Below are 72,089 nucleotides of genomic sequence, written 5' to 3'. Positions count from 1 at the left end.
CTGAATTTGCTGTATAATGTCTTCCTTGAGACTCCAGATCATCTGAAGCATGTATATCTTGAACTCTTTATCTAACATTCCATCAGCTGCAGATATTACCTCATCTAATGTTGAATTGACCTGCATTGTTTGTGGTCCAGAGAAGTTTCTAAAGAATCTCACCCAGGCCTACCACTTAACTTCAAACTGACAGCTTGATGACATCAGACTGTCAAGTCCCCACTGCTGTGATAATTTTAGGTCACCTTGGCCAAGCAACTGATTCTCACTGGATTCTTAACCATAATTCTTGCAGATTTTAGAGCTAGAAATAAATATCTTTATCTCCCTGGGTTTCAGAATCTGGTATGTGGAAAGAGTCACAAAACTTCCCTTCTTAAGGGTAACATGGGTTTCCCTTATGGACATTATTTCATACCTGATTTTCTCCTGCAGAAAACAGATAGTTTACTGAGGAATGTGACATACCCTGTCTACTTAAGTCAGGCAGGGTTGCAGGTTAATCTCTTCATGAAAAAGAAAGCATGTGTGGGTCAGCACAGTTACCTCACTTTATAGAATTATTCCTTGAACCTCATGGTACCACCAACCACATCTCTCCCCTATCATTTAGCAAGAAGTAGTTTGGCCTATGTCATACTATGGTTGATCATGGGTCCCAAAGACTGGATCCCAAACAAACATCAGTTTTACCAGAAAACTGCATAGAAATGTGGATTCTCAGGTTGCAGCCCAGCCTTACTATGTGAGAATCAGATTGGCTCACAAAACTTAATTTTTATGATCTATTCAGTTGCATGGTTGAGTCTTACAATCTGTGCCCTGATTTGGTCTCTTCTCCAAGAACAAGATTTTTTTTCACCACTTTACAAAAAAAAAAAAAAGGTTATTATGACCTCAATAACTAACACCTTAATAACCTGTATCTAAAATTTTCCAGTTCCAGCCCTGGTAGACAGACCCTGGAATTCAGGGGGCTTAACACATGGATCCCTACTGCTCAGATATTTAGGGAATCCTGTTGCAATGTCCCCATTAAGACCTTCAACCACAACACCCACAGCTAATAGTAAAATCTCTGTAAACATTTTAACCTTTACTTCTCTTCCAGAGATGAAAGAAATACCCAATCTCTTATTGAAAAAGCTCTAAAGGGTGCTGGTGTTGTGACTTAGTGGTTGAGTGTTCTCATAGCATGCATGTGGCACTGGGTTTGATCCTCAGTACCACATAGAAATAAAATAAAAAATTTTGCATCCACCTAAAACTAAAAATAAAATATTAAAAAAATTTAAAAGAATCTCTAAATTCCATGTTACTGCACTGTAACCATGATTGAGTGGACCATGATTTTCTTAAATAAACATTCTGGATCATGATGTGCAGATCCCCACAGTTGCCCAGCAAGGCCACTAGATGGTGAGCATGTTTGTTTGTTTGTTTGTTTTTTCCCCAGTGTAGGGCGCTCTGCAGGTCGTTGCGGGCTTCTCTTCGTTGCTCTCATCAGAGTCCTTGAAATTTCCCTATGGCGAGACAGATTTTACTGCAGATTCCAGCAAGTGATATGAAGCCAGGATCTTTGACTACAGGGAGCAATGGCCATAGTACTGAAGCAGAAAATATATTTAGAATGTTACAGGTCCTCCTCCGCATTCAGGACAGGCTGACAATTTTCCCACAGCCTGAAGTCCTGGTGGTATCAGAGATATGGTAATAGGCCCTAATAATAACAATCTGGAGGAGAAAAGTGGAGACAGAATATTTTCTTCTACTAAAATATATACTCTGGTTTTATGAACACCCAGATTATATGGCCTGACTTTTTTGATGCTTTAAAGTGTTGATTCGGAAGGTAACTGAGAAAGTGGGAAGATAGTTCAAATTTGAATTTTGGATCCAAGCCTATCTCTACTCCAGACCATTGTGGGCTTTATCTGCTAAAGTACCTCTTCTGCAACCAATGATGACAACAATGGCAGGAGAGACTGTATGCAACAGGAACAGTGACTGCACAATACCCACATTTCAAGTGCAGTGCTCCTCCTTTCCTCCCACTTCTGGCAGCCCTTTGTGTTCTCCAGCACTAAGATGGGGAAGGTCTAACAGGAAGTAAGGTGCCTCTCCATGACCAAGACCAAGTGGTACAGGTTACAGATGTAGTTACCCTGGCACTTTTGAGGAGATTTATAGATTTGCCATTGTTGTAAGAGTGTCTTGGGTTTGTTTTAGTCATGTGTAGGAGATGCAAATAAACACATGCACTGTCACAGAGAGCTACAGTTTTCTATAAGCCATAGTGCAGAGCCATCTTGGAAGCTCCATGGTTGGTCAGGAGATGAGAGTGTGGGAGGTGATAGAGAACATGGAAAATAGACTTTCTTCTATTTGTGCAGGAAAAAAAGATGAGACAGCATAAGTGGATTTAGGGTTAGTATGTTATTATAAATTCAGTGAGCTTTAGGGTGCATGAGACATCCCTGGTATTCTGGTACCTGGATATGCTGTGATTAGACCCAATATAGACTGAACGTGGATGGTGGGAGCACAATAGGAAGGATAATGGTGGTATGGAAATTATGTTGGTTGATTTGCACATGAATAACTTGGGGAGATGGCTGATTATCTCTAAGAATTAGCTCACTTTAGAAGGTCATGACTGGGTGCAGTGGTCCATGCCTATAAACCAAGTGATTCAGGGGACTGAAACAGGTAGATTGCAAATTTAAGGCCAGTCTGAGCAATTTAGTGATACCCTGGCTCACAGTAAAATTCAAAAACACATCTAGGGTTCTTGCTCGGGTATAGTAGAAAAGCTGTAGAATGTTCCTGAGTTAAATACCCAGTGCTTTCCTCTGTCCCCAACATACACACACCCACCCACCCACACACACAAGCAGTCTAAGAAGCCATCCCTTTAATGGTCAGCAAAACTCCATTGTCAAAGAAAGAGAGTCTCAAGAGTAAAAGGCATTGGTACTTTCCATTTCCTGAAAAAAAGAAAATGACTCTGAAGTTGCTTCTAGAAGCTTTCTCTCTGTTCCCACAGGCAAGGGCCTGTGTTTCTGATCATTTTTTATGCTTAATGGACCCTATGCAGCCTTTTGGGTGACTACAGAGCAGCAGGACTTTTTGTTTTAATAGAGTATCTTCCAGTGAGGCATAAAGCTTGGCTAGCAGAGAATTCTGATGCCTGTCAACAGTCTGTCCTCTGTCCTTTGATCCTCAATTTGTCACCAGATGATACCTGCCTGGGGTGAGCTCAGGATATTTCAAACAAGGACAGACTACTCAGGTAGAGAGAAGACTATACAGGCCTGGCTTTGCATCTCACAGGAGCTTTTATTCTCTCAGATGGCACCTTGGATAGGTTAAGCAAAGCACTGAACAGAACACTCTGGAATGTGCAGGATCAGAAGTTAAAGGATTTTCTTGTAGAAGGCATGATAATGTCCCAGACCACCAGCTTCATCATGCTGCTGAAGATTCTGATGGCTTGCATATTAGTTTTTTTTTTTTTTTTTTTTTTTTTTTTTGCTTGTGTGTGTGTGTGTGTGTATACATATGAATGCAGGTGAAGTGCTCCATGACTCACTATGCATTCTTGGGATAAAAAAGGTGGAAAGACTATTTCCTCAATGGGGTTCCTGCTAAGGAAGAATCTTGCCTGTTGTTCAAGCAGGGGTACCTGTTTTCACATTAACAACTCACCTGGGACTGGTAAACTTTGGAAAGGATGGTAGAACACTTGGACAGAGAGTTCATAGTACCACAATCAGGCCCAAGTTAATAATTCTCCTGCCTTCGGGCTTTAGTTTTCTTCTGATAATATGCTGTGTGTCTCCTTCTACTCCTTCTTTTGTTTCTTTCCAACCTTCCTCACTTACTGGGAGACAATAACTGTGCTTAAAGCACTAGGGATAAAATAATAATTTAGAAAAATACCAGTGATTTTTTTTTTTTGTGGCATGCATTATCTACCCCTAAGCCTCAGTATAGTTAAACTTAGAGACCAAAGTCTTGTTTTTGCTAAGGGGTGTTCCCATCATGATGATGTTTAATAATCCTATTCCCTACCTTGAAAATCAGAAATGCCTCTAGAAGGCCCATGGCTACTGGGTATGATGAATGACATGGCTGATAACTACTGAGCAGTGAGGCACTAAGCTAAGTCCACACCGACAGTGTAGTTTGAATGGATGTCTCTGTGCCTTCTTGGGGTGGGTTCAGGTTCCACTACTGCTCAGAGAGTGAGTTAGAGGGACTTTCAGGTGGTTTAGTGCACACCTGTTGCGAGAGTAATTGACCAGAAGCTAACAAATGAAATCCTCATCAACAGAGGCACCATCTTAATATTGTGGGATTATCATGGAGATATTTCTGTTACAGCAATAGTCAGTGGAGCTATCTGCTGTTTATAGAATATGGTAGTCACTCAGTAACTTTAGTTATTATCATTTTTTAAAAAGCTTTTTAAATGATGCAATTGTTCAGACTTACAGCAAAAACTGAGTCTGACTACCACAAAACCTGAGTTTCTTTGTCTTTTTTTTTTTTTTTTTTTTTTGTTCTTTGGATTAAACCAATGTAGTCTCTAACACTGAGCCACAAGCTTAAATCTTTTTATTTAGAGTAAGGATCTTCCTAAGTTTCTTAGATTCCTGTGAAATTTTTGTGATCCTCCTTCCTCAGCCTCCCCTGCTGCTTGGATAACCAGTGTGTACCACTGTGCCCAGCTGAAGACTGAGACTTCCAGAATCCTGAGAGATCCTGAAATACGACAGTGGAAGAGATTTTCTCATATTTTATTAAGTGTTAAAACCATCATTTCCTGGTTAGAAGCACCTTGAAGGGTGAGCTGAGGATTGGTCCAGGGAAAGATGTAACTTTTTGAGGTTTCACAGTGTGGCTTGGGACAGACCTGCCTTTTCCTGGGTGATTCAACTGTATCTTTGTAAGAGTTACTGGCAGGATGGACTCATCAGTTCAGTGCTTTTCATTGACATCATTTTTCAACCATTTTTTTTTTCAAATGTAACAAAATTATTGATTTTAAAAGTGTGCACGGCTATGATTTTCTTTTAAGAGAAAAAAGGGCAGTACCTGTTTCATCAGGTATTGGCTGAGTGTTCTCTAAATCTGATGTTATATATGTGCAAACTGAGCCACATATTGGTACAAAGTCACACGTGCTTCACCTGGTCTGTTTAATAAATGCTATAGTATGTTTAGGGGTGGGTGAAGGGTAGTGTGTTTCATTCTCAATTATGAAGGCCCTCTGGAGGCTCAGGGCTCAAAGTCATGAATGGAGGCTCTGGGGCCTCAGGAATCATGGACAGGCCTCCTGCTGTCTATTCAGTGTGAGCATTCACACATGTGCCGATTTATCAACAGGAAGTGTTGCATTTCACTGTTCAATATCTTTGTTTCTCAGCCACCTGGTTTCAAACTTGTGGACTCTGCATTTGATGTAGAAAGATAAGTTGTATCATGCAGGACATTTTAAAAGCCAGATTCTGATACCTAAAGTGTGCAAAAATATCTTTAACCATAGGGTGGTAATGAGAGCCAATATCACTTATTTATGTTTTTTTAGTTTTTTCCTCTGCTGTCAGTAGCCCTTATAGATGGTGCCATGTATGTCGGCCATGGCAAAAGCATACCGGCTATCAGTGAACACAATAAGCTTTTTGTCTTTTCCCAGCTTTAGTGCTTGGGTCAAGACTATCAGTTCAGCTCTTTGGGCTGATGTTTCTATCAGGAGGGGCTCAGCCCATACCCCTTCAGTCTCTATTACCACTGCCACACTGGCATACCTCTGACCTTGCTGAATGAAGCTGCTCCCATCCGTGAACCAGATGAGCTCCACATCTGGCAATGGCTGGTCCTTCAGGTCTTCTCTGATGCGGTGGACCTGCACTACGATCTGTGCACAGTCATGCGAGTGAGCCTCCAAGTCGGGGTTTGGTAGCAGGGTTGTGGGAGTGAGAGCTGAGGATGCCTGAACAGTGATTATGAGAGAGTTAAGTAACAGCCCTTGATAATGGGTGAGCTGGGCATTGCTTAACCACTGGTCCAGGGTTTGCTTCAGGATTCCCTCGGTGGCATGGGGGCTGGATATATACAGCTCTTTTCTTAAGGTTAGTTTGTGGGTGTCCTTTACCATTGGGGCAGTAGCAGCTATCATCCTCAAGCAAGGTGGTCAGCTGGACACCACAGTGTCCAGCCTTTTTGACAAGTAGGCCACTGGCTTCTTCCAGGGACACAGATACTGGGTAAGAACCCCTTTAGCAACCCCCTTGCACTCAACAATGTACAAATAGAATGGTTTTGTGACATTGGGTAGACCTAGAGCAGCTGCGGAAAGCAATGCAGTCTTAATTTGATCGAAGGCTCTGCCCATCTCCTCGGTCCATTGGAAGGGCAGAGTTTTTTTTTCATGCCTTCATACAGAGGCCTGGTTAATTCAGCAAACCCAGGTATCCACACCCTGTAAAAGTGGCTGATCACAGAAACTTCCTCATTTGCCTTGAGGTCCGGGGTACAGGGATTTCTAAAACTGTCTCTTTCCTGGCCTATGTTAGCCAGTGTTGCCCATCTTTAAACAGATACCCTAGGTATGTCACCTATGGCTTCCAGATTTGAGCTTTCTTTGCTGAGGCTCAGTAACCTAGGTCCCCCCAGGATCTTCAAGTGGTCTCTGGTCCCTTTTAGGCACTCTTCTATGGTCATCTAAATACTGTAAGAGAGTGAGCTCAGGGTGCTTCTTCAAGAACTCACCTAGGACCACATGGAGTGCTTCATTGAAGATAGTAGGAGAAATCTTGAAGCCTTGTGTGAGTCTGGTCCATGATAGCTGTCCATTGATTCCTTTTTCATTGTCCAACCACTTGAAGGTGAATAGTTGTTTACTCTTCAAGGCTGGGGCAGACTAAAGAAGGCATCTTTTAGATCTAGTACTGTATACCATTGCCTTTCAGGTGGCAGGGAGCTTAGGAGGGTATACGGGTTAGGGACAGTGGGCTGAATGTCCATCACCCTTTTGTTCACCTCCCTCAGGACTTGGCTGGCTGGTAGTCATTGGGCTGATTCTTTCAAACAGGCAGAAGTGGGGTATTCCAGGCCAAATGGCAAGACTGCAGGACCCCTGAATCTAGCAGTAGCTGAATATAGGGGGTTATTCCTGCTCGAGCTTCCACTGACATAGGGTATTGACAAACCCTAACTGGGTCCACTCCAGGCTTGAGTTCCACAAACACTGCCACCGGTGTTTGGCCAGATCCATACCTCCTGTCTCGGCCATGCTTCTGGGTACTCCTTTAGCCAATAGTCTATATCCTGATTGTCGGGGATGGGTTATTGATACATTCTATATTTATCCTCTAAGGTCACAGTCAGTACCTGAATAGGCTGCCCCTGACCATTAGAGACTATAGTGCCCACAGGTTGAATGCAAATTTGAGCTCCAATTTTTGTGAGTAAGTCTCTTCCCAACAATGGATAGGGGCAATCAGGGATAACTAAGAACGAATGGGACACCCAGCCCATGCCTAGGTCTGCTATCCTTCGGGTAGTCCATGAATATCCATTAATCTCTGTAGCCCCCTGTACTCAAGAAGGCCTTTTAGATAATTTTCCTTGTGGTTCCATCAATTCAATATGGAGTGTTGAGCTCCAGTGTCCACTAGGAACTCGATTGGAGTCCCTTCCACCTTAAGAGTTACCCTGGGCTCTGTGAGGGGAGCCAAACCCTGATGCCCCTAAACTTCCTCTGAGTTAGTCACAAGTGCTGGGGTGCATCTAGCGGGATGGAGCCCCAGCACGATTTCCTTTTTCTTAGGGCAATCCCTTGCCCAGTGACCTGTCTCCTTGCAGCAAGCACGTTGGTTTCTATGCAGTCACTGGCCGGTAGGTCGGCGCTGCTCCTGCTCTTGGTCTTTGCACCAGTTTCCTGAATATTGTTTCCTTTCCCTTCCTTGTACTGCTGCTACCAACAGCCTTGTCATTTCCCTGGTGGCTTTTATTTGCCTGTCCTCAGGAGCATCCCTATTTCTATAGACTCTCTATGCTGTGGCCAAGAGATTCTGAACACTCTTACCCTCTAAATTCTCTAGATTTTGTTGTTTCCTTTTAATATCTGGAGTTGAATGATGAACAAGAGCCATTACTACTGTTGCCTGATTCTCTGGAGTTTTTAGATTCATTGGGTTACATTGTCTAAAGCTTTCCATTAACCTTTCTAGGGAGCTAGCAGGTGACTCCTGTTTCCTTTGTATTTGTATAAACTTTAGCCAAATTAGTTAGTTTTTGGTCCACAGCCTGGAGACCTGCCATTAGAGTCTGGTGATAGACCCAGAGCCTCCCCCACCTTCTGTCATGTTGCAGTCTCATTCAGCTGTGGGCAGCCCACTCAAGGGAAAAGCAGCATGAATCAAGTCAGGGTTGGTAGTAGGTTGCCCATCATCTCCAGTGACCAGTTTCCTAGCTTCCATCTGGATTCTTTCCCTTCCTTCCATGGTGAAGAGGCTATGGAGCAGTTGGTGGCAGTCATCCCAGGTAGGCTGGTAAGTAAAGAGAACACTATCCAGGAGAGAGATTACACTCTTTGGGTTGTCAAAGTAAAGGGGTTTTGATTCTTCCAGTTGTAGAAATCACTAGTGGAGAAGGGCCAATACTGAAGTCTAGGTTCCCAGTGTCATCAGGGAGCCCTATCTCCCTGTCACGCAAGACCACGGTGGTGTCAGGAGATTGATCAGGGGACAGGGAACATTGGGCTCCCACAGGTTTCCCATGCTGAACCTTCCAGTGCCCTGTCTGCTCTTCTTGCTCCTCCCCTTACTCCCCCATCATCCACATGGTTAGTGGGGTGCACATAGGGAGGGTGGGTGGAATCCAAGGACTCCAAGAGAAGCAGTTCATCACCCCCTTGGAGGACTGGATATAGGGGGGCTGATGGTCAGGTAGATTCTGGGTTTCATGGCCCAGAATAATACTTTTTTGCCACAAAAATGTTGCCTTCATGTGCCACATGTAAAAAGGGAGTTAGCAAATTGGAGGGGGGGGGTCCTTTAGTAAGTCCATCCAAACTAAGATATAAAGGATCTGATATGGATGTCCCTCTCTTTTTGGGCAAAAAATCACATTCTTTACTTGGAGGACTGCACTTTTGTCAAAGGTCCCCTTTGGGGGCCATCCTACACCAAATTACATTCTCTTTCCCTAAGGTCTGTAAAATGGTCAGTCAGTACAGTCAAAGAAGTAGTCTGAGTTTGTTGCATGTCTAGGTGAAAAGAAAAAAACAGCTACAATTATTCCCAAAATCAAGATTGTAAAATAAACAGACAGAGAGCAAATGCCTCGTGTTAACTCTGAGCACCCTGAGGTTGTTTCAAAGAGGATTTCAGAAAGCAGAGTAGAATTCCACTGCCAGACTCCCCTGGTGGCTTATGACCTGCAAGAATTCTGGGGGGTTAGTTCCCTTGCCAGGGTGTTGGAGTGGAGACCGACAGGACAATACAAACACACATAAAACAAAATTTGCAGTGCCGCCACAGAATTTGCAGTGCACAGTGGATTGCTACCCAGAAACCAAAAGCTGATGGTAGATCCATCAGCTAAAAAATACTTTACTAAATACTTTACAAATACTTTACTAAATGTAATCCACTCAGAATCCAGAAGGGGCTGGGGATGTCTCCCACAAACCCCATTGGCTGCCCTTCAATGAGTCCATCTGGACCTTTTGCTGACCAAAAATACAGAACCAGGACCTGAAGGCAACCATAGTACAGAAAACTACAGATCCACAGTGCCTTTACTTACTGCCTGGGTTTTCATCACCTCTCTATTGGGGTGTCTGAGTAGGCTTATAAGGGGGATCCTAGAGGAGCCCCCATATGTTATGCTTGAATTCAGGACCCCCAAAAGACAACCAGAGACCCAGATTGATGTAAGCAGCAAAGATGTGTTTATGGTGAACTTGGTCAGTCCTCCGCACACACAGCAACTGGTGACGCTGAGAGGCCCCGAGCCCAGGGCTTGCAACCATTTTATACACTCTTTGGAGAAGTCATGTATCCCACATACATCATAGCATCTCTTAGCAAATCATCACACACCGTGGGAAAATCAAACATCAACTCTAAAACATGATTAGTGTATCAAGCGATGGGAAAGAACCTGGAAAGTATTATTGGGTAGTTCAAGGGGTTGACACACTTAAAAATGATTGGTTTCCACCATGAGGGTGCTGCAAAGGGGGTACATGCCAAGCTGCAGAACTTCTAGTTTATATATTGGTCACTACACCTAGGTGAGGCCATCTGGAATTTCAGATATTTTGATATCTTGGCCTATCTTAGGCGATCACCATCTGCGGCTTTTCTGACAACTGTTTCCACAGAGCTTTTCTGTGGTATTTTCCTGACATTATGACTGCAATAGGTCAGGTTTAAGGTTCAGAGCAAAATGAGGTTCCAAGTAGAATGAGGTTGCTTAGGTCTTTCAGTGGATCTCCAAATTAATACAAATCTGGAAATCTGTATGAAGAGTTAAAAAAAAAAAAAAAAAAAAAAAAAACTAGAAATGAGGCCAGGGCTTGTCCTGTGCCTAAGAGCTTAGGAGATCCAGGTTTCAGCCCTGCTTTCTCCTTCTCTATTTATCAGGGATCACTGTACAAAAGTACCCTTTCTTGAGGCTGTGATTCTCATCATGTAAACACAGTGACCCAAGGTGTTTTCTGTGAACCTGACAGAAAAAAAAGCAGGAATGCTGAGGGAGGGTCCTGAGCCTGAGAGGATGGAGCCGAAGTGCATTCAATTACTAGTTCTCCTTGGTGATTCAATGGTTTTATTTTTTTTCTTTGTTTTTGCAGTGTTAATTTGTAGAAAAATATACTGAAAATTGAAAAGTAAATGTGTTAATAAAGCCAGAATTAGACAGGGAGTCAGTAAAGATAGATATCTTGAGTCAGGTAAGATCAAGAGGACCAATTTTGAGTGATTCCAACAAGTTGGAGACTGTCCCATAAGGGAAAAAAACTTTAACTCTCACATTGTGCTTCTTGGATCCTTATCAAAAACCTCACCCCCCAACCTGTTATCAAGGAAACCTGTCCCAATAATTGTTCCTCTTTACAGGAAGCTTTAAGATTGTTAATTTGTCTTTGGCTCTCTGTACTGCCCTTCCCCCTTCAGATACCTGTTTCCCACCTTTGGGTGACGCTACAAAGAATTTCTTAACCTAGTTCTGGGCCTAGTCAAGTATTCAGGAAGGAGAAAAATAAGAGGAAAATGCTGGAGAACAAAGGAAGCCTAGGACATATAAAAAGGGCAAAAAGCCTCTTTTCTTGTGAAACCATGATACCAGTGTTACTGCTGTTGAGCGGTGATGAGTCCTTGCTTCCCCAATGTTGAAGTATAACACCAGAGAAGCATGCCGAGGCAAGGTCAGAGTGGAAATTAGAAGTTTATTAAAAGACAGCAGAAAAGACTTCTCCTGGAGGAAGAAGGGGACCCAAGAGATGGAATCCATTGAAGGGAGAATGTGTTCCTTCTTTTATAGTTCAGTGATGGAATGTGGGTGGGAAGGCCCAAAGGGTGAGGCACAAGTGGGAAAAAAGTAATCTTTTAGGACTTTTGGGTCAGCATCTTCAAGTTTGCTGGGAGCTCTTTCATTAACATTTCTTTGGGATGGGCTCTGGGCCTTGGGGACATCAAAATTCCATGAGTTGTCCTGCTTTTCCCAGACTTCATTAATATTCCAAGGGTTGTTCTGCTTTTCCTGGAATTCATTCTCATCATGGCCTCCATTTTGGATCTTACTCGATATTAGACCCAATTTACCTAACTACACTGACTACCTAACTTTAAACTTCATTCCCCCCTCTAATTTTGGGAACTCCTTAGTTCTGTAAGGAAAGGTGGCGAACATTGTTCTGGCTTCTTCAGGCTGAAAGGGGACTATGCTGGGCAAGCAGTTTGGAGTCCTCCTTTAACAATCGGGTCTATCTAGTGGTCCATGATAGAAGTCCGATTGAGAAGTAATAGGCTGGAGGGCCATTTGCGTGATGGGTGGTCTATAAGAGAAACAAGAATTCATTAGTGCTGGAACCAGATTGATGCAGCAATAAATGCCACAGCACAGGAATATGCCAAAGAGTATGATGGCAAAGTCAGATACTAACAATGTTTTCCACCAGGAAGTACCAGAGAACCAGGAGCTAAGATATTATTCCCATGACAAGGTTGGTGAGGACATGGCTTCTATCTGAGCATGTAAATCTTTAAGGATATTTGTCACATTGCCAGAATTGTCAGAGATGTAGACACAACACTCAGTTTTAATAATGGCACAAGTACCACCTTGAGCTGAAGTGAGGACATCTAAAGCCATCCGGTTTTGTAAGATGGCCTTCCTCATAAGTGTTATTTCAGTATTAAGGAGAGAGATACTTCCCTCAACATCATGGATGGCAGTTTGAGTATAATCGTTTAAAGTCTCTACATGCCACATGACATCTTCTAAACCAATTTGTGGGATAAACAGAGAAGCTAGATGATCATATCAATGAAACACAGATCATCACCATTTTTGTTTGAGATTGGGGAAGTTTTCTGGCTGAGTTACATTTGGGGTCCATCTCCCCTGCATCCAGGGGTACCCAATAGTACATCTTCCTATCTAGCCTGGGGGAAGCCAGGGCCATATGTTAGTTCCACATATCCATTGATTCTCATTGGGTGGTGGCCAAATAATTTTAGGTCTAGAGAGCCAATTTGTTCCAAACCAATCATTGGCTTGTAGAATTATAATTTGTTGGCATTGTGACTCTGGGGTCCATCCTAATTCTTGAGTAGCATTAGGCCATGTGTCATAGGTATGGTTTTGTTGTTCCCAACAGATTGGGGCTTTTTGGTTTAAATGCCCAATAGTGGGAGTGAGCCATAAATCTCCATCCCAAATCTGATAGTAACCATCTTTATATCCATGACATATTGATGGTGCGGGTGGTGGAAGGAGAGAATTAGATGGGCCTATATGGGATTTAGCAGTGGTGGAAGTCTGAAGGTTGGTCTGGTTTAACGTGAAAATCTTTCCATGACCAGGTTGTGATAAACTTTCATTTATAGGCCATACATTAACATCTGCACAAGAGGCATTTTGTAAAGAGGGTATTTCTTTGTTTTGTTGTAGCATTAAGGATTGTAAATTTATCCAGTCATTTCCTTGTAAGGGGGATACCCACCAAGCTTGTCCAGAAGTGCTGCAAAGGGGTAATATTCCACATATCCAGTAATTATTTTTCTGTAACCTAGTGGCATATTGTTGAGCCCACATTAGAAAAGAGTTAGCCTCAGTTAATCTGTTTATGGTAGCAAAGAAAGAGAGAAGGAAAAGTTTACATATCACCATTTTCTCTGCAGAAGAGATATCTTAGGTCCTCTTCTGGCATGCAGGAGTATCAATTCTCAGTTTCTTGGGAAGAAGAAGTCTCTTTGGGTATCGGCTCAGAATGGCAGGCTTTAATCCGAGAGTGGTGCATCCAATTCTCTTGTCCCAGCACCTTTACTGCAGAAGGGGTGGATAAGATTATAGAAAAAGGTTCTTTCCAAATAGGGTCTAAGTTTGGGAGTTTGAAGGTATGGTCTTAATCATAACTAGATCTCCAGGCTCATATAGAGATGGAGAAGTAACTGGCTCAGATATAGGATATTTGCGAATTTCAGCTTGAAATTTGGCCAACTTTGTGATATGAGTCACTAGATCTGCAGTTTCTTGGTCTTTAAGGATATCATTTCTTAGGAATGCTCTGCCATATAAGAGCTCAAATAGGCTGAACCCTAATGTTTCGGGGGTGTTCCTGATTCTGAACAGTGCTAAAGGAAGCAACTTAGGCCATGGGTAGTAGGTTTCTTGAGTGAGTTTCCTTAAATGTCTTTTAAAAATATCATTCATTTTTTATACCCTTCCTGAGGATTGAGGTCTCCAAGCACAATGGAGATGATATTTGATGCCTAAGGCTTTGTATAGCCCCTGAATGACAGCTGCCTTAAAGGCTGCTCCATTGTCATTCTGCAGGCTTCGAGGCAACCCAAATTGTGGGATTATTTCCTGTAATAATGCCTTGACTACTTCTCCTGCTTGTTCAGATCAGGAGGGGTAGGCTTCAGTCCATCCAGTAAAATTATCTATCATAACTAATAAATATTGAAATCCATTACTCTTAGGCATATGGGGAAAATCAAGTTGCCAGTCTTCCCCAGGGAACTGTCCCATCCTTTGTAATCCTGGGGGCTTTTTGGCAGAATTAAGTGGATTATTTCTTTGGCATGTGTCACAGGCTTTGACTATTTGGTGGATAGTCTTTGAAAGATCCTTTCCTTCAAATATCTCTTGGGTTATTTTGAGAGTATTTTCTTCTCCTAGGTGAAAAGATTGACATAAGGTATGTAAAATCTTCCACTGGGAATTAGCATGTAAATAAAGTTTGTCATCTTCCATTTGAATCCACCCAGAGGGTAAAAGAATTCCTCCTTTAGATAATGCCTTGTTAGTTTCCTCCTGGGTATATTGAGGTCTTATCTCTGGGGGAGGGCCTGTCCATATCAAAGGGGCTAAGGTATTTATTTGTGAATTTCCCTTAGCAGCCTCTTTGGCTTGTTTGTCTGCTAATCTGTTTCCTTCTGCTATCTCATCTATCCCTTTCTGATGTCCTTGGCAATGAATTACTGCTACCTCTTTGGGTAAATGAACAGCCCCTAGCAGTCTTAAGATTTGCTCATAATTCTTTATGGACATTTCCCCAGTCATTTGAAATCCTCTTTCCTTCCAAATTGCTGTATGTGCAAGCAGGATTAGGTAGGCATATTTAGAGTCAGTATAAATATTAGTTCTCTGGTGTTTCCCTATTTCCAGTGCTCTCTTTAGGGCCATCAATTCAGCTGGTTGTGAGCTTGTGCCTGGGGGCAAAGATTGTGCCTCTATGGTGTCATGTAAGGTCACCACAGCATATACAGCTTTGCATTCTCTTTGTTTCATAAAGGAACTCCCATCTGTGAACATGGTGAGGTCTGGATTCAATAGGGGAAGGTTTGAAGGTCCTTCCAAGCTGAGTAATTTATAGCTAGGACTTGTTCGTGGTCATATTCAGGATTTGCCTCTAATTTCTCTGGGAGGAAGGTAGCTGGGTTTAAATTAGAACAAGTCTTTATTTGAGTTACAGTTTTTTTCTAAAAATAGGGTTTGATATTTTAGAAGGTGATTCTCTGAGAGCCATAGTTCACCTTTTGTATTTAAAATTCCTGAGAGATCATGGGAGGTGTAGACTATAAGGTCTCTTCCCAGGGTGATTTTAATTGCCTCAGGGACTAGCAAGCTCACAGCTGCTGCTACCCTCAAACAATGAGGCCATCCTAGAGACACTAGATCAAGCTCCTTACTGAGATAAGCTACTGTGTATTGAGCTGGTCCTTTCATTTGTGTTACCACTCCTAGGGCTATTCCTCCTCTTCCAGTAACAAATAGGTTGAAATTTTGTTCAGTGGGTAAGATGAGGGCAGGGTCTTGGAGTAAGGCCCATTTCAGTGCCTTAAAGGCTTTAATCTGTTCTGGTTCCCATATCAGGGAAGTTGTTCCTTGGTTTAGTGTCTTGCTGGGAGCCATTAGCCAAGTAAGTATGACAATTTCCTTGCCAGCGTACCCCATGTTGCAGTGACATTGAATGTACTTAACCTTGCTCAAGGACCAAGGCAGATTAGGGTGTTCCCGGTTTTAAGATAATCTTGTTTAGGGCGTTCCCAGTTTAGGTTCCAGATTTAAGGTTTAAGATTATTCCTGCTGGGAATAGGGCGTATCCTGCTGCCTGAGTTCCCCTTGAGTTCTCACGGGATTCAGACAGTATATTTTGGAGATAGAAGCCCAGTGGAGGTGGATTTGGGCAGAGAACGTGAATTTGGGCAGAGAACGTGGATTTGGGCAGAGAACGTGGATTTCCCCAGAACGTGATTGTAGACGGCTGGTGTGAGTTCGGGAATAAAGAGTTGCTGTTTGAATCTACAAGCTGTGTGGTGGCTCGTGATTGTGTGCCCAGCCAGACTGCGGCATTTGTGCCCAGCCAGACTGCGGCAGTGTCTCCTTCAGGAGGCTATAGAGAGGTTTAGCTATTTCCCCATATTCAGGAATCCAAAGCCTACAGTATCCAGTTATCCCTAGGAAGCCTTTAAGTTGCATTATAGTTTGAGGTAGAGGATATTGTCCTCTAGGGGTTATTCTTTCCGGTCCTAGCTTGTGAGTTCCTTGAGACAGCTGTAATCCTAAATATTGAAATTGTTCTTGGCATTATTGATTTTTTAAGACTTTATAACCCTTATCAGCTAAGAAGTTTAAAAGCTCTTTAGTAGCCTTTTGACATTTCTTTTCAGTAAAGACACACAAAAGTATGTCATCTACATATTGTAGGACAGTCAGAGATGTTTTATCTCTGAACTCTGTTAAATACCTAGCTACGGTTTCGCCAAACAAATGAGGGATGTCTCTAAAACCTTGGGGTAATACAGTCCAAGTTAGTTGAGATCCACTATCTGGTTCCTCAAAGGCAAACAGATATTGTGATTGGGAGTCTAATGGTATACAGAAAAAGGCATCCCTTAAATCTAACACAGTAAACCAAGTAGTGGCTGCTGGAATCTCGGATAACATAGTGTATGGATTAGGAACCATAAGGTGGAGAGGAACAACTGCTTGATTAATTATTCTCAGGTCCTGAATTCGTTACCATTCCCCATTGAGTTTTTGAATTCCTAAAATGGGTGAGTTACATGGGCTATTGTAGGGCACTAAAAGTTTCTGTCTTTTGAGGTTCTGAGTGGTCTTCAATAAGCCCTTTTTTGCCTCTGCGTGTAGGGGATATTGTCTCTGATGTGGAAAGACAGAAGTGTCTTTTAAAACTATTTTGATTGAAACTGCACTTTTTGCCCTTCCAATTTTGCCTTCAGTAGCCCACACTTCAGGGTTTATGTTACATTCTAATAAAGGCAAACATAATGGTCCACTCAGTCCTAAATTTATTGTAATGGACGTCTGAAGTTTTGAAAGTAAGTCCCTTCCCAATAAAGGGGTAGGATATTCTGGGACTATCAGAAATGCATGAGAAAACATCACCCCATCCCACTCATAACTCAGTGGGGGAGTAAACTTTCTGGTGATCAGCCATCCCAGAAACTCCTTGTATGGTTACAATATTAGAGGAAAGAGGTCCAGGGTAAGAGGTGAGCATAGAATAACTGGCACCAGTATCTAAGAGGAAGTTGACCTCTTGGCTCCTTATGGAGAAGCATACCCGGGGCTCACATGTGGTGATAGGAGTTACAGGAGCAAGAATTGAGCCCTGTCAGCCCTGTGTGGAGGAATCTGGCTTCAAAGACCTATGCCACTGAGGAGAGTCACCCTTCCAGTGATTGCCTTGACGTTTAGGGCAGGGCCTTTGAGGTGGTCGCTTGGCTCTTGGGCAATCCTGTTTGAAATGTCCTTCCTCTCCACAATGGAAACAAGTCCCTTTTGTGGATTGAGGAGCATTTTATCTTCCTCCTTCACCCTGGGAGCTAACTCCTCTAAGAGCAAATACCAGTGCTTCAGTTCTTTTTCTGTCTCTGAGCTCTTTCTCCTTTTTTTCCCTCTACATCTCTATCATAAAAACAGAAGTAGAAAGTTGGAGGATGCTATCTAAATATTGATCAGGGCCATATGCCAATTTTTTGTAACTTTCTCCCAATGTCTGGGTCTGACTGAGTGATAAATTTGTCCTTTAAAAGTAATTGGCCCTCTGTGGATTCAGGATCCACAGTAGTGTGTTTTCTCATTGCCTCTCTGAGTTTCTCCATGAAAATAGCAGGGCTTTCCTGAGGTCCCTGAATAATTTCTGAAATCTTGGAATAGTTAATGGGCTTTTGCTTGATTCTCCTAAGGGCCTCAAGGATCAACACTTGGAAATGGCTAATTTTCCAAGCATCCTGCTCGTCATTTGTGTCCCACTCAGGATCATTTGTGGGAATTTCCTGTGCTCCAGATGGGTAATTAGATTTACTCCTACTATGTTCTGCTGGGGAAGGAGCAAGGTGTAGGCCATCCCCAAATTCCTGGGCTGCTCTCAGGGTTGCTTCCTTCTCATTGAAAGTCAAGGTCTGGTTGAGTAATAGCATAATATTTTTCCAGGTGAGGTCAAATACCTGGCATAATTTTCAAAATACCTCAATATATTTATCTGTGTCCTCCGAAAATCTCCCCAAGTCAGTTTTTATCTGCCTTAGGTCTTGACGTGAGAAGGGGGTATGTGCTTTGATTGGCCCAAATTCTCCTCCTGGCATCTTCTGGAGAGGTAATATATTTGGTTTGCCTGTTGGGGAAGACACAGAGAAGCCAGGATATGGAGGACAAGAGGGCTGTTGTTGTGTACCAACAGCAGATACAGATTCTGTGGGTCCTCCTGATTCTTCTTCCTCAGTGAGTCCCAAAGATTTTCTCTCTTCATGGCAGATATTATAGCTAAGTCTACTTTACATTGTTGGCATAATTTAGAATTTTCTCTTAGGGCAAAGAAAACCTGAACATATGGCCCCTCACACCATTTCCCTTCCTTTTTGCAAAATTTGTCAAGCTGTAAAATTGTATTAAAATTGATACTTCCCTCTGGTGGCCAGGTTTCTCCATCAGGGAGTTTGTATTGAGGCTAGGCCTGGCAGCAGAAGAAAATTAGGTGCTTTTTCTTGAGCATCTGAGGGTCAAATCTATCCCAATTTTTCAATATTCAGGTTAGTGGTGCACCTGGCTTATTGGAGAGAGAAGCTCCCATCTGAGTGAGAAGAGAGAAAAACAGGACTCAAGCACCTACGCCACAGAAAACTGTTCATTTCCCTAAGCTTGAGCTTCCTAAATGGTCCAGAAAACCCATCTCTCACCTTACTTTGTCAAGGGTGTTTCTGGTCCCTTTTGGCAAAGTGCTAGGGTCTCAGTTTGCCCTGTGCCAAAGACCCTGGGAGGATTCAGACTTAAGGGCCTTACTGCTTTCCTCCCTGCCACTAAAAACTCACAGCAAAAAAGAAAATCACATTCTTCTTGTCATCTTTTGCTCTGTAGACTAAAGGAACCTCCTGAGGGTGAGGGATATCTACTGGTTGTAAGGTAGCGCTTTCTATCAGAGAGATTACCGGAGGAGTTGATTCTAAAAAATTCCTTTCTCTAGCAACTTAAAGAGAACACAGCACATTTTAAATATTGGAGCATTAAAACAGACTAGTGAAAGTTACCTATGCATCTTAGGGAACCTGGGCAGGTTTTCCTAATTATCTCATGCCTTTCTCTCAGTCCTACAACCTGAACTGCTAACATTTCTGACCTGCAAAGGAAGGGGAGCATCCAGGAGGGAATGGATGCTGGGTTGGGAGTGTTGCATAGCCCACATGGTGGCAAATGTAACTGGGGCTTTCCCTCAGTGCCATTCATCTACTGATCACCCTAAATACCCTTTATGGCTGTCGGTAGAGGGCTCAAGAGAAAGGAACCTTAGGAATATTTCTGAGTGTAGCCCAGACCGGAATTCCACAGTTGTTCCAAACTCCTTCCTTCACTGTGTACTCACACCAATTGCTCTCGGGGCCCTGAGAGAAAAGTTGGAAGCAGGGTTGGCAAAACCCAACAAGCCTGCTCTGTATTGAACAGGTGATTGAGAGCTGCCTAGGCCAGGAAACCTCTCACCCAAGTCTTGAAGAGTGGTGGCTGCACTAATTGCATCTAAGTAGCATTTGGGTGCCCACCTTACCCTCCAGAAAGAAAGAGAGAGAAAAATGCACCTCAGACAGACATGGGGTGCATGGAAAGGCACTTACCTCAGTGCAGAATCTCGATGGAACTCCCAATATGTTACTGCTGTTGACCCGTGATGAGTCCTTGCTTCCCCAATGTTGAAGTATAACACCAGAGAAGCACGCCGAGGCAAGGTCAGAGTGGAAAGTAGAAGTTTGTTAAAGGACAGCAGAAAAGACTTCTCCCGGAGGAAGAAGGGGACCTAAGAGACGGAATCCATTGAAGGGCGAATGTGTTCCCCCTTTTATAGTTCTTTCAGTGATGGAATGTGGGTGGGAAGGCCCAAAGGGTGGAGAAAATGTGGCACAAAGAAGTAATATATTAGGACTTTGGGGTAAGCATCTACAAGTTTGCTGGGAGCTGTTTCATTAACATTTCTTTGGGATGGGCTCTGTGTCTTGGGGACATTAATATTCCAAGAGTTGTCCTGCTTTTCCCAGACTTCATTCTCAACATGGCCTCCATTTTGGATCTTACTTGATATTAGACCAGATTAACCTAAATACACTGACTACCTAACTTTAAATCTGGCTTCACCAGTTATGGCCCCCTTCTCCCTTCCAGGAGAAGTCTATTTTACTCCATTTTAAATAAACCCTGCTTTATATGTTTGCCTCAGCATGCTTCTCTTTTGTTCAAACTTCAACATGTGAGGAAGCAGAACTCATCACCAATAATCAGTGGTATTGTTAGACCATGACACAAAGAAAAGACCACTGACTCCAATTAAAATCAAATTAAAACAAGCATATTATTTTGACTGCCCAGGCTTCCTCTCCCAACAAAACGTGGCAACAAGACATCCCCACAGCTTTCTTGCAGCCCAGCTTTATAGCCCAGAAAATTACAAAAGTGGGGTTGCAGATAACAAAACTCTGAGAAACATAACACAAATGCTAGTTTATATTTTTGCTTGCCCCAACAACAGAATTTATGAAGGTCATTAGAGCCTCAGTGAGGGTTGTTATCTGGCCAGGGAAAACCAAGATTTATGAGGCCTCACTAAAGTTTCAGAGAGGGCTGCTATCTCATCAGGGAAAGCCAGGCATGGGTGAGTTCATGGCATGGGCAGGCATTCCAAGTAAGTTCAGAATCTGCAGTAATTTATAGTAAAGCCAAAATTAGCTTTTTATGTTTTTGTGGTGAGTTGGCTCCTGACATTAAGAGGGAATCAGTCTGGGCTTATCAATATCATTAAGACCACTAAGTGATTTGTTACATTGTTATCATAAAACCAAACCTGGTTGTGAAATGAAATTGTAAAAATATTATGGTAAGAAAAAAATGCCTGCGGAAAATATCAGTCTCACTCCCTTCTCTCAGTCTTTCTCCAAGAAGAAGCCAGATTAACTTTGGTTCCCTCTCTTTTGGATTGTAAGTAACTTCCCCCTGGGACTCTGAATACTCACCTTTGAAGTATAAATATGCTTGTTCATGCTTCAGGCTTGAGGCCAGGTATTTATCAAAGGCCTTGCAAAAGTGTCCAGTTCTTCCCTTGACCACACTCTGAATCTGTATACATATTTTATATTAGAAACCCTGTGCCAAACTATATGTCAGGTAGAATAAAAATTTATGACTGTAGATAGTGTTATGCTCAAATATGGGTCCCCCAAAAGACCACCAGAGACCAAGATCAATGTAAGTAGCAAAGAGGTTTTTATTGCGAGCTAGCTTGGTTCACCATGCACACATAGCAACTGGTGACACTGAGAGGCCCTGAGCCCAGAGTTTGCAGCAGTTTTATACACTCTTTGGGGAAGGCAGGGACTTCACATACATCATAGTTCTCTTAGCAAATCATCACTCACCATGGGAAAATGATAAAACAACTCTAAAACATGATTAGCACATTCACTGGCGGGAAAAAGTTGGGTAGGGGTGATTGGTCAGTACAAAAGGGGGATTCTTTGAACTGATTGGTTTAAACCATGAGGGGTGTACTAGCTGAACTACATGATTTCTCAACATGTTATCAACCACCATAAACTACTGGGAGGGTCATCTGGCATCCTAGGTATTTTGCCAATCTCATGCTGATTGGTGGATGCTAGGGGGTTTCTATGGGTCCCCACCTAGCCTGAGTCAGGGCCACGTGGAGCAGCAGATCTCTCCTGCTTTTTGTATATAAACAACTCAGCAAGTGGGTATGTGCCTAGGAGTGCTCCGTGGGTCTTTCCAAGGACAAAGGTCATGCCCCCTTCCTTGGACAGGCTTTGCTCTGAGGTAGAGGCTGTTTTTTCAATAACCTATAAATGTGAGAAACTGTAAATGGGTGCTCAGAAATTGAAGATTTGATTTCCTCTGGCTCTCCATACCAAAATAAAATTTAGAGATATCCTCCTTTCTGAGTGCTGCTTGTTGCTTCGTGACTAGTCTCTTTCCCACAATATATTATTGTTTTTAATAAACTAAAATTTTATTAAAAAACGTTTTATAGTTTTTATGGAACTAAGCTAATCCATTACATTTTTCTTTGCTTGAGAAATTCACAGTTTAATTGGCAGTGTATGTATATTTTTTCTCCTTTCAAAATATTTTAATAGTGCATTTAGTTGTACATAGTGCACTAGTTGTACATAATATTGGGGTACATTTTGGCATGTGTCCATGCATGGAATATAATTTGTTATATTTCATTTATAGTACTTTTACTTTGTTACTCTTCCTTCTCCCCTGTACTCCATACCCCATCCTGGTCTTTCTTCCATTTATTTATTGTTTTATCAAACTGCTGCTTCATAGATGTATATGAAGATGGAATTTACTGGGGTCTTTTCATATATCTACATACATCATTTGATCAGTCTTTTCCCTCAGTGCCTCCCTTTTCCATTTGTCCTCAGTCCTTTGTAATTATGCCTCATCTCATTTTGCCAAGCACATGGTCTGACTGGTAGTGTTACTGATTTACTGACCAACAGTGACAATGTTATAAAATTGAAAATTTGAAGCAAAAAGTAAAACTTCCAATGAAGACTTCCTTGAGATCATCTTTATTCTGCCATGAGTTAACATGCTTCTAGTGAATTACTTTTTTAGTATTGATTTTTTTGTTTTAAGTAGACACACAATATCTTTATTTAATTTTTATGTGGTGCTGAGAATCAAACCCAGTGCCTCACAGGTGCTAGGTGAACACTCTACTACTGAGCCACAAAACCAGCCTTTTTGGATAATTCTTCAGTTCCTGTGTGTCATAGCTGACTGTGAGTACCAGGGCCAATATTATGGACTACCTAATTGTAGATTTTAGATTTTCAACAAACAAATGTATACATCAATTCAAATCACTAAGTCTAAATCCATAATGAAATAAGGCCAGGATTAAAGTACATCTCCCTGCACAGCCACATTTGCTATTCTGCATTAAAAATAAAAGTTTTTGATATCAAATCAGAGACTCTGCATCTGATAGAAGAAAAAGTTGGCTCCGATCTACATATTGTGGGGTCAGGCTCCAAAATTCCTTAATGGGACACCCATAGCACAAAAGTTAATAACAAGAATCAACAAATGGGACTCACTTAAACTGAAAAGTTTTTTCTCAGCAAGAGAAACAATAAGAGAGGTAAATAGGGAGCCTACATCATGGGAACAAATTTTTACTCCTCACACTTCAGATAGAGCCCTAATATCCAGAGTATACAAAGAACTCAAAAAATTAAACAATAAGAAAACAAATAACCCAATCAACAAATGGGCCAAAGACCTGAACAGACACTTCTCAGAGGAGGACATACAATCAATCAACAAGTACATGAAAAAATGCTCACCATCACTAGCAGTCAGAGAAATGGAAATCAAAACCACCCTAAGATACCATCTCATTCCAGTAAGATTGGCAGCCATTATGAAGTCAAACAACAGCAAGTGCTGGAGAGGATGTGGGGAAAAGGGTACTCTTGTACATTGCTGGTGGGACTGCAAACTGGTGCGGCCAATTTGGAAAGCAGTATGGAGATTCCTGGGAAATCTGGGAATGGAACCACCATTTGACCCAGCTATTGCCCTTCTCGGACTATTCCCTGAAGACCTTAAAAGAGCGTACTACAGGGATACTGCTACATCGATGTTCATAGCAGCACAATTCACAATTGCTAGACTGTGGAACCAACCCAAATGCCCTTCAATAGATGAATGGATTAAAAAAAAAATGTGGCATTTATACACAATGGAGTATTATACAGCACTAAAAAATGACAAAATCATGGAATTTGCAGGGAAACGGATGGCACTAGAGCAGATTATGCTTAGTGAACCTGGCCAATCCCTAAAAAACAAATACCAAATGTCTTCTTTGATATAATGAGAGCAACTAAGAACAAAGCAGGGAGGAAGAGCAGGAAGAAAAGATTAACATTAAACAGATACATGAGGTGGGAGGGAAAGGGAGAGAAAAGGGAAATTGCATGGTAATGGAGGGAGACAATGGTTATACAAAATTACATATAAGAGGTTGTGAGGGGAATGGGAAAATAAACATGGAGAGAAATGAATTACAGTAGATGGGGTAGAGAGAGAAGATGGGAGGGGAGGGGAGGGGAGATAGTATAGGATAGGAAAGGTAGCAGAATACAACAGTTACTAATAGGGCATTATGTAAAAATGTGGATGTGTAAACGATGTGATTCTGCAATCTGTATTTGGGGTAAAATTGGGAGTTCAAAACCCACTTGAATCAAATGTATGAAATATGATATATCAAGAGCTTTGTAATGTTTTGAACAAGCAATAAAAAAAGAATTAAAAAAAGTTTGTTAGCTATCAATCATATAAAAGCAATTATATTTAGCTTTTTTCAGTTTATGATATATAGTATGAATAACTGTGATAAGCCCTTGAATTAAGTGATATAAAAATTCTGAATTACTTACAGGAAGGAATAGAGGTATCATAATAATATGATCTCACTTTTTATGAGAAGTATACTCCTATAGGTTGGATTCATACCCTTTTATCTTACAGAAAGTTTGTAAAGCCTATGTATAATCCTAGTTCATTTTAACATACGCAAACCAGAAATGATTCTCACCAAAACAATAATATAGTTACTACAGTGGTGTACAGAATAAAAAAGAGGATTATTCAAATGTTGTAATTTTGGGGAAAATACTATATTAATTATAAAGCCTGGAAGCCAAGGCCCTACATTCTAACAAATGTGATGTCTGTCTGTGTTTCTGGTATCATAAGTTCTCCATCTTTTTTTTCTGCTTTGAGAACAAATACTTATGTACCCAAATATTTCTAATAATCAATTAAGTACAAGTTTAGAGAATATTTTTCAGTTATCATCTGTGAGCTAATAACAGTCAAAAGACAGAGATAATATAAAAAATAAGGTCAAATTTAAAATTGGAAACAGAAATATCTATAGTGATAAGAATTCCTCATCCATTTATTTTGATACATAAAAAAAACTAATAACAACACCTTTCACCTTGACTGCTGTCCTACAGATAAACAGGATCCTTTGAGTCCACCATCATTTCAAATTCTGGATCTAGAAAGAAATATTTGTTTTCCATAATGTTTTCAATGAAGCACCAAGTAGTCTTAGAATATATGATAGCTTTGAAGGATCACAATGTTATACTAAAAAACTACATGAACTTTAATATTGTTTGCTGTTTTTGTCTGTCCTTTATGTGAAAGGCCCTGGTGGTATTTGACAAATATATTATTAATATAATAGGGAGAATTCTTTAGTTTTTTTTTCTTCTTCCTTAATTTACACACATCCTGAGTCCTGTCAGTTCAATGGATGTGAATGAGGGAAAAAAAACACCAAGCTACATGCATTCTCAAAAGAAAAAAAAAAAAAAAAAAAAAACCACCAGTCAGACACTGATGAAATCACTCACCTGTCAATCAGTGGGGTCTCCAATTCTGGATCTTAGCCAGCTCTCCAGACCAACTCCTGTAGGACAATGGATTCTACAAACCTTTTTTTCCTCTCCTAAGCCCACCCTTCCTGTCCTAGCCCAATAAATGTTCCAGTCAGGTAGAGCTCCCCCACATCCTTATTTAGATATGCTCTGTCTGTCTGAGGGTCCTGCTTGGAAGCAAAATCTCAATAATAACGCCTCTGTTTTAAAGTCTGACTCCTTTTGCTCACTGCTACCTGAACTTACAAGGAAAAATGAACATCTTTATTAGAGGTCATTTCTCAAAGAGATAATGATCACAAGGGAATAAATAAACAGATATTATGAACTATATCTTATACATATTTTATTTTATTTGGTGACAAATATGGGCATATCAAATAATATGCTTAACCATTTCAAACAGAGTTAGTTCTTTAAATTTTTGCTATTGATTATCTGCATTTGAGACATCATTGACCTACAATTCAGAAAAAAGGTGTTAATTCTATCACTGAATTTATCCGGTTTTTGTCACTTTGGCATATCATTTATTAAATATATATATTTATAATTTTATTTATTCTAAAAGGTCTTTAAAAGATAAAAGAAAATACATATTAAATGAGTAGTTAAACGAGCTTTGTAAATCAATCTATCATTACAATGCTATGTAATAACACAGCATTTCCCTTTTTAAAATTTATTAACAAGCAATATGTATTTAACAATAAAACAATAACATACATTACATAACATATATTGCAAATAAATAAACATGTAAGTTAAAAAAATTATAAGCTTCCATTTCAAATAATACTGGTATAATTTACTCAGAGGTGAAAATAGGTAAACATTTAAATGATGATATATGTACATGTCCATTAATATTAGGGTATAGTGACATATACCTATTTTTGTAATATACTTTTGCTCATGAAAATATCATAAATAGTATTAAGAAATATTATTGTAGTTGAAAATAATGAAAAATCCAAATTGTACATATCTGAGCTTTCTGAGTCTATTACTTTGAAACACAAATACACAGTGAAATATGCTTTAAAAACAAACCCTCAATTTGAATATGTTAAAACATGGATAGGAGTATTTAGGTTTGATTTATTCTAAAATTAAATTGAAATACTTTGTAACTTTAACAACTACTTTGAAGGTTTTATTTTTTATTAAAACACATATAAAAGGGTACAGCAATTCTGTCTCTGAATAATGCAAGTACAAAACAAAGATTATAAGAAGAGTAACTAAGCTTCAAAAATGTAGTGATCATGAAATAAATTACATCTGGACAAAATAATATTTAGAATAAATTTGGAAATCAAGTCAGAACTATAAGCATTCTAATTTACCAAATCTTGATTGTTAAATATATTACAGAAAATAAATATGTATTCTAAAAAAAGACTTGAGAAATGTGTGTGTAAAACAAGGTGGAACTTCAGAAAATTTTATAATTTCCCTGTTTCTGTCCATGTGTCTCTCTCACAGCTTTACACTGTGACACAAATAATCGGAACAATGAAGAACAAATTTTTGACTATTTGCATTTGGAGAAAGTTGTCAGATCTCTTCATCTATTTTAAATAGTGATTTGCATTAGGATTTATTCAATAATTAATGATCATCCTGTGCGTGTTACTTATAATAAAGAGTATGTAGAACAACCAAGAACAAAGCTACAAATGAGCACTATTTTACATACTTTATACACAAAGATATGAAAAATCAGGCTCTATATAAGTAATAAAAATTGTAATATATTCTGCTGTCATGTATTTTAAAAAAATAAAATCAATTAAAAAAAAAAAAAAACATTGGATAATGTCAGAACACAAAGTGCTACATGATGAACCCAGCCTAATTCCATCTTAAGATTGGAAGCCATCTTTTCACAAAGTCATAAAAAGTTAATTTCTTTTTTACTATAAATTGCTGTGATTTCTAAACTTGTTTGGAATTCCTGTCCATGCCTTCAACAGACCCATGCCTGGCTCCCCCTGACGAGATAACAACCCTCTCTGAAACGTCAGGGTGACTTATAAATCCTGATGTTGAGGTCTGAATTTACTTCCTAACTTGAAATACAATGCCATGTAGATAATTTACCTTCTGTCTGCCTTTGTGATTGCTTTTCAAAATCCTGTTAACTGTAAATTCTCACAACACCCCCTTTTGCAACTTTTTGTGCTATAAAACTTAGTTCCTGTGGGACTGGGGGCTGAGCTCTAGCCTGGAATTTTTCAAAGAGAGAGTCCTGGCAAGCTCCAGTATAGGAAATAAAAGCTTGCTTTAATTTCATTTAAAATTGGAGACAGTGGTATTTCTTTGACTCATTGTCCACACTACAGAACAGTAGGAACAGGAAAACAATGCCAAAACCAGTGCAAAATCACACAGCAGGTAGGCCTATATCAAGGGATAATAAAGGAGGTCCTAAGAGACCTGACCTCTCTAAGCTATGGAAAAAGGACAACTAGTACACACTTATAAAAAGGCATATATATTTCCCAAATTTCTATCTTAAATGGATACATGGTAAGAATAGAGAAGTTAAATGTAATCTGGCACATTTGCATTCTTTTCCCAGACACTTTTACTTCTATTTCACTAGATTAGCTAATTTTAATGCCTTTAACCCTTTTCTAATTTATATTCTACCTCTGGTATACATATTTTTTTTCTTTTGCAATAGTTATTAGGTAATTTACAAAGGACTCAATTACAGAAATCACTTTTAAAAATTATAAAGCAACAGAAAAAAAATGTTTAAAACATGTACACAGTAATATCACAGAATATGAAGTCTATGTAGATACCACGGTCTTTAGGTTAAGCTCCTAGTTTAAAGAAAGGTTGAATTGGTGTGGAATTTTAGTTTGAAAACTTATCTCAAAAAAAAAAAAAAAAAACTTGAAAATACTCTTCCCTTTTCTTTAGACAGGGAGACGGATGGAAAATCAGGGACCACTGTGGGTTTGGAACTGTATGGGGCAGCAGAGAAGCTCCATAAATTTAACAAGTCAAACAATCATTTACCTGTCCAAGATTTTATTAACAGGACCTCAGTGGCCTGTCACAGAAGAGAAGGGGGGTTGATTGAGAATGAGAGAGCAAAAGCAGGGTGTTGATATTTATGGGCACAATGCAAGGTGACGGGGTACAAGGAGGAGTGGGCTGTTACTTCTTTTTTGGCCAAGAGTATGTGCCACTTCAGGGTTTGGGCACATTCAAAGTTTGCGCCATTAATAAGGATTTGATGTTCATGCGCCATTGAAAGTTCATGCCATTCAGTGCATCATGCACCTGAACTCCTGGAAGAGAAGCAATTTGGGCGCCATTTTTACAAACATTCCTCCCTTTTTTGTTTTGGTTTGGGGCATCCTGATCATTATGGCTTCTTACTGCTGAGTAAGGGCATAGTTTAGAGGAAGGAGGGTCAGTTGGTTTGAGAAGGAGGGCCAGGAGGCCCCATATCCATGTGCTGAAGGCATGGATTTCCTCCAGGGAGAAGTCCTTCAAAGTTCCCTTGAACCACAAATTTTTGGATATAGTAAGCTATTCATTGGGTTGGGAGGGGATAATCCAAATATCTTTCTACAGGGCTTGTAAGAATTGCATGCATCATAGGGTAGCAGGTGTCATTTTCACTAGGAGGAGGATCAGAAGTACAGCATAAGCCACAAACCTGCAGCTATGAAAAGAAACAATAGTGACAGCATGAATTTCTGGCATGTTGTGCAGTCACTAGGGTTGGGGGGAAAAAGGCCTCTGCCCATGAGAAGGCAGGTGAGAACATATAAGACTAAAAACCAAGGGCTTATTTCTTTGGAATTGTGGGGTAGAGATGGTCCTTTGGTGGAGTTGTCATTTGGTATCTTCATCTTTCAGCACTTGGTAGAAGTTTTTTGGAATGAGTGGACTGAGTGTCGTCCGACTCATTGGCAAGTAGCTGGTAATCCCTGAGGAGTAACTGTTGAAAGTTTGGTTAGAGATTTTGCTAATTTTTCCTTGAAGGAATTTTAAAATGCAAGGAAGGAAGGCACAAAATAAAAAGACCCCAACTGGAGGTCCGAGCATTGGGAGAATCCAGCAGATGAGGGGGTTTGTGAAGAGGCCCCAATAAGTTTGTTGTGCCAATTGCTGCTTTCTTTTTTCTAGTTGTTCCTGTAGCTGTTTATTCTTATCTTTCAGTATCCCTGACTGATTAACATAAAAACAACATTTCTCCTGTAAGAACAGGCAGAGGCCTCCTTTCTCCCAAGCCTTGGCAGTATTTTAGGACTACTGTTGCTAGGGAATCTAATTGATTTTGGAGGGTAAGTATGTACTCAGTCACTGTTCGAGGTCATCTATTACCAATTATATGGACAATTGATTAATTATAGTATGTGAGGGAGGTAGTCAAACCCACTGTACCCGTTGTCAATCTTGTTATAATTCCTAAAGTAGTGAGGAGAGACATGAATTACATCACACGTTTGGTCTTATATGTGTCATGAGAGGGATTGGTATTTCTGTATCTCCTGTAACTATGTCTCCATAGGGAAACAAGAGAAAAAGAGTACATGTGCCTTGCCAGTCAGGGGGCAGACAGTGGTATACAGTTGTCAGACATGAAAGTGATGCCTCGTAGACTGAGCAGTGGCCCTTATTACTTTTTGATATAGAGATTGTTTGTTGACATTGATTCTCAGGTAACTTTCCTACTGGTACATTCCCCGATGACTGAAAACATAATGGAGCAGCCTTGTAGAGAGGGACCACTGAGAGTTTGACTGTGGTGTCTTGAGTTGAAGAGTTCTCCTTGAGTTTAACCCAAGAACGATTTATCGGGTTTGTTATTAGTTTTGGGGATTCAGTTCTAGCCTGAAAACACAGCCAACATCCCTATACATAGTTTGTATTATTAGTAGTCTTTAACATATTGAGAGAGATATTGACAAGTGTAAGAGAGAGAAGAGGATCTTTGACTCTTTTTGCCAGGCAGCCAATTGGGTATATCAATCATCATCTTTCAGCAATGCTTCCTGTTGAGTTTCCAGACACTTGGACATGGAATGGGGAGAGCCGGGCCCGGGCTTTTACAAATGGCCATACAATATTTATTGTTATTATGTTCACAGGCCTGTGGATCACCATGAAAACAGTTCTTTGGAGGGGTTTCATTGAAGAATTTAAAACTCCCCCTAGAAGGAGTTTGGCTACAGTTCATGGGACAGAAGAGCACAGGGTTTAGCCTTCCCTGCACTATGCTTTGAAAGAGAGTTAGCAGGTATAAAGTCAGTAGACATAGGTCCAAAAAGAGTGTGGGTGTACTGTGTTGTTGTGGGTTCCTAGATCCTATTGGGAACCCCATGCTTATGTGTGTTCTTCTCCTCCAGAATGGAAGGGCAAGTTGTGCATGACTGAAAAAATGGATCTTGAGAGGGTTATCTGGGGATACCTTATAGGTAAATCTAGGTATTGTGGAGGTCCTGTAATGTTAGGATCTGTGGTGAGATTGTCTTCTGGAGGGCATGCTGCCAGTTTTAACCTAGAAATATGAATCCAGGGGGTTACTTGCCTTCCTCCCTCTTGGAGTTTTGCAGCATTGGATGTACAAAGGACTACTTCTAATAGTCCTTCCAACTTTAGGGTTGGGGGGAATCTTTCTCTTGGGGAAGAAAAGTAGATGTATTTGCCTAGTTTGAGGGTAATGGAGGCAGCTGAATTCTCTGGATATGGAAGCAACAAATCTTGTTGCTTTTATAACTCTGAGCATATACGGAAGAGAATGGGAAGAGCATTTTGGTCAGAGAGGTGCAGGGCACTGGTGAGACTTAACAAGCCAAACAACCATTTACCTCTCCAAGATTTTATTACCGGAGTGCAGTGGCTGATCACAGAAGGGAAGGGGGGGTTGAGTGAGAGAGAGAGCATAAGCAGGGTGTTGGTATTTATGGGATGAACACGAGGTGAGAGGGAGCAAAGGGGAGTGGGCTGTTACATTTTTATTGGCTGAGAATCTGTGCCACTTCAAAGGTAAGGGGATGCTCCTTTCAATGTTTGTGCCCTTCATAGGGTTTGGAGGTGATGGTTTGCACACCATTCAGAGTCCCCGCCATTCAGTGAATCATAGACCTGAACTCCCAAAAGAGAAGCACTTTGGGTATGATCTTTACCAACAGGAACCTTTATTTAACACAGTTTTTTTTTTTTTTTCTTTCTGGAAGAATTTAGGCTCTTTGAAGATTAATATTTATACTCAGCAGTAGGAAATTTTATTTTTTTATGTCTTCTTTCTTCTCTTCCATTTTCTGTTTTTTTTTTTTTTTTTTTCTTTTTAAAACTTGGTTGAGAGAATTTATTCACCAGACTAATCTTGTATGTTTTCTGTCTGAGGAATCTTTTCATTGTTATCTTCCAGGTTTTAAATTAGGCTTCTAAGAAATATTTTTTTTCTTGTTTTTAATATACAAAGTCTCTGCCTTATTTTTTGAGTTTTGCACCTTGTGAGGTATGATTCATTGAACTCATGTTTGAAAGGAAATAATCTTTAAGTTAATAAAATTTTAATTGTGTATTCTGATAAGGAAACTTAGTTTTAAAATTACCTTATCTGCCATAAAATTTTAAATAAAATAATTTTAAATGTTAAATATTCAAAATAATTTAATTTTCTTTCTCATTTGGTAATATTTGTCAAGGCAAAATAATTCATGCTGTTTTTATTATAATTTTATTCTGTGAAATTTGCTTTGTCATTTATAATTCATGTAGAATTATTCATAAAAATCTATCACTTTTTAAAAGATATCTGAGTTATCCAAAGAGGCAAGGTAAATAAAATTCAAGTTTTTTTTCATATATAATATAACTTTGTGAGTATATTTTATGATGGTAAACAGCCTTCAAGATGGAAAGTAGCCCAGACAAATGTGCTGAAGGGGAAAACTAACTCTGAAGGCTTATGCCTGTTTACAGCACACCATAAAAAAGTGGAGGTTTTTAAGGCCTGGAAGACTAAGGTGGGCATTTTCCTGAGAATATATACTCTTGTGATACTCACAAACTTTAGAGGAAAAGCCATCTATTAAACTCTTGAAGTGCAAGGACCCCTTAGTTCTGAGACACATCTCAGACATGAGTCATTTAAGAGAGTTTCCTGATAATGAGCTTTTGTTCACATTAGACTTTTTAATGTGGTTTACAAATATTGATTGATTTTAAAGTCACTGAGATGTGAAGATTCTGAACATTTATTTTGTCAAATATAAGGTCTAAAACATTACCCCTAGTGGACAAAAACACAATCTCTAGGGCATATTTTCCAATGCTGTTGAATCTAATTAAAATATACATTTAATGTGCCAAAATCTTCTCTAAATTTTTAAGAAACAATTTAAGTGTCTCAGCATTATGATTAACCATACTTAGAAAGTCATTTCAAGAACTGTAGAGTCATGCTTCCAGTAACAGCCAAGGTGATATCATATTTAAGTAAATAGTGAATTTTTAGGTTATTTGGGGTATAAGGTACAAATTCCATTAAAAGCATTTGAAAAAAGAAATACAAACACTGTCAGAAGGAGTCCTGATATATAAAAAATAAATCAGTAAAATAAATAAATAAATGGATAAAAATTTCAGACCAGGTATGGTGGTGAATGTCTGTAATACTAGTGACTATACGGAATGAGGCATGAGGATCACAAGCTCAAAGCCAATCTTAGCAATTTTGCAAGATCTAGTCTCAAAATAAACAAACTAATTCTCAATGACATCATGAGAAACAGGATAAAAAGTTTTAAGTTAGCATCTTACTGGACTCTAGATTCATTCCTTGACCTTTATTCTTTTGCTATTCATTCTCTTATTTTATATTTTCTACTGAAGTTCTTTCCAGAAACACAAAACCCTCTTCTTCCACAAATTATTTCCAGGAAGGACAATCTCTGTAAATCTTCATTCCTTTGGTAAGGATTGTCAAGCCTTCTATCGTGAATTAACAACTCTATTCTCTTCTTTAAGTCTGTTCTTTGGCCTGTTTTTCTGTCCCTCTCTTCATTGTGATTCATGACTACATAGTTACATTTATGGTTTACATTGCCTCTTTGCCTTAGAACAATTAAGCCTGATGCACACTTTTCTCTAAACCCCAAAACTCATGCTTTGGTTTTTCTTTGGGGTCAGCTACACCACCTGAGTTGATACAGGTCCTAATGCCAGCAGATTTCTCTTTTATTCAGTCCTAGATTTCTCCTTATCATGTATGGTGCTAAGGATTCCTTGTGCTTAGTGCTTCCCTCTTAGTAGGGTTGCATCTTATATACCAGTTTTGATGTAATGATATATCTTCTTTCAAATGTAGTAGAGGTAAAAAATGGATTTGATATTGGGTCTTCATAGAGATGAGTGACTGTAGTTTATACCTGTTGTGCTATGAGGCCTTCTTCATGGTATAAAAACATAGTCTTATTTTCTGTTCATAAAATTGTAATCATGAAATAAACAAACCAAGCCTCATGAAGTTCTGATCTCATTTAATTACTATAAATACTACATGTCTACAATACATTGAGCATTTGCTGTTTTTAAGGGCCACTTTACTTTAGTGAAGTCTAAAAAATTATTTAATCCCATATAAATAAGGAAAATAATATTGGGCACTATCAAACTTTACAGAAACTCTGAGAGAAATTATTAATGATTGACAGATGATAAAACTGAGATTCCCAGAATACTTAGTTGATTTATCATAGTTTATAGAGTTACTAAGTGAGAAAACCTAAGACATATATAAAACATATTTTACAAACTCTTATACCTAATAAATTATGAGGCCAGACTTTGATTTTATTGGCTTCTCCATTTAAAATTTTTATTTTAGAAACAATTTTATTAGAACAAATAATTGTATACCTGATTACAAATATCTAAAGAAAAATTCAATATCTTCAATAACCACAATGCTCATAAAACTGTGTAAAGTAGAATTTTAATATCTGTACATAAGATCTTTAGAAAAATAAATATTATAATCTGGTGGTTTTAAGCATTTTTGGAATTGTGCTGTTATAAATATTGATTTAGCTGTATCCTTGTAGTATGCTCTGATGCTCTTCAGTAGAATAATGGATAAATAAAATGCACATTAATACACAATTGAATACATTCATGGCATTTTCAGATAAATGGATGGAGTTGGAGAATATAAATCTAATAAGTGAAGTAAGCCAATATTCAACAAAACAAATGCTGAATATTTTCTCTGATATAAAGATTGTGATTCAAAATTGAGAGGAAGGAGGAGGACGGGAGGAATAGACAAACTATAGATAGGGCAGAGGGGAGGAGGAAGGGGACATGGCAATAGGAAAGGCGGTGGAAAAAGAAACATACCATTTCCCTAAGTAAATGTATGAAGACACAAATGGTGTGACTCTATGTTGTGTATAACAAGAGATATAAAGAATCGTGCCATATATGTGTATTATGAACTGAAATGAATTCTGCCATCATATATAAGAAATTAGAATAAATTTTTAAATATTAGATTATAAAAGAATGTGAGTGAATGCAGAAGAAATAAAATATTTTAAATAAAAAATCTTAATTGTATGTCTCGAAAATATTACATAAGTTCTCTTATGAAATTTGCAATACCCAAGATTAACTGTAACTTATTATGTGAAAAATAAATTAATAAATAAATTAAAAATAGAAAGTTATATGTTTGGGCTAGGATTACAGTTTCCTGAAACTTTGTGTGCAGAATATGTAAGGTAATGTTCAAACTCATCACAAAAAGAAGATGTTAAGGTGAGATGAAATTAGAAGTTGTTTTAGTCAGCTTTATTTTTTTTTTTTTACCACTGTGACTAAAGAACTTGACCAGAGAAATTGTAGAGGAATAAAATTTTATTTGCAGGCTTAGCTTTACAGAGGTCTTTGTCTATAGAAGACTGCTCCATTCCTTAGGGCTCAAGGTGAGGCAGAACTTAATGGCAGAAGGGTGTAGCAGAGGGAAGAAACTCTCATGATGACTAGGAAGAAGAGACAGATTCTCTGTTTTGAGTAAATACATAAATTTATACTTCAAAGCCACATGCCCAATTCCCACTTCCTTCAGCGACACATTGTCACTTCAGTTACCACACAGGTAATTTATTCAGGAATTAATTCACTGATGACATTAAGGCTATAACCCAATCATTTGTATCCCAAACCTCCCTGCATTGTCTAACAGGGGAGCTTTTGGGGGACACCTAACAACTGAAACATAACAGAAATATAGCAGAATGTGAAGCTTCTAACCATCTCTCCCTTTACTGATACACCGAATACACATATACTTATGTTATGGATCCTTATTTGACAAAGTCATGAATGAATTCAGAGATGTAGGTACATTGGACAATAAAGAAAATAACTACAGTGAAATGAGTAGGAAAAAGGTGGAGTAGACCTGGATATTTGAATTGTCGAGTGAAGTGCCACATATTTGGGACAAAATTCCCCCAAAGTCAGGGGACACCTTGAATAGAGGGCTATCAAGATATATAAAAGCGACTTTAAATATTTCTGTAATTTCTACATTAATTTATTCATTGGTTATAGAAGAAGTGATATATAAGTATAAAAATGACAAAGTGGTGGTCTTCTATGAACAAGTAAGTCTTTTCATGTGTTTCACAACCTGAAGGCAGAGAAGTTAAATCTCAAAGGTGTCAGTTTGTTCCAAGAATAGACTTACCAGTGGTTTTCTTACTTCTGTTGCTGGAAAATTTGCTTTTCTTTTGATTTAATTCTGGGTTCAAGAGGTAAAATTAAGCAAACCACTGATAGACTCAGTGTAACTTGAGCACTTTCTGAGCCCTGACCTACCCTTGTTTACCCCAATAATAATTTTAAGCCTACCAATTGTTTCCAGAAAAAAAAAGTTTCTCCATGCACTGAGTGTCTAACATTAGCAACTTCTGTTGAAGAAATTTTATCCTAAACTTCCAATATCTATAAGCAAAGGAGATTGAGCATGTGCAAATCTTCATACATAGCAAACAATTGGATTTGCATTGTGTGTAACTACATCTAAGGACTAAAATTCCCAGCAGTAGTGTTAGAAATGTGTTAAAAATTAATGATCCCCCATTGATCAGAGAAAGTATTTAAAGCACACTCTGCCTCTGGCTACTTGACAGCCTAAATTCTGACAAGCTAGTATCAGCAATTTAATGCATCAGTCAAATGGCAAAATCCTACACCCTTTGTAGTTTTGTCAGAATACCTTCTAAAAAAATCCAAAAGATAGTGGCTGTGGTTCTGGCTTAGTTGTACAGCAATTGCCTAATACATGAAAGTCACTGGTTTAAGCCTCAGAACCAGATAAAATAAATAAATAAAATAAAAGGAATTTGTCTGTCTCTGACAAATAAATAAATAAATATTTAGAAGAAGAAACAAAAATGGAAAAAATAGTAGATACTCCAGAATATATGAGCATAGATATAAATAATCAGTTGTAAAAATGTTGGTGAGAATATAAATTAAATAAAGCTGTTTTAGAAAATGGTATTCAGGTTCTTCAAAAAGTTAAAATAAAAATATAGTTAAATAAAATGATCCAGTACTAGTAATTTTGAATATGGATGTAAACAAATTAGAGTCATTACATCATAGAATACATTGCACTTCCATTTTCATGATAGTATTATTCACAGAGCCTTGTAATAAAAATTGAAGTACCTTTAAGATAAGTGGTAGGTTGGGCATGGTGCCCCATGCCTATATTACCATTAGATTTATAGGGTGAGGCAAGAGAATCATGAGTTAAGAGCCAGTCTCAGCAACTTATCAGTGAGGCACTAAGCAAAATAGTGAGAACTTGTCTCTAAATAAAGTAAAATTTATAAAAAGGGCTGTTGATGTAGCTCAGTTGTTGACTACCTCTAGTTTCAATACACAGTCCCATAAATAAAAAGTAAATAGGCCCAAAATGTTTACCTCATGCTTTATTTTACCTGAAACAATTTACTTGCACCCTTTCTGGCTTAACTGGACAGGTTATGTAACATTTCTTAACAAATGGTTATCTGCAGAAAAAATGAAGTTTCAAAATAATGTTTATAAGAAGAAGCCAAGTTACCCTTAAGGAAAGATTTTGTGACTCTGTACAGACCAGATTCTGAAACTAAGGGAAGTAAGGATAATTTCTACTAATCATAAAATCTGTAAGAGATTATTGTTAAGATTTCAATTACACCAGCAATGTACAAGTGTACCCTTTTCCCCACATCCTCGCCAGCACTTGTTGTTGTTTGACTTCATAATGGCTGCCAATCTTACTGGAGTGAGATGGTATCTTAGGGTGGTTTTGATTTGCATTTCTCTGACAGCTAGAGATGGTGAGCATTTTTTCATGTACTTGTTGATTGACTGTATGTCCTCCTCTGAGAAGTGTCTGTTCAGGTCCTTGGCCCATTTGTTGATTGGGTTGTTTGTTCTCTTATTGTCTAATTTTTTGAGTTCTTTGTATACTCTGGATATTAGGGCTCTATCTGAAGTGTGAGGAGTAAAGATTTGTTCCCAGGGTGTAGGCTCCCTATTTACCTCTCTTATTGTTTCTTTTGCTGAGATATTCCCCTTCTTGGTCTATTCCCTAAAGACCTAAAAAGAGCAGGCTACAGGGACACTGCTACATCGATGTTCATAGCAGCACAATTCACAATAGCAAGACTGTGGAACCAACCTAGATGCCCTTCAATAGATGAATGGATAAAAAAAATGTGGCATTTATACACAATGGAGTATTACTCTGCATTAAAAATGACAAAATCATAGAATTTGCAGGGAAATGGATGGCATTAGAGCAGATTATGCTAAGTGAAGCTAGCCAATCCCTAAAAAACAAATGCCAAATGTCTTCTTTGATATAAGGAGAGTAACTGAGATCAGAGAAGGGACGAAGAGCAGGAGAAGAAGATTAACATTTAACAGGGATGAGAGGTGGGAGGGAAAGGGGGAGAGAAGGGAAATTGCATGGAAATGGAAGTTGACCCTCAGGGTTATACAGTGGAGGGGGTAGAGAGAGAGGAGGGGAGGGGAGGGGAGAGGTGGGGAGGGGGGAGGGTGGAGGATGGGAAAGGCAGGGGAGCACAACAGACACTAGTATGGCAATATGTAAATCAATGGATGTGTAGCTGATGTGATTCTGCAATCTGTGTATGGGGTGAAGGTGGGAGTTCATAACCCACTTGAATCAAAGTGTGGAATATGATATGTCAAGAAATTTGTAATGTTTTGAACAACCAACAATAAAAAATTAAAAAAAAAAAGATTTCAATTACAAATGGTGAAAATTATCTTAATTAATCTAAAGTTTTCATGGCAGTGGATACTTGAGAGTTTGATGTTATCCTTCTGTTAGTCCAAAGCCAAGAATTTTACCTGGGCAGAACTATTTGGAATATTTTCTTAGATCAATAATACTGGAGTACAAGAGAGTCATGCTATTATCTTTTCAGAGAAGACATTCTGTCTTCCTTCAGAGTGTCCTCTTTTCCCTGCTTCACATCACATCTAATAAACTCATTGCCTTTCAATCTGAGTGATAAGTTTGAAAACTTTATTTCTTGATTGAAAAAAAAAAAAACCTGCATTTGAAGATGGGGTTGTCTTCACATTACCTCATTTTCCCAGGAGATTCCAGCTCTGTCTCACTAAAAGATCCTTGCCAGCTTCAGGGCTTCCAGAGACTCCTTTGAGTGCCCTCAGTCCCTACTTCATACTATTCCCTAGAAGGCAAAGACCCATATTCATGAGACACTCCAGCAGACTTTAGACATGGTGTCTGTTTAAACCTTGTAGAATGCAGTTATTAAATCCATAATTAGGTCAATATGGGAAGTTAGGATAAGGAAACATCACACAGAAAACTTTTCAAAAAGGTATTTCAAATAAGACATTGTGATAAGTTATCTGTTCCTGGGAAGAAAAAGGGAGAAGAGACACATTGTTGTTATTTTTCAAATTGTCAAGTTCCACTTTTCTGGTTTTTTCTAATATGAAATGTTTACAAAAAGAAAGAAAAGTCTTTAAATTGCCATCCAGTTCTTGGAGAAAAATTAGAAACACTGCATCCATTTGAAATGTACGTGAAAAGAATTGATAATGCAAAGAGGAAATGCTGGCATTAAAAATGTGAACAGAGCCGAGTGCACTGTTGCACTCCTTAATCCAAGTGTGTTGGGAGGCTGAGGCAGGAGGATCATAAATCCAATGCCAGCTTCAGCAAGGGTGAGGTTCTAAGCAACTCAGTAAGGCTCTTTATTTAAATAAAATAAGAAATAGGGCTCAGGATGTGGCTCAAGGGTTGAGTGAGCTAATAAGTTTTAGAATAATTTATTATAAATCAAACCCACTTACTATAGGCTGGATGTCAAGATTCAGTCACAAGTTCCACAGAAGTCATATGGAAAACAGATGGTGTCTTATAGATAATGATTTAATTTTTCTATCTATCTATCAATCTATCTATCCATTCATCTATCTCTCCGTTATCATGGAGCTCTGTAGGGAGTATCTATAAGTCTTATCACCTGCTTTTTTTTCTACTAGGAATTGAACTCAGGGGCACATAACCACTGAGCCATGCCTATTTGTATTTTATTTAGAGACAGTGTCTCAGTGAGTTGCTTAATGCTTCAAAATTGCTGTAGCTGGATTTGAACTCTCCATCCACCAGCTTCAGCCTCTCTAGTTGCTGAGATTACTGGAATGCTTGAGCACATGTGGCTGATCCCCAGTCTTTTATCAACAAAAATAGAGCAGTCAAGAAACTGTCTTGCTGACTTGATTTATTTCTGGGTTGGATGCAATTTACTGTCACTCCAACAGTAGACATACCAGGCTCAGTTTGAGACAGTGCCGTATCTCTTTCCAATAGGTCTCTTAGTTAAGAACTGTTCAATCCACACACATCCAGTGATAATGGGGAGGGCTTCCACAATCATCTTTTACCTTTGTTTTAGGAGTATGCCATTCTTTGAATCCATTTCTCTGCTTCCAGTCCTAGATCAGGAGCCCCAGGTTTCTGCACTACACAGGAGCTGAAAAGAAAAAAAAAATATTGAGGGAACACTAAGCATACTGAAAGACAGGAAATAGTATGTGTGCATTTTTATTTTAAGGCTGGGTAGGGAGAATGCTCAAAGCCAGCGAGACTGGCAATGGCGGGAATTGGAAGTGGTGGCCAGGGACTCCTCAGATTTCCCTCCAGTTTTGGGGGGTCAGAGGGTTTCTCTGTTGCAGCTCAGTTTTCAGTTTTCTCAGACTAGTCTAGTGGATCTCAGATCAGCCTTTAAGACCCCAGGCCTTCTGTTCCATCGTTGTATTGTGTTTTCAGCACCTTTTTGGATTTCTATTTGGGCTTCTGTGTGAAAGAGCCCAGCATGTCCACAGATTGTGTGGTGAAGACTGGAATAATCGTCAGGAGACGACCTCAACTCTATTATCTGGGTTTCTGCATATTATAAGCTCTAGTTTTTAGAATCCCTGTTCTTGCTCCTCCTGAGGTTTTTTGTTTGTATGTTTGTTTGTGTTTGTGTCAGGAATTCAAACCAGGAGTGTTTATATACTGACCCATGTCCCCAGCCCTTTTTATATTTTTTATTTAGAGACAAGATCTCACTGAGTTGCTTAGCACAATACTGTTTCTGAGGCTGGCTTTAAACTTGCCATCTTTATGTATCCTGTGATTTCCAAATGTAGGGTAAAGAGTATCTCAAATCCAGAATAGCTTTCTGATATCCAGAACTCCTATCTGATATCCAGAACCCCAGCTAAGCTCTCCATTGTTCTGAGAATAAATCCAAGCTATCTTTTCAAATTCTCAAATCCAAGGTTCCCTGCTCACTTTAAATGAAGATAATAAAGAATAGATAGTAAAATGACAAGACAGCTCTATAATGGACAACATTAAACCACACCTGAAGGCTAATGGATAGATATGTTTAAGAAAACCATTAAGCCCTATTTCAAATGTAAAAACCCTTAAGGCTCACTTGTGGGTATGCCTTCACCCAAACACTTTGTCCCAGGTGTGAAGCCAGATGGAAGTTATGGGAAGGTGGATGGGATAAAGAATGGAAGTGAACCCAGATGATAGCCAGGATACCTTTTTCTATATCTATTTTTAATGGATTTTGCCCCTGTTCTGCCCAAAACCATATATAAACTCCAAAGCTGGCACACCAAAATGAGTTCTTCTTTTATTATGCTCTCTTCTACATTATGAGAGTTCTGTTTCCTCTTGCTTAAATAAATTCTATTCTGTTTACTCTTTCCTTGTTTGAGTGTCCAGAGATTTTATTTTTCAAAATTTTTGAGACAAGGGGCTGGGGATGTGGTTCAAGCAGTAGCGCGCTCGCCTGGCATGCGTGCGGCCCGGGTTCGATCCTCAGCACCACATACAAACAAAGATGTTGTGTCTGCCGAGAACTAAAAAATAAATAAATATTAAAAAAATTCTCTCTTTAAAAAAAAAAAAAAAAAAAAAAAAAAAAAAAAAAATTTTTGAGACAAGATCCCAGACAAGATTGGTGAAGTGGGGAATTTATTTTCATCTGAAAACTCCAGTTTCAACAAGATCATTTATTTTATATATGTTTCATTTGGAAGGGATGACTTATTTGTAGTTTTCTTTTTCTCAAAGAATTGGAGAGCAATTTTTTAAATACTTTATTCTTGTGAGCTTTCCACATTAGAAAAAAAAACAGGAAAAAATTAGGTGATATTAAAAATAATGACTCTCTTTTAAATAAAATTGTATAATTAATGTATCCAAATTAAAGATTTTTTTTTAAAAAAATGTAATGGATTCACAATTGAGGATTTTTTTCATATGTAAGACTGTTTATTAAAATGACCTGTAAAAGCATTTCAAACGTTCCAGAAAAATTCTTTGTCCTGATGTGAAGGAAAATGAGATTTGACTTGATTTAAACTACAGGGAAGTTTAATCACAAGAGCTAAACTACATAGTGAACTTGAAGGTCAATAGCAATATGAATAACAGTGCATTTTTAATAACCTGATTTACATAGATATTAACCAGTAGCCTTAGAACTTTTCTGTTTGGGTTGAATCAATAAACCAGATGTCAGTAAAGCAGTGTTTAATCTCCAACTGTGGTTTCGCTTATCACAGTGTCTGAGGTCAGATTCCCCACTGAAAATTTTACAGTAATTTGGGTCCTCATTTCTATTGATATCATATGAGTATTTGCATCAGAGCTTCCACCTTAGGTTGGCAGTAATTTTTATCTAGGGATTTCTAAGTTTTGATTCAGGAGTCATTTTGTCTAGAGATCCTGAGACAATGCTTCTTAGCCTCGCATGAGAACATGTGCCTGCTAAAGGGTCAACACCCCCAAAACCTATGACATAACTCCTAAAGCATGCTTGTGAAATTCCTCGTGCAGGCTAAAAAATTGCTCTGAAGTGCCTACAAGCTCTCTTCAGAAGGAAAGCCTTGTCAATTTGCTCCATGCTCTGAAAATAAGTCCCTTGCATGGGATTCTGGTGTGTGGTGTGGTCTTTGTGTGAATTCTGTGAGCATCTTTTCAATTTCAACCTCCCATATTTGTCCAGTGCTTAATTTTAGAACATTCTGACATAAGATACCCACAGACACCAATTTCGCTTGACCTATTTAGAAAATATTAGTATCTGAGTCTTGCCTTAAAGAAATCAGTTTGAACAATAAGTGTGTAGCTTCTAAGGAGAGTAGTGGGATATTGTGCAGCTGTAAGGAATCTTCTGATGCATCTTTCATGTAAAAGGCAGCTCATTTGGGGTTGCATACCAGGAATTCAACTCAGGGGCTCTCAACCACTTAGCAACACCCTAGACCTATTTTGTATTTTATTTAGAAACAGTTGCTTGCTGCCTCACCATTGCTGAGGCTGTTTTGATGAACCCTCCATCATCTAACCTCAGACTCCCAAGCCCCTGGGATTAGAGGCATTCTCCACTATGCCTGTCTGGTAGTTTATTTTTTATTTTTATTTCATAGACACTGTGAATAAAGCTACAATAAAAATGGAACAACCGTTATTTCTTTGAGAAAATTTTGCAATTCATTTAGATATACAATTATAAATATTATTACTGGATTGCATGGAATTTTCTACCCAGATTTATTACTTTTCTATTTTATTTATTCAGGTACTCTAGATCAACCCATAGGCACTTTGCCACTGTGATACACCCCAACCTGCTCCTCCTTTGTGATACAATGTCTCACTCACTTGCTTAGGACCTTGCCAAATTTCTGAGACTTATCTTGAACTTGAGATACTCCTTCCTTATCCTCCTGAGCCACTTGGAGCATTGGCATGTACAGCCTTTCTCTTCTACCCCAAATCATTATTATTGGATTATATTGCATTTTTATCTTCAGCTTTTCAAAAACCTTAACACATTTTTCAAAAATATATTTAGTAAATTTATATTGTCACCAATACTTTTACTTGAATATATACTCTGGCATCCCTGTAATTATTCAGATATTTGTTTGCTTTATTTTCATTTGCTTACTGGGAATTTGACCCAGGTGTTCTTACCACTGAGCCACATCCCTAATGATTTTCATGTTTTATTCTGAAACATAGTCTCACTAAGTTGCTTAGAGCCTTGCTAAAACCCTGAGGCTCTCTTTCAAGTCACAGTCCTGAACCTCTGGGATTACAGGCCTCTGCCACAACACCTGGCTTTGGATTTTTTAAAAGCCATACTAAGAGCCCTGCATAGGGTGCAGAATACCTCTTGGATTCATGTACTAAATCCATGAGTCAAGTTTATGTGAAGTATGTAGGAGTGTTGTATAAAGATTTTTTTTGAAATAGGGATTTCTGGTTTCTAACACTTTTTCAGAACTACTATTTGGTATAATAGTCCATACAAGTGCTGGAAAAACAATGCAAATCCATTGGTTTTCAATCTATGTAGATTTGCACATGCTCAATCACCATTGCTTCCAGAGCTTGGAATATCACAAGATAGTAACTTGAACAAAATATGTTCAATTTGAGAAACTCAGTGTACAAGCAAATTCCTTCTGGGAGCAATTGGTAGTTCTGCTTTATTACTGGAGTTAACAGGTTGGGGCTGGGCTCATGAAGAGCTAAAATCTCACTCAGTGTACCAGTGGTTTGTTGTATTTCCCCCTGTTATACCCACAATACAACCTGGAAAGAAGCTCCTCTGATAGCAATAGTAATTGGGGAAAAATTTGGGCAAATTTCTTATTGAGATGAACTAACAGCTTTGATATTTGGCTACTTCATTGCTTTGATTCCACCTGATAAAACACTTGCAGAGACTTTCATGGACCCTAGAAATTACCACATATTTTTTGGGTTAGACAGTTTTGTACCACAACTTCAATATTTCTGTTTACTGTGGGTGACGCTGTTCACTGGGGATTTGGTCCCAAATGTTGTACTTTACTCAAGAAAGAACTAATGCTCAGTTACCCCAGGTTTTTTTTTTTTTTTTTTTTTTTTTTTTTTTTTTTTAATAAATTAAAAGTAGATATTTTCTAAATTGTTAAATGTATTTAAGCCTCTCTACTCATTTATAACCTTGTCAAAGAGAAACTTATAACATGAGTAGCTTCTTAATTGTATTTATAGATGAAGGGAGAGTCCAAAATTATAATATTATTCTTTTTTTCAACATTATCTTCCCTAAATATTTTATTTTTGTTGTGTTGCTAAGTTTGGAACAGAGTACCTTGCACATTCTGCAAACACACTCTACTAGTGAACCATACTACCAGTCCCAAATTTCAACTTCAAATAGGATAATTTCACCAGTCACATCCAATATTATTTTTCATGTGGATAGTTCTTTTAGGTCATTCTATTGCTGTTAACAATAACAAAAATTTATATACATATGGATTCAGATTTAGTTCAGTTTTGATTAATTTATCTGTATTATTGGTATATAGGTTTATAATATACATTAATCTCACATAACAATAATTATTTTATTTGGTCTTCTAAATTAGAGGTCTGAGGCAATTTTACATATTTTTTCTCAGATAAATTTTAGAAAAAATAATTAAGCATGCTAAAATTTTGATGGGAGCATATTATAAATTAAACTGTTAAATGGTTGTCACTACAATTATGAGTTCTATTTACACACATAATGTGTATAATGGAGCATTTTATGTCCTCTTTAAATTTTTGTTTTGTGATAAGTTGTATATAGTTTCCTTGAAAGCCTGTATACTGGTGATGTGTTACACAGATATCACTTGTGTGTAATACTTATGTATTTTAATACCAAGTCATAAAATTAAGATAAAAAATGTCTGGAGATGTGGCTCAGTGGCTAAACAACTCTGTGTTCAAACCCTAGTACCAAAAAATATATATTAATAGATATGAATACATTGATCACTAAAAGTGGGAAACAGGTAGGCACAAGAAAGTATGGCAGACCCAGCAATTGCACACTTGAATATTTATTGCAGAGAAATAAAAACTTACGTTCTCACTAGACTTGTACATGAATACTTATGGCAGTATTTTTCATAATCACTCAAACCTGAAAACACCTCAATTATACTTTGACGCAAACAGCCACATTATCCTTCAATGTGTTAAACAAGCTTTAGTATGTCCATATCATGGAATAGTATGCATTAATCAAAAGGACAAAATATTCACAAATCAAATAGTTGGATGACTGTTCTAGAGAATTATTCTAGTGAAGATGAATTTTTAGAGATTGCATATTTTATTATTCCATTTAACTAATAATCCTAAGTAAGCAAAATTATAGAAATCAAGAACATCTTATTGTTTGCCAATAGTTTGGAAAAGGATTCTGTTGGGAGGGAAGTAAGTGAATAAATAAAATTGCACCATGAACAAGGGAGCATTGTAGTGATGGAAATATTTTATATCTTGACAGTAGCAATGTCACTATGTAGGTTGTGATATTTAATTCTAATTTTGAAAGATGGTATTGTTAGATATCACTCTGTGACATTTCTTATTATATTAAGTGAAGTCTTTATTTTGAGGAAATGTGACATTTTCTTAGTTAGACCTGGAAAATAATAATTAAATACTGTCATTTGATACTTAGAGGGAACTAACTAAAGGGAATATAAGATCGCTTTGTATTATTTTTTGCAGTTTCTAAAAAAAATTGAATTTAAAACAAATCTACACAAAGAAAAGAGTGCTATTAAACAGCATGCATACTCAAATATGTTATGTAGTCAGAATTAGCATGTTTGCAATCATTAGGTCACTACCAAGTATTGATAGGGAAATTTGTTTTTTGAAAATAAAAAATAAAGTTGGTATCTATGCACATATTTTATTTTTTTAAAACAATGTCATTGCTTATGCATATTATAGTTCTGCATTGATTGTATGATAAATAAAACAACAGAACAACAACAGAAAAGAACGAATGTAGAAAAATCTGGTTTATACATGTCTTCTAGTGTAAAACTGTGTGAGACTCTGTCAATATTTTGAAAAGTATGTGATATAAATTAGATTTATGGAAAAGCTTAACAAATTTATCTACATATGATTTTGTCAGGTGTAAGAGATTTTGGAAAGTGTCATACCCCAGATATCTATGGCGAATGTTTTATGATAAGAAAAGATAATAGCTATTAAATATTTTAGTAACTAAAATCTGAAACAATTTTTTTCTTGTTTCTATTCTAGGATACTTAGGTAAATAGCCAATGTTGCAAGGCAATGTTAGGGTGCAGGCAACTATAGTGATAATGACCTAGGTACCAACCCAAGTTAAACCTCCATCATGACCAAGGTATACTTGGTGGTTTCTCTGCTCAACTTGGAAGTAGCTGGTGGTATACAATGATTCTTTTCTTAGCTATAGCTGCACACATAAGACGAGTGTTTGCCTTCCAAATCCATGTTTGTCCAAAAAAATGTATTTTTTTTCCTCTGTAGAAAATTCATTGACTATGTATACATATGTGTCTATTTGATCGTTATATTTTATTTCATAGACTTATTTGTCTACACTTATGCTTTTAGTAAACCTTGAAATCAGATGGTATTAGTTTCCCAAAGAGAGATTTTGTGATATTATTTTTTTCTATCCCAGATATTTTGCATTTTAATATAAATATTAAAATTGATATTTTAAGTTCCCCTTTTATAAATTTCCACTTTTGTAGATACCTTTTTTTGTATAGTCTGGGATTATGATATACTTCAATTCATAGGTGATTAAAAAAGTAATACCTTAAAAACACAGAGACTTTCAATCAATAAATATAGTATATCTCTCCATTTATTCATGCCTTCTGTAGTTTATCTAAGTTTTAACCTAATCTTTTGATCTAGAGATCTTACATTGTTTCCTGAAACATTCATAAACATTTTGTCTCATGATACTAATTAAATTGGTTTACTTTAAATTTTTCATAATACACACATATAATAAAATTTTGTTTTTAAGTAAGTCCCAGCTATACTACTTTTTGTATATTCCTTGGTTTCTAAATCTATTAAATAGAGACAATAATACCAAAAAACTTTTAAGTTATTATGTGTCCTGTGAACAGTTAATAAGAAATATAATTTAAACCTCTAGTGATGACACAGAGGTCCAATGTTATGCTGCAGAGTTATGCTATAAGTTTCACATTCAAAGTTAATTTAATTAAATTACACAGCCTCATTCCCACTTAAGATTTTTTATAGCCCAGGTTAGAATTCAGAGATTTTTTTTGAAAAATGTTGCTTTGAATTGCCTATAAAATTTGTTTTATTTTGAAGTTAATTTGAGCTGTGTAGATTATCCTGAGATGATAATTTAAAAAGAGATGTAGACATTGAGATGATTCTGCTCTCACAGTGTGAATCAGTGTGGCCAGAGTTTACCCACCCTATGTCCCTCAACACCTCACCTCCAAAAACCTCTGCTTGTTTCCTCAGAACCTCTGCATGGTTTACTATTATATTAAGTGAAATCTGTATTTTGTGTAAATGGAATATTTTCTTAGTTAGACCTTGAAAATAATAATTAAATACTTTCGTTTCATAAAGACTCATGCATGGTTCAGGATAGAGTTTCTTTTTCAAGCATAACTGAAAATCATAAGTTCAAAATTTAAAAAAAAGATAATTGGTCATGATATAAACATCAAAATAGTTCATTATCTGAATTCACCATTTGCTGTTTCTTCTCTATTTTTCCAAATAATTCATACCAGTAATGATGAGAATAAACGGAAGGAAGGTAAATGATATTGTAAAATAAATAAAACTATAATAAATTCTATAAAATCAATTTAATTTTATAAACTAGAGAGATTTATTGATGGCATGCTGGCATATTTCTTTTCAGTCAGTCTTGCCACATTACAATACACCCACATGCATATATATATATATATATATATATATATACACACTCAAACACAATTTTTTCTGTCCTGATTAGTATATGCTATTTTTGAAGGCACCAGTGATTGAACCAAGAGCTGCTTAACCACTGAGCCACATTTCCAGTGCTCTTATATATATATTATTTAGCTAGATGGTCTTGCTGAGTTTCTTAGAGCCTCACTGAGTTGCTCAGGGCCTCACTAAGTTGTTAAGCTGGCTTTGAACTTGCAATACTTCTGCCTTGGCCTCTTGAGCCTCTGGGATTAACTACATTCGTTTTTATTATCTGAAAGACAATTTCCCGTGACCTTGAATTTGAACATCAGCAGTCTGAATCAAAATGTTCAGTCATAAGTAATAAAAAAGTTGAATTTAATCATTCTCTTATTAGTAATATTTAGGCTATTTCAAAGTTTTACAACTACAAATAATTCTGCAATAAACATTGTTTTACATAATAAATTTCTAGGGAAATTATTACTGGGTCAAATAATTTTTTTTACTGGCTTTGACTCCTATTTTAATTGAGTTTAATAAATTTAAAAACTATAACTAACTGGTTTCTCAAAGAATATTTTTGTAAAGTTCTAGAATTTAAAAAATTATTACTAGTTAATGATTAAAGGCCTTACTAGTCATTACTTTTAGAAAAGGTGGGAGCAAACACAGTATATATTACTATTTTATTTAACCCAATACTTTTCAAATTTATTTGAACTTGGTATTACTCACTTCATCTTCCTTCAAATTTCCATTCTTTCTTTCCTTTTTAAGGATGTTTCTAAAATCTCCCACAGGACAAATCAGGAATTGTCACTATTAAGTTTCCTGCACATGGCATGTGTGCACACAAGCACACAAACACACACACATACACACCCTCACGATATATTATTTTGCTTTTTTACTTTAGATTGCTCTAAATAATCAGGAGTTAACCAAGCACAGTAGAAGTTAAAGTTATGTCTGGGGGAAGGAAAAGGTAGGTTAGAAATAAAATGAAATTTTCCTTCTCTACCCTGAATACTTGCTTTATATGTTCTTTCTCAATAGTCTAAATTCCTTTTGTGACCTCAAGAACAAATAACCAGTAAAAAGATTTAAAACATGTTAATAAAAACCATATTTTATAAAAGGATCAAGTAGTCTAAGATTTTGTAAGTACCAGCCTCTGGTATTTTTAAAATCACTTTGTGTAGGAAATACCAAAATTTGTAAACATTTTTTTCCAAAACAAGCTATGAATGAAGGGAAATCTGTTTACATAAAATTAACATCCCTTGCTTTTGTTAACATTGTATTTTTTACAAGTTCTGTTGTTTGCTATTGGTATACTTTGCCATCATTTTCTATTTATATGCTAGGTGAGGATAAAGGATTCTGTGTTTTCAATATCTAAACTTGCATACTGTAGGGTTTCTGGTAGGCTTTCAGTAAATGTTTGTTGATGTAGGCCTGGAAGTTCCTAGTCATTCCAAGGGGCATACATTAATGATTGTCACACTCAAATCTTAGGATGACTATGTTTTGTTGAATATATCTTGAAAATATAGGTTATTTAATTTTATATTTATATCTGTTTTGTCTATAAAAAGATTTAAGGTGGTGTCCATGAATGCACATAATACAATAGAATCAAGTACAATTAAAATAAATGGATAGAAAAACAAAATTGAAGAGTTTACACTTTCCAATTTCATTATTTTTGTGAGAGTAATTAATGCAACATAACATTGACCTAAGAGTAAAGATAGAATTTAGTGAAATAGAATTGATATTGCAGAAATAAGCTCTTAAAATCATGTTCTTTTGAATTTTGATAGAGTTGTCCTTTTATCAAATGATTACTCACATGTAAAAAAAAAAAAAACCTCTTAATAAAATTCAATCATACATAAGAATTACAGACCTAATGCTGAGTGGTAGAACTATAAAATTTTTAAAAGAAACCATACAAGAATCTTTATGACATTGGTTTAGGCAGAGAGTTGTTAGACATGACACTAAAATCACAATCCATAAGAAAAAAATAATGAATTTCATTTTATTAAAATTAAAATTGTTACACTTCAGGAGACTGGGAATCTCAAGGAAAAAAAATAAACCTACAGATTGGGAAAAATATTTGCAAATTAATTATGATAAGATTTTTCTATACCTTTGTTTTTGTTTTGTTTTGTCTGTGTGTGTGTGTGTGTATATATATATATATATATATATATATATATATATAGCTCAGGATTAAACTCAATGCCTCACACATGCTAGGCAATTGCCTTACCACTGAGCTACAATCACAGCATAAGATGTAGTTTTTAATACACATTTAAAAAAATATTCAAACCAAAGTATTATGCAAACCAAAGTATTATGTCAGCAGTAGAACAATATATTTATTTTTACTATGTTATTTATATTTCCTTTTCTGATGAATGAATATTATTTTTATACAATTATTATAAAAGTACTTTTAAATTATAAAATCTTGAAACATCATAATAATAACTAATAAGGAACTAAAGGTTAAGCCATTTAGTTATGTACATAATATTTTGTTGTAATGGTAAATATTATCTGGCATTTCTTGCAATATTAATTTAAAAAATCTTGATTATTTCATATTTTTATTTCCTCAAAAATATTTGTGAAGTTATGGATATTCTATTTTTTTTCACTCAACATTCTCTAGATTATATGAAGTACTTTCTAAAGTCATACCTTTCTAAACTCTATACCTTTGAATATTGATGAATGTTAGATAATCTATTAACCTTTTTGGAATTATGCCATTTATGAAACACAATACATAATCATATATCTGAATATAATTCATAACCCAACTTAGTTGATAAGATAAAGATTTAATTTATTATTTATTTTTTTTAGTTGCTGAATATTTACTTTGTTTATTTATACGTGGTGCTGAGAATTTTACTCAGTTCCTCAAACATGCCAGGCAAGTGTGCTGCTACCACTGAGCCCCAGCCCAGACCATTTATTATTTTTTTAGAAGTTCAAGTGGAGAAGTTAAGACAATTTCATACAGATTTATAGAGATATGAACATAAATGCATATTTCTTATCAGTTAATAAACCTGATCAGAGAAGACACTGGAAGTCTGATATTATAATAAGATATAAAATAAAAATTAGTAAATATGATGGGTGGGGCTCACTGGTAGAGGGATTCCCTGGAACATGTGAGGTTGTAGGTATAATCCTCAGTGCCACATAAAAATGAATAAATCAAAATAAAGATATTAGAACAAAGATTCAATGAAGTCTTTTTTTTTTTTTTTTTTTTAGTTTTTCAGTGGGCACAACATCTTTGTATGTGGTGCTGAGGATCGAACCTGGGCCACACGCATGCCAGGTGAGCACGTTACCGCTTGAGCCACATCCCCAACCCTCAATGAAGTCTTTAAAAAGTGAAGAATGAAAATCTGCAGCTAAAATTACACTATAGTTCATTTGCTTAATGCATTTTGTTATTAAAACAACAGATTGTATATAGATTTAGCTTCAGTATCATTACATAATGTAGAACAGCATGCTGAGAAATGATAAACTATACTCTATTAATTTGTACTTTATAAGACGTAACTCTTGTTATAAAAACAAGACTGACTTTGATTTTTTTATATCAGAAGGACATTTTAGATTCTGAAAAACACAGCTGTTATCAAATGTATTGCTTTCCTTTTAGATAAATGTAATATAATTATGAATATCGAAAAAGCATTTTGTTCATTTCTCAAAAAGCTAGATTTATTGAAGTTTTCATATATATACATACATATCATTTTTTGCAGAGATAGAATTGAGGGGCACTCAACCACTGAGCCACATCCATAGCCCTAGTTTTGTATTTTATTTAGAGATAGGGTGTCACCTTACCAAGTTACTTATTGCCTTGCAGGTGCTGAGGCTGGATTGTTTTCATTTGTTTTAGTTGTAGATGGACACAGTATCTTTATTTTTATTTATTTATTTTTATGTAGTGCTGAGGATTTAACCCAGAACCTCATGCATGCAAGGCAAGCACTCTACGTCTGAGCTACAACCCCAGCCCCATGAGGCTGACTTTGAACTCGAGATCCTCCTGCCTCAGCCTCCAGTTAAGCTAGGATTAAAGGCATATGCCACCATACCTAGCTTAGGTTTATATTTAATAGGCTTAAATTTTAGAGCACTTTAGGTTTTAACTTTTAATTATTCTGAAAACTATAAAGCCATGAGAAGATGTAGAAGAAACTTAAATGACTTTTATGTTCACAGAATAATTGTCAGTATAAATATTTCTTCATACACCTTTCCCAGACACACACACACACACACATACACACACACAAATGGCCCTTCTTTCATCATCAACATCTCCCACCAGGGTGGTATAATCTTTTGAATCAATGAGCCAACTCTGACACATCATTATCACTTAATATTCATAGTTAGCATGAGGGTTCAGTCTTGGTGATTGTACATTCAGTAGGTTTGGACAATATATAAATCTGTATCATTCAATAGAGTGTCACACAGAATATTTTTATGGCCTAAAAGTCCTCTGTGCTCTATCTATTCATATCTTCTGCCCCTCTGACTCCAGAAAGCTACTGATCTTTTTACTGTCTTCCTAATTCTGCATTTTACAGAATTTCATGGATTGGAATCCATTGCATTCTTTTCAGATTACTGTCTTTCACTTCAAATAAGCATTTAAGGTTTTTCCCACATCTCCTCATTTATTTTTAAGGCTGAATAATATTATGTCATAAATGCACTGGTTCTTTTACCCACTCACAAATTGAGGACATCATTTTTGATTACAAGTTTTGGCAATGATAGATTAATCTGCTGTAAACATTTGTGTGCAGGTTTTTATGTTAATGTAAGTTTTTAATTCAATTGGGTATGCAGCAAGAAGGGCAAATCAAGATTGTATGATTAATACACATTTGATTTTTTAAGAAATGTCAAACTTTCTACCAGAATTATTTTATACTTTTGTGTCTCTGAACACCATGAATGAGAGAGCACCTGGTACATCTAACCCTTTCCAGCATTTGACCTCCTCAGCATTAGATTTTCAACATTCTGATTCATATCCAGTGGTATTTTAATTTGCAATTTGCTAATGTCTTTTATGTTGAGCAACTTTTCATATTCTTATTTTCCATCTATATATCACATCTGGTCAGATGTCTGTACAGATCTGACCATTTTTAAAACTGTGTTGTTCATTTATTATTATTTAGATTTAAGATAATTTAAATAATTTGAATGAGTCTTTTATGAGATATGCTTTGGAAATAGTCCTCTCTGTCTCTGGCTTATCTTTTATTCTGTTTGACCTTATCTTTCACAGGGCAGAAATTTTGATTTTAACTGAGTTCAACTTAAATGATTTTTCTCTTTTATGAATTTGGCCTTTGGTGTTTGTATCTAAAATGTTATCTTGAAACACAAGGTTATTTATATTTTCTCCTAGTTTATCTAGAATATTTTATCCTTTGTGATTTACATTTATGCATACATTGTATTTTGAGTTAATTTTTGTAAGAGGTATGAGATGTGTGTATAATAATTTTTTGAAATTTATATGTTTATTTTCTGTTTCCCCAGCACCATTTGTTGAAGAGGCCATCCTTTCTCCAATGAAGATTCTCTCTCCTTAGTTAAGATTAGCTATCTTGCTGTGAATCTACTTCTGGGTGATCCTTTGTTTGGATTGTCTTTTCTTTAGTAAATGCCATACTATCTTGATGCTTGAATCTTTATGAGTCCTCAATTGATGGGGCTCCTTTCCTGTATGTGTTATTGTTTTCAAATATTAAGTGTGCAATTCAGTGTCTTTGCTTTTCTGTATAAGGTTTAGAACCAGCATGTCAGTAACACAGTTTAATTTTCTGAGAATTTAAAAATATAATAATAATATTTTAAGTAAGAATTACTTGACAAATAGTAATTGTTTATATATATATAATTTCTTTTTTGATGGTGCTGGGGGCTGAACCTAGGGTTTTGTGCATGCAAGTAAAGCATTGTACTAACTAAGCTATATCCCCAGCCCCTATAATTGTTCATATTGATGGATAAAACTTTTTGAAATTTTGTTTGGGATTGCACTGAATCTGTAGATACAACTGGGAAAAACTGGCATCTTAACAGTTCTGAGTTTTTCTTTTCTGAAGTGTGAAATATCTTTTTTTTATTTTTCAAAAATTTCTAAGTAAAGTTGTAATTTTACTCACAGTGATCTCGACCACATGTCATTAGATTTAAACAGAAGTATTTTATTTTTGGTGAAGCTATAGTAAATTCTATTATTTCTTTTTTGGGGTGAGGGTGTTGCACTATATATTGAACCTAGGGGTATTTAGCCACTGAGCCACATCCCCAGATCTTTTTATTTTTTTTTATTTACTGCACAGTCTGGCTGGGCACAAAATAACCGAGCCACCACATAGCCTTGTAGGTTCAAAACAGGAAGTCCTTTATTCTCCGCACTCAGCCTTCTCCGGGACACATCACATACCAACCAGAAATCCCTCCTCCAGAAATCCCTCCTCCTGCACTTCCCCAACCAATGGGAACCCTCTGGGAATCCCTGTGAAAATGCCAAAGTAGCATGAGAACTCCAAAGTACCAGGCAGAGGTGGACAGCAGGGGTCTAATATACAATTGAATACACAGCTTAACATAACCATTATCATCTCAATGGCTTGCTGACATCACCTCTCAACCACTCTGTTCTGGCAAAAATGCCATGCATCATTCCAACTCAGCTATGGCTCTCAGCATCTCACCCCTTCTGTTTAATTAAACACCAAGCATGTGGCTTAGGGACTTGTCTGTTAGGCTGTCCAGTACTACATATGGTCCTTACCCATCATCAGATGAGCTGACCTCAAGGCATCAGCCTTCTGTCTTAGGTTGGTACCACTGCAATTGGATCTTACCCATGACTGACTACCAGTCCAGCATACAGCCATACTTGTGGATAGGCCTATGCACCAGTGGGGTGTGAGGTTCTTTGCCTCACCTCTGTTGGCCCCCAAATTTTAGACCATCACTAGCAGAAGGGAGGATACAGAAATGCCATGAAACTAAATCAATTGGCGGCTCTTTTTGGAAAAATTGTACCACCGGTGACACCATCAGCAAAGATACTCAGGCACTACCACAATTCACTGTATCAACAGATAGTTCACAATGTATACAAGTGATACACAGTCCAGGCAAGTTCTGCAAGCAGTTCAAAGCAGAGGAATCTACCAATATTTCCATTTCCTCCCAAAGTAAATTGACTCCTTGATTGAGCATTACATGTTGAGTTATTATTCATTGATGCATCAGTTTATACAGTTTACTGTGATAGCTATTGAAGAAGCTGTAGTTTGGTTTTATCTTTGTCTTCACCTTGTCTTCACCGGAACTGGGATGAACATAAAAATTCTGGTAATGATGGGTAAAAAAGAAAATTATGTACCATTCCTACAGGTATTAAGAAAATACTTTTCTGAACAATTTACATTATCATGAACAGAATTATTAAATATAATGTAAAGGAAAGGTGAAAGTAAACAAACAGGTCTGTTGACCTCCTTATTTGTTCACATATTAAAACAATCCTCAACAGCTGTTTACCCAATTTAAATTAAACCATTTAAATCACGTGAATAATAAAAATATTTGGATCCATTATTTTATGAGTGTTCCTCATATATGATATATGGACATATGCACATGCAGACATACAACACAAAACACAAGTGTGCACACATAACATAGAACACATAATAGTAAAGGCCTCGTAGCTTTACACTGGTGAAATCTCCATTGCAATGTTTAAAAACACCACAGTATAAAAATAAAACTGATCAGAAAAACATTAACCTAGGTATGTATGAGCTCAAAAAATAAAATAGAACTTCATGATGTAGGAAAGGGCAATAATAAAATAGATATTGAAAAAAGACATCCTAGTTACCACCTGGTTTGACTCTTTTGTGGATATCCCATCCTTTTTCCTGTAACTTGCATAATGGGTCTGAAGGTATTTCCACAAGCAAGTCCCAAGGATTTTTACATTTGAAATAGGCTTTAATGTTGTTCATTATTCATTAGCATCTAGGTGTGGGAGAACAACTGTTGCAGATGTAAAAATAGCCAAGCTTGAGCACTGGATATCAGCTATTATGGATTTGAGTCAAATTGTCTTCTTTTTGGTCTGTGGAAATCGCTTTGGTTAGTCTCTCTTTAATCCAAATTGGCTGCTGTTCTGCCTGTGGAAACACACAAACAGAACCCCAACTCCAGACAATCACTGGGTCAGGACCTTTCCATTGACCTGTTAAAATATCCTTCCAAAGTACCTTAGGCTTATGTATATTTTTTTGGATACATATGTCTTTCTGCAGCACTAAGCCCTGATAAATCCAAATTTAAAAAGTTTAGAGTAAAAAGGGTTATTTTTAGTTTATCTTTGGGGGATATATATCCCTGTCCAATTCCCTCTTTTTGCTTTAATAGGTACATTTTAATAGTTTTGAGCTCTTTCAAGTCCACATGGGTGCTGGACATTTGGAGGTTAAGGAAACAGGAGAAAAGTAAATAAAGTGCCACGGAAGACAAATGAGATCCACTTAGAGAAAGTGTCCAAGCCTTGCCTGGCACGGTGATGGGTACAGAAAAGACTTCTAATGAAGCATGCAGTTAAATTTCCTGCTCAGAAGAAAGATTCAGGAACAATGTAAGACTGTCCAGTGAAGAGTGAGCCAAGCAGGATCTGCTCTGGTTATACCACCTGAGCACCAGCAAAGGTAGTTTTATAGGCAGAAAACACTTAGGCACACTCTAGAGGAAGAAGCTACTCGGGATCCGGAACCACTCAAGCAGAAGTGTAAAGGTACAGAGTGCAGATCATCCTGGTGCTAGGCTGAGGAAAGGACTGTGACTGGTAAGTGGGAGGGTAAGTTGTGAACTGCATCACAGTGATTGTTTCTTTCTGACTGGCTGAGAAAATGAGAGCATGTGATGTGCATGGTGAAGGACAGACCTGGTGTGTGCATTAAACAGGCAGAAGCTCTGTATGATCTCTGCAAGTCCCGGGGGGCGGGAGGCTACAACATAAAGGACAAGACAACTTCTAAGCCTCTCTTTCTCACCTGAGAACCTGGAACTTGAGGTGCTGTCTCCTGAGTGTTTAGTTAACGGCTAGCCCCTGTCCCACCCCTGCCATGGCACTACCCCAATTCTACTAGCTCCATATATTCTTTGCAAGAAGCAGGTAGAGCAGTCTGCCTGCTGCAGGCCACAAGCAGGACTGTGCTGTGCCACAAGAAAACTCCCCATGTCTCCTACCCTGGAATGTCTCCTGTGGAATGTTGAGGCACAGGGAGCCCCAGAGCCTCTGCTGTTCTTGCATACCCCTGCAGCACAGTCTTGGTTTTGCAAGTGTGGACTGCCAGGTGATTGCCACCAGCAGTGTAGCACGATGACACCCGCAGCTCAGAGCAGCAGCAAGTGTAGGAGCAGGAGCATGCAGCAGAAGGGGCCATCATTACCTAATTGCTCAGGGCTCAGGAGCCTACTCCTACGATGATCGCAGCGCCATGGTTGCAAAGGCGAGAATGAGATACAGTTTCTGTAATTTGTAAGCACCATCTCATGTGTCCTCCCAGGGGAAGAAGTGCCAGGACATTCACTGGGGGGGTTCCTGTAGAGTGACAGTGGGCAGCAAGGCTGGTGGGCCACTTTGCCCCCTGAAACTTAGGAGGCTGGTGTATGTATAGGGCTCACATCTGTGCACTTGTAAAAAGCCAGGGAACCAAGCACTGCGAGAGGATGTTGAGAAGCTTGGGAGGTGCCTGCTCACAGTCTTAAGGCATTGGAAAACCGAGCCTAAGCTGCTTGGACCTCCAGGGTTGCAGGAAAATTGTTGCAGATCAGGGTGGCCTGTGGGTGCTTGGGCTGTCCCCTGGGAGTGCCACTGCCACATGGTCACTTAGGGTTTGGTGCTAAACTCGCTTGCTTTCAGGGATCAATCAAGACTTTGGTCTCTCCATTATTAGCTTGTCTTTTGGAGTGGCAGGCCTGGCGCAGGTATGCTGTATACTGTTGGAAGGTTTCCCCAAAGTCAGGGTCCCCCAAAGCGGGTAGGGGGTTGTTGCTATGGTCCCTGTGATTCTAAGGGCTCGTGTCATGTGGTGCTGTGACCACTTACAGAGCATGGAGATATGGGAAGTTTGTGTGTGTGTGTGTGTGTGTGTGTGTGTATTTATACCTATTTATGTTTGAGCATGGGGGTGGAAATCATGAAGGTGTAATTCTTGAACTACTGGCTCATTAAATGTAGAGACCAGTGAAGCACGTGTCAGCATGCATGCGTGTGTGTGTGCAAGAACAGGGAGGCTGCTTGGAATTATCCCATTTGGTGGCATGCAGGAAGAGGTAAGCACCACACTAACACAATTCTTTCTCCCTTTTTGGATTTCTCCTTCCTCCCTCTGGTTTGTTGGAACACTGTGGATAGATATGTCCTTGCCTGAGGCATTGCTCAGCTCCAAGCTGGAGTTGACAGCCTCAGGACCAAAGAAGAGCTACAGCTTCTTGCTGGGAATAACCTAGTTAGCCTATGCAGGATTCTTCCTTCTCTATTCCAGACCCCTCCTGGAAGGATATCTCTTGCAGGATTTCTAGTACCTGGATCTCTGCTGGCACTTCTTCCCAGCAGTGGAAAAGATCCCATTCTCCCATTGCTGTTCCTTTGACAATCACAGAAGTTCCTAGAGATGGGTGGATCTTGAAATACTAACCAGTTGCTAACTTTTAGGTGTGACAGCCTTGATAATGTATTTGGATAATTTGTATGATAATATTGTAAAGGACAACTTTTTTGGGCTCTGCCTCATATTTTGTTGGGGAATGGACAGACTACCTTGTGCATTAAATTGGGTGGGTGAAAGCTTTGGAAAGGGTGAAACCCAGAACAAACATCAACCTGGGTATGGTCTAACTTGAGCTGCATGCTGACTCATCACTGCTCTGTTTTTTGAGGTACCATTTGCCCAGGACCTAGCTCTAAGTTTCACTGGTACCTTGCTCACAGGGAGTGTTTAAAGATGTCTTACTAATAGCAATACAGTTTATTATTTTTCTTAGTGGAAAATTATTTACAAACTTTTTAAAAATAATTAAAGTCAAATTAGATGTTTCTTAAAACTAAGAAATCTTTTCTTCAAACTAAATAACAAATATTTAGTTGTTGGATTATTTCTACATTCAAATATTTAACCAAACTTGATAGAGTTAAATTAGCTAGGGAAATTTGGATGGCTTTTTGCACTTTGTGTAGGTGTTTGTGCAGATCTTGAAGGAGGTAGCAGTGTGTAGCAGGGATATTTTTTGGTGGGGGTTTAGTATTAATATCTCAAAGGAAAATATACCTTTTTATTAATATTTTGTAATTTTGCTGTGGAAATTCTCAAATGTTTTACGAGCTACCTTGCCTACTGCCCTCATTCCTTTCTGGTTTATTCCTTTAACCTGAGAATGTTGATGGTTCAGAAATGATAATGGGGTTAGTAATGGAGAGCTTATCATTCCACATTAAATTAATCTGTGTTATTCCCTAGGTTTTTATTTATTTGTATGTGTAACCTCATCAATATGATTTCTTTCATCTGTTTTTAAAAAGCAGATATCCCAAGGGGTATTAAACCTTGATAAAATAGTTGTAAAATCGTTGATATACTGGATAAAATAGTTGTAAGCTTAAGATTTCCCAGTAGTAATAGGTGAAGTGCCATGTGTAGAATAAGAAAATGGAGTGATCATTAGGACACGTGTTGTGAAGTTGGCCAGACATCTCACATGTCTGGTTGGAGTATCCTGATAATTATCTCCAGTGGGGCTCTACCTGAAAACTGTGTCTAGCACTTCCGCACATGGAGCTGCATTGCTGTCCACTGTCCACAGCTTTGTTTTTTCTGCAAGAGGGCTGAGAGCACTGTTGAGGGAAATAGAAGTGAAATTGTTAATAGGCTGATTCCAGTAGTTCTGTCTGCTCCTGTAGAATAAGCCTTCATGTATGAGGGTTTTTGTCATTGTTTGGTGCTCTGTCCCATCACCTTGCCATCATGCTGTGGCTTGTGATCCTGTCAGCATTTCTCCAAATGGTGGCCATCAACTTGGCTTTGGCATCTTCCCACCAGCTGGAGACAAGATTCCTCTGGTCTACTTATCCTTAGCGATCCCAAGAGTATGTTGTGTAAACTCTGCATGGCTGGGATACTTATCTTAGATGAATCATGTAGTGAAATAAACCTTAAGCTCAAAAAGGATTTGTTCACTGTCATGTCTAAGTACATCTATCATTTGAAATTTATTGCTTTGTTGTATTTTTAAAATATTAACAACTTTCCAACATAGTAAGAAACGGTAATTTGGTATTTAACAAATGTGGAACATTTTAGTTATGCTTCTCTTTCCCAAGAAGTTTATAAAATTTCATACAAGGAATTGCTCTGACTTTTATAAAAGTCATAATATAAAATGACGTTAGTCAAGGTGGATTTTTTTTAATCACTTGCCTTTCATTTGCTTTGTGCAAGCACAGGTAGTTACATTCCTTTTGGGATGTACTGTTATGTAGTTTTACATTCATGCAAAGATGGGAGTTAAAACTTAGTCCCAGCTGCAGGAGGCATCCTGCTGGAAATGCCCACAACCCTCCTTTGCCCTTTGTTTGCTGAAGGAACCTATTCACTGTAGGTTTCTTCTTAGTGCTTATATATCTTGCTCTATGGTATCCAGAAGCATCATAGAAAGTATTTATCAATTCCTAGCAACAGTCATGCAGTGTCAATGCTAATGCCCGACTCAGTGTAGGCTTGGTGGGATGCATTTTCCCTGTTTGCAGAGGTCTAAATGATTTAGGGGCTGGAAGCTATGTTGCAGCTTGCAGAACCCAGACTAAAACTCAGACACATAGCTAAGAATATCTTCTTAAAGTAAGGAAAGAAAGGCTGTTTGAGAATGTTTTAAGTTTACAGTAGCTTTCTTAACTGTAGGAATGTCACTGGAGACACAGCAGTGTAAATTAGCACCTCTTGCTCTCTTGATAAGGAAATCATGGGGCAGCTTTAGATAAACAGGCACTGAGGTATTTTCTCCAGGAACTGATTGAGAGCACCCCCAGGCTTATTACATTATCAGACTTTTCATTTAGAAATTAGTTTGTACACACTGCCAAGAGGAGCAAGATCTAAAACATTTAGAGACTAATTTATTTAATGTTCATTTTTATTTGTACTTTGGCTTTAGATAAGTGTTCTTTATCAAGGCTGATTTTCCCAAAGATGGATTCCAAACAAAGCTGGGCTGCTCTGCTGCTGTCGAGAGCAATTTTGGACAGGGAAAAAGGAGGAGGCATGAGTTTGTTTCCTACAACTCTGACACTGTGGAAGTATTTTAACTCAGAAATATTTTTTGAGCACCTTTTATATGTGTAGTGTGAAATAAGGTTCTGAGAAAGCATTCAATATAAATAGAGAAGTTATTTGTAAGTATAAATGCAAAGGAAAGGCTTGAATGCTGATTGGAAGAAAAATATGCATATCTGATCTCTAGGCTTAGTGTAGGAAGAGGCCATTGGAAATCATTCCCCAGGCTGCTCCAGCTCATGAACTTTTCAGATAAGAAAACTAAAGCTGAGAGAGCCAAAATGACTTGGCCCAGTGACACCCTGTGGTTGATGGTGGGAGTAATGCACAGTGTATAAAATGTCTGGGGCAGTGCCAGAGATGTGGTGTCTGAGCACAGTTCACTTGTAGATTAGGCCCCCATCCAGATATTCTGTTCCACCCTCAGTGCCCCCTTTCTAGAGTTCCCCATCTTTATATGCCCTCTTGTCTTTCAGCCACTGAAAAGGAAGCTTTCCCTTCTTTCCTAAGAGTACAAACCCTGAAGCACTCTGAATCCTGGGTAACCATGGGGAGTCCATCCTTTTCTTTGCCTCCCTATTTGTTCCTTCTGGTTGACCTTGATGCATGTGAATTCCTGCTGTCTTAAACTTTCTTTGTTTTGCTTCATATAGCTGCTCATCTCCTCTAAATTGGTCTCCAGGTTCTGTTTGTCTCCCTACATAATTACCTAGAATCCATTCTGTGTCAAAATCCACTTTGAAACCTGCGTGTTGCCAGCTGCCTCTGCCTTGACAAATCTAAAGTTTCTCTTCCATCCCTCACCCCTGCCCAAAGTCAGCCAGCCTTGTCTTCCTTTCTGAAGCTACTCTATCTGGCCATACAAACTTGGTACATTCTGAGATTTGGTTATAAATCTCTGAGCATGATTTTGGGGGATTCATTTTCCTCTTCCTTCTACATCTCTGTGGTTCTCTAAAAATATTTTATTGTTTCCTCTTTTCTCTCATCTGCCTTCATGAAATCATTTTTGTCATATAATCTGGGATTTTTTGAAACATGGAAATGAAAAGTTTAATAATTTCATCAGGCTCTGAGAGCTAGAGATAGAAGGGACATCTGGGGTCTCTTTTATGGGAGGTAATCCAATTTATAATGTCTCCACCTGAACCTTCACAGAGAACCCACTGTGTGGACTCTCTCTGATCCAGTGAGGAGGCCCATGGAACAGAGTAGAGGAGAGTGTGGCTGCAGAGATATTGATCAAGATCTCTGGAGACAAATCAGGAAGCAGGTTTCATTTTATTGCACAGTTAAGATTATATATATATATATATATATATATATATATATATATATTTTTTTTTTTTTTTTTCAGGTAGTAGCTAAGCAGATTACATGCAGCACCAATGCAATTTCTGCTAACCATTCTTGCAGTGACCAATACAAGAACAGGCCATGAAGAGAGTGCAGGGATTGCAATATAGATATCAAGGAGGAAATTTTAAAAATTCTTAGATGTAAATGAGAACACAGACACAACAAATTGAAATTTCTGGGACAATATGAAAACAATATGAAGTGGAAAATTCCTTTCACAGATTTCATTCCTTAAAAGAATAAAAAGCCAACAAAAGAAATGACATCACACTGTATCTCAATGCCTTAAAAATAGAAGAAGAAATCAGCAGAAAATGCAGTAGAAGGCAAGCCATAATTAAAATAAGAGTTAAAATAAAGGAAATCAAAAAAAGATACATTTGGAAAAATTGACAAAACTCAGAAAAAATACATAACATTTGATAGACCCTTAGCCATACTAATGAAGAGAAGAAGAGAGAGAACACAAATTGCTAGCATACATGATGAAGAAGGCAATATCAAAACAGACACTACAGAAAAACAGAAGATAATTAGAAATTACTTTGAAACCATAAATCTAATAAAATAGAAGATAGTAAAGGCATAGGTAAATTCCTAAAGTCATATGACCTGCCCAGATTAAGCCAGAAAGATATAAATGACTTAAAGAGACCAACATCAAGTGAGGACATAGAAGAAGCTATCAAAAGTTTATCAAACAAGAAAAGGCTGGGACAGGATGAATATATAGCCAAGTTCACAAGACCTCTAATGAAGAACTAATACTTCAATCTATTTCAGCAAATAGAAAAAAAGGAGTACTTCCAACTTCATTCTATGCAGCCAATATCACCCTGATTTCAAAACCAGAAAAAGACAACTCAAAGAAAAAAAAAATCAGACCAATGTATCTAATGAATATAGATGCAAAAATCCTCAATTAAATTCTGGAAAATAGAATACAAAAACAAATCAAAAAGAACATGCACCATGATCAAGTGAGATTCATCTCAAATATGCAAGGTTGTTTCAACATACCGAAATCAATCCATGTGATTAACCACATCAATAGAATTAAAGATAAGAACCATAAGACCATCTCAAAAGTGGAACAAAAATAATTTGACAAAATATTAGTTCCTGTTATCCTGAGTTTTTCCAGTTTTTCCATAGAGGTGTTCAAAACACTGGAAAAACTCGGGATAACAGGAACTAATCTCAACATCATAAAGGCAATCTATGCTAAGACTCAGGCCAACATCATGCCAAAACAGAGAAATGGAAGGCATTCCCTCTAAAAACTGGAACAACATGAGAATGCTCTGTTTCACCAATTCTATTCAACATAGATCTTGAAACACTGGCCAGAGCAATTACAGAGACAAAGGAAATCAAAGGGATATGTATAGGAAAAGAAAAAACTTATATAAACACTATTTGCTGATGATATTATTCTATACCTAGATGACCCAAAAAGCTCTAACAGAAAACATCTAAAACTAGTAAATCAATTCAGCAAAATAGCAGGATATAAAATCAACACCAATAAATCAAAGGAATTTCTGTATATAAGCCTCTGAGGAGGAAATAATGAATGAAATTAAAAGCTCCATGAGAGTGTAACCAGCAGATTAAACAACTTAGAAGATAGGACATCAGACAACAAAAACATAGTATAACATATCAAAAATAATATAGACAGCACGAAGAGACAGAGCAGAAGCCAGGAACAGAACTTCCAAGAAAAATGAGATTCCATAAAGAGACCAAATTTAAGAGTTATTGTGATGGAGGAAGGTATTGTGGTCCAAACCAAAGAAATGAGAAATATGTTCAATGCAACAATATTGGAAATCTTTTGAGAAATGAAGATTGAAACAGGTATTCAAATCCTAGAATCCTACAGGATGCCGAATGTGAAAAAGAACCAAACCGAGACACATTATAATGAAAATGCCCAACATACAGAACAAGAACAAAAATTTAAAAGCCATAACGGAAAGGATGCAGATTACATATAGGGTACACCAATTAGGATAACGGCTGATCTTTCAACACAGACCCTGAGAGCTAGAAGATCCTGAGACAGTATATTTCTAACTCTGAAAGATAGTGGGTTCCAACCGAGACTCTTGTATGCATCAAGACTAATCTACACATTTGATGATGAAATAAAAACCTTCCATGATAAGCATAAGTTAAGAGAATTTGCAGGTTGATAAGCAGCTAAACACATACTTGGAAAATTTTTTCATGGAAAGGAAATGAAAAATAACAATGAACACCAAGAGTGGGAGGGAGGACACTAAAGGAAAAACTAAGCAAAGAGGAAAATCAAGTCAAGTTAAATAAAAAAAAAGTGAACAAATATGGGTGGAAATACAAACCATATCTCAATAATAACCCTAAATGTTAATGGCTTAAACTCACCATGGAAAAGACATAGACTAGTAGACTGGATTTAAAAAAAAAAAAAAGATCCTACAATATGCTGCCCAGAGGAGACTCATTTGATAGGAAAAAAAAAAAATACACAGATTAAAGGTGAAAGGTTGAAAAAAACCATACCACTCACATGGACTTCAGAAGCAAGCAGATGTGTCCAAACTCATGTCAAATAAAGGAGACTTCTAGCCAAAGTTTATCAAAAGGGATAAAGAAGGACCTCACATACTGCTAAAGGGAACCATACACCAACAAGACATACTAATCATCATGGTGCAGCTATGTTCATCTAAAAAATCTTCTAAAGTTCAAGAGTTAAATAGACCACAGCACAATAATCATGGGTGATTTTAACACACCTCTCTCAGCACTGGAGAGGTCGACCAAAAAATTTGAAAAAAAAAAAAAAAGAAACTATAGAACTCAATAACACAATTAATAACAGATTTAATTGACATATAAAAATATCAAACAACATCTAGAGGATGCCCTGTCTTCTCAGCAGCACATGGATCCTTCTCAATAATAGACCCTATATTATGCCAAAGCTCAACTCTTATCAAATAAAAAGGAGTAGAGTTACTACCATGCAACTTACCTTTTTGTAATGGAATGGAATTGGAAATCAATGATAAAATAAGGAAGAAAAATTTCTTTATCACAGGGATAATGAAAAATATGCTACTGAATGAACAATAGTTTAAAAAAGACATCAAGGAGGAAACAAAAAATTTCTTAGAGGTAAATGAGAACACAGACACAACATATCAAAATCCTTGGGACACTATGAACGCAGTACTAAGAGAAAAATTCATTGCATGCAGTGTATTCCTTAAAAGAAGAAAGTGTCAACAAGTAAATGAGCAGACACTACACTTAATACCCCTAGAAAAAGAAGAACAAACCAGCATCAAAAGTAGTAGAAGGAAAGCAATAATTAAATTCAGAGCTGAAGTCAATAAAATTGAAACAGAAGAAATATTTGGAAAAATTTTCAAAACTCAGAGTTTGTTCTTTGAAAAAATACATGCGATTGACAGACCCTAAGCCATGCTAGTGAAGACAAGAAGAGAAAGCAACCAAATTATTAGCATAAGTGATGAAAAAGGCAATATCAAAACAGACACTACAGAAATACAGAAGATAATTAGAAAGTATTTTGAAACCACAATTCTAATAATAAAGAAGTTAGTGAAGGAATCAATAAATTCCTAAAGTCATATGACATGCCCTGAGAAAGCCAGAAAGATATATACGAATTAAAGAGAACAATAGCAAGTATGGAAATAGAAGAATACATCAAAAGATTACCAACAAAGGAAAGCCCAGGACCAGATGGATATATAGCCAAGTTTTACAAGACCACTCAAGAAGAATTAATACTAATACTCTTCAATCTCTTTCAGGAAGTAGAAAAAGAGGGAGTACTTCCAACTTCATTCAATGAAGCCAATATAAACATGATTCCAAAACCAGACAAAGACACCTCAAAGAAAGAAAACATCAGACCAATCTCTCTGATGAATATAGATTCAAAAATCCTCAATTACATTCTGGCATGTTGAATACAAAATCATATCAAAAAGATCATGGACCATGATCAGATGGGTGTCATCCCAGATAGGCAAGGTTGGTTCAACAAATGAATGAAACGGAAATCCAAATCCTAGAGTTCTACAAAACACAGAATGTGAAAAATATCCACAAAAGACACATTATAATGAAAATGCCCAACATTCAAAACAAGAAGAAAAATTTAAAAGCCACAAAGAAAGGAAGCAGATCACATATAAGGGTATACCAATTAGGTTAAAGGCTGATCATTCAACACATACTCTGAAAGCTAGAAGATCCTGGATCAATATATTTCCAACACTAATAGATATTCCATTCTAAACGAGATTTTTGTATGCAGCAAGACTAAGCCTCAGGTTTGAAGATGAAATAAAAAACTTCCATGATAAACAAAAGTTAAGAGAATTTGAAGGTAGAAAAACAGAGGGGCAATACATCCTGGGCAAAAGTTTTCATGAAGAGGAAATGAAAAATAACAATGAAAACCAACAGTGGGAGGGAGTACACTAAAGGAAAAACTAATCAAAGAGGTAAATCAAGTCTAGTTAGATAATAAAAATAAACAAATATTGCTAGAAATACAAATCATATCTCAATAGTAACCCTGAATAATAATAGCTTAAACTCACCCTTTAAAAGACATACGCTAGTAGACATGATTTAAAAAAAAAAAAGAAAGATCCTACAATTTGCTGCCTACAGGAGAAACATTAGATAGGAAAAGACATACACAGACTGAAGGCAAAAGGTTGGGAAAAATCATGCCACTCACATTGACCTTGGAAGCAAGCAGGTGTGTCCAAACTCATATCCATTAATAAAGACTTCTAGCCAAAGTTTATCAAAGGAAATAAAGAAGGATACTACATACTGCTCAAGGGAAACATACACCAACAACACATAACAATCATTAATATATATGCCCCCAAGCCATGGTGCAGATATGTTAATCTAAAAAAGTCTTCTCAGTTTCAAGAGTCTAATAGACCACTGCACAATAATCATGGGTGATTTTAAACTCTATCACCACTGGGGAGATTGTCCAAAAAAATTTGAACAAATAAACTATAGAACTCAATAGCACAATTAATAACATAGACTTAATTGACATATATAAAACATCAACCAGCATCAAGTGGATACCCTGATTTCTCAAAGCACATGAATCCTTCTCAAAAATAGACCCTATATTATGCCACAGGGCAACTCGTTGTAAAGACAAAGGAGTAGAGATTCTACCATGATTTATCCCATTGTAATGGAATGAAATAGGAAATCAATAATAAAATGAGGAAGAAAAATTCCTTCATCACATGGAGAATGAACAATATGCTACTGAACGAACCACATCAATATCTTTGGTACACTATGAAAGCAGTACTAAGAGGAAAATTAATTGCACGAATTTTATTCCTTAAAAGAAGAAACAGCCAACAAGTAAATGTCCACACACTACATCACAAAGCCCTAGAAAAGAAGAAAAAAAACAGCAACAAAATCAGTAGAAAGTAAGCAATAATTAAAATCAGAGCTGTATTCAATGAAATTGAAACCAAAGAAACATTTGGAAAAAATTGACAAAATTCAGACTTTGTTCTATGAAAAAATACATAAAATTGACAGACCATTAAGTGTGCTAATGAAGAGAAGAAAAGCGAGAACCCAAATTACTAGCGGCAATATCAAAACACACTACAGAAATGCAGAAGATAATTAAAAATTATTTTGAAACCGTATTCCTAATAAAAAGAAGATAGTGAATGCATCGGTAAATTCCTAAAGACATATGACCTTTTCTGTTGAGCCAGGAATATATACACTACTTAAAGAGACCAATAGCAAGTGAGGAAATAGAAGAAGCCATCAAAAGATTACCAACCAAGAAAAGCCCAGGACCAGCCACGATTTACAAGACCTCTCAAGAAGAACTAATACCAATACTCTTCAATCTCTTTCAGGAATCAGTGAAAAGGGAGTACTTTCAACTTCATTCTATAAAGCCAATATCACCATGAATACAAAACCAGTCAAAGACACCTCAAAGAAAGAAAACTTCTATTTTCTATATTTCTAATGAATATAAAAGCAAAAATCCTCAATTAAATTTTCGAATGACGAATACAAAATCAAAAAGATCGTGGACCATACTCAGGTGGGAGTCATCCCAGGTATGCAAGGTTGCTTCAACATGTGGAAATCAAACAATGTAATTCACCACAGCAATAGACTTCAAGATAAGAACCATATGACCATCTTAATAGGTGCAGAAAAGGCATTTGACAAAATACAGCACCCCTTTATATTCAAACCCCTGGAAAACTAGGGATAACAGGAACTCATCTCAACATCATAAAGGTTATAAACGCTAAGCCTCAGGCCAACATCATTCTAAATACAGAAAAATGGAACACATTCCCTCAAAAACCTGCAACAATACAGGAATGCTCTTTTTATCACTTCTATTCAACATAGATCTTGAAACACTGGCCAGAGAAATTAGCGAGACAAATGAAATCAAAATGATATGTATAGGAAAAGAAGAACATATATTAGCACTATTTGCTGATCATATAATTCTATACCTAGAAGACCCAAAAATCTCCACAAGAAAACTTCTAGAACAAGTAAATGAATTCAGCAAAGTAGCAGGATATAAAATCAACACCAATAAATTAAAGGAATTTCTGTATATAAGCTTCTGAGACGGAAATGTTGAAAACTGCCCCATTCACAATAACTTAAAAAATAAGACACTTGGAAATGAATTTTAAAAAAGAGGTGAAAGATCTGTACAATGAAAACTACAAAACCCTATTGAGAGTAATGAACAAAACCTTAAAAGGTAGAAAGATCTCCCTTCTCTTGGCTAGGCAGAATTAATTTTATCAAATTGGCCATACTACCAAAAGCACTAAACAGATTTAATGCAGTTATGATCAAAATCCCTATGGCATTAACTTCTTACCTATAGAAAACCAGATGAGATTTTTAGGGAAAGAACCAAGTTGGCAGAGTAGAGGAGATACCACATCTGGGGATCTGTGCACAAATGTGAGAAAACAGTCAAAATGCCTCTCCACCAGGTCCTGCCATGATGGAAAAACTACATCTCAGAGCATGTGACAGGATACCATACAGTGAAACTTTCATAGATTCCACCAGAGTGGTGAGCACGACACAGAACACAGAGGCTTTGCTTGCCGATCTCCAGACATCAGCCCCAAAGCCCGCAATCTGAAAAGGCACACAGACCACAAATGGCAGATCAGAAGTATAAAATCAACAATGCTACACAACTCTAGATTGCCAGATTATGCTCCACTCCTAAGCAGGTCACCAGACTGAGTTCTTTCCATAGCACAAGGTCATACCAGCATCCCCAATTCACCAAACTCCCCATGCCAGAAACAGACAGAATCCACCTTGGAAAACCATCCTCGCCATCTCTTGGTGTGCATGGTTACCAGTGCAGTTCTGCTGCTGACCAGGTACCTGATTCCCAACTCCCCACCCACAGATGTGATAACTCAAAACCTTTCTCACAATCTTTGGGGGTCATGGCTATCAAGGCAGAACTGCAACTGTACAGTCACCTGGTTTCCAACTCACAGAGACTAAGAGCAAGGAGGTTCCAGACAGACGCTAAAGCCCTCTCACACTCCTTACTACCACTACCCCAAGGGCAGAGACTCAAACTTGGAATAGACAACAGCACCTACTAGAAGAAAAGAAAACAGAATTTTAGGAGATATTGTTTTCTCTTATCATCCATTTTCCTCTACCCTTTCCACTCTGGTCCTCATAACCCAAACATACGTGAAACCAAAAACTTTGCATGAGATAGGACTTTAAGAACTTAATCACCATTATAATATGATATAGAGGAATTTCATAATCCCCTCTTTTTTCTTATTTTCTCTATCTTTTTTTCTTTTCTTTTAATTTTTCTTCCTCCCTCTCACTTTCAACCTCCTTTTACTATTTTTACTCTTGTTAATTTACTAAATACATACAGGTGTATGTATGTATTTCGTCCCTAAACTACCTCCTGTCTATTAAAACATACCTCTACATAGAACAAATGTGTGCATATAATTT

At 37.4% G+C, this 72,089-nt stretch overlaps 2 long non-coding RNA genes across 2 annotated transcripts; one reads left to right on the top strand and one right to left on the bottom strand.

Moving 5' to 3' along the window:
- Positions 1 to 34,706: 34,706 nt before the first annotated feature.
- On the bottom strand, positions 34,707 to 62,882 carry LOC124081582 (uncharacterized). The gene is made up of 3 exons (XR_006848084.2): positions 61,106 to 62,882; positions 40,743 to 40,831; positions 34,707 to 39,517 (listed from the first exon to the last, which is right to left on the bottom strand). It is a non-coding gene; the product is annotated as an uncharacterized LOC124081582 (long non-coding RNA).
- Positions 49,743 to 55,437, top strand: LOC124081581 (uncharacterized). Its single transcript, XR_006848083.2, has 3 exons — positions 49,743 to 50,167; positions 52,492 to 52,558; positions 54,808 to 55,437. It is a non-coding gene; the product is annotated as an uncharacterized LOC124081581 (long non-coding RNA).
- Positions 62,883 to 72,089: the final 9,207 nt, after the last annotated feature.

The sequence above is a fragment of the Marmota monax genome, unplaced genomic scaffold (genome assembly GCF_021218885.2).
Source record: "Marmota monax isolate L192 unplaced genomic scaffold, Marmota_monax_Labrador192_F-V1.1 WCK01_AAM20220418_F8-fsc00721, whole genome shotgun sequence".
NCBI lineage: Eukaryota > Metazoa > Chordata > Mammalia > Rodentia > Sciuridae > Marmota > Marmota monax.
This window is presented reverse-complemented; position numbering and strand designations above follow the sequence as displayed.